This window comes from Amyelois transitella, chromosome 23, assembly GCF_032362555.1.
Source record: "Amyelois transitella isolate CPQ chromosome 23, ilAmyTran1.1, whole genome shotgun sequence".
NCBI classification, from domain to species: domain Eukaryota; kingdom Metazoa; phylum Arthropoda; class Insecta; order Lepidoptera; family Pyralidae; genus Amyelois; species Amyelois transitella.
Window position 1 is genome coordinate 6,100,127 of NC_083526.1, and position 72,089 is coordinate 6,172,215.

General features: G+C 36.4%; 2 protein-coding genes across 2 annotated transcripts; one reads left to right on the forward strand and one right to left on the reverse strand.

The window, feature by feature from the left end:
• Nucleotides 1-5,383: 5,383 nt before the first annotated feature.
• On the reverse strand, nt 5,384-7,373 carry LOC106130699 (ER membrane protein complex subunit 6). The gene is made up of 2 exons (XM_060951084.1): nt 7,122-7,373; nt 5,384-6,385 (listed from the first exon to the last, which is right to left on the reverse strand). The coding sequence occupies exons 1-2, from the start codon at nt 7,252-7,254 to the stop codon at nt 6,177-6,179; spliced, it is 342 nt and encodes a 113-aa protein (XP_060807067.1). The 5' UTR covers nt 7,255-7,373; the 3' UTR covers nt 5,384-6,176.
• A 686-nt stretch (nt 7,374-8,059) lies between these two features.
• LOC106130742 (uncharacterized) lies at nt 8,060-27,627 on the forward strand. The gene is made up of 14 exons (XM_013329656.2): nt 8,060-8,593; nt 8,726-9,777; nt 10,300-10,442; nt 11,460-16,498; nt 17,170-17,300; nt 17,979-18,060; nt 18,944-19,092; nt 20,248-20,343; nt 20,610-20,808; nt 22,173-22,321; nt 23,040-23,196; nt 24,661-24,760; nt 25,707-25,817; nt 26,692-27,627. Exons 2-14 carry the CDS (start codon nt 8,907-8,909, stop codon nt 27,034-27,036), a joined length of 7,572 nt encoding a protein of 2,523 aa, XP_013185110.2. The 5' UTR covers nt 8,060-8,593; nt 8,726-8,906; the 3' UTR covers nt 27,037-27,627.
• The last annotated feature ends 44,462 nt before the right edge of the window (nt 27,628-72,089 follow it).

The window sequence follows — 72,089 nt, forward strand, 5'->3', positions numbered from 1 at the left end:
ACCGAGTGTCATGCTGTTGGTTTTATTCATAATTTTCTCATATCGGTGGAGGGCAAAGAAATCCGCTGAGATTATGACCTTTTTGAATTGCTGCAGTGCACAACTGCTTAGTTATAAGTTTTTTTTTTATTTAAGCTTGTGCACTTTGAATTGTTCAAACAATCTTTTATTCATAATAAATAAATCTATACTAATATTATAAAGCTGAAGAGTTAGTTTGTTTGTTTGTTCTAATCTCAGGAACGACTGGTTCAAATTGAAAAATTCTTTTTTTGTTAAATAGACCATTTATCGAGGAAGCCTTTAGGCTCTATAACTCATGCTGCAACTATTTGGAGCGAAGAAATAATGGAAAATGTAAAAAAACGGGGAAAATTATTCATGCTTGAGGGCTTCAATGATGCCCAAAAGTAACTATTCCACGCGGACGAAGTTGCGGGCACAGCTAGTAAAAAGATATATTTACTGAGAATATTTCTGTAATTTACATATTTTACAGAGCGTTTCACCATAAATCAAATAAAGCCGTTGTCTGTCAAATGCGATTGTATCAATTTTGACGTTCGCACCCATTTCAGAGCATGTGTTATCCATATGTATGAAACTCTTCTGTTACTGAACGTACAGCCCACACCGCTGGGTCTAGAAATTTGAAATTTGGCATGTAAGTCGCTTATATGGTCTAAGAGTCTTAGTAAGTGTGGGTTTTACAAAATTCCCACGAGAAACGCAATGGGATTTTTCGTTTTTGCACAAATCAGTGCCGTGTGGTTTTCGGCACTTCTGAATAGAACCACTCCGTATGTTTCCCATGGGTGTCGTAAAAGGCGACTAAGGTTATAAATTTTGGCATTTCTTTTATAGGCGATGAGCTAGCAACCTGTCTCCTAACTTAACCTTAAGTGTTTTCAAGACTGTTGGTTCTGTCTACTACACAAGGGACAAAGACGTGATTATATGTACTTATGTATGTACAAAATAAGATTTTTTATCTCGCGCTACGTAGAAATGCTTAAAGAAATAAGTTAGTAATATTTTGACTGGATAATTTTTCAATATGTTTTTTTGGAAAATTTACTCTCTTAATACGGTATATCTAAACTGTAATTATATTCGAATTAATCACTTCCCTCTTTTATGTGTAAAACAAAATAAGTACTTAAAAGTACCTAAGTATAGCTTAATTTTTTAAGGAGAACGTTCCACAATTTCTTTAGAAAATAAACCTAGTTATGTTACGTAAACAATTATTTACGACTACGTAAAGTATTTTAAAAGATTTCGGCTAAGCATTTAAAGTACCATAAACGTAAATTTCAGGTAGATAAAAATCAAGGCACAGTGGCGCCGCTAAACGTGAAAGTTCAACAGCCCTTCATTTGTTCCTTGCACTAAGTAATTGGAAATATGATTTTACGATTCTTTTGCAGTATTTTTTGACGACAACTGGAATATTCTGCTCTTTCTTACGACAGATTTACAGTTGGCGGGCACTGCATTTTATGTTATGGCCAATCATTCATTAGACCCGTCCGATTTTGCAATATAAAAATTAATAATTTCTAAGCACATTAATCAATAAATTTTTGTATGTTTAATAGTAATGAGAGAAGATTTAATATCTTTAAGGAGATTTATGTTTTTCATGCTTTTTAAAAGGGAAAACTAAATCAAAGTTGTTTCCCTTCGATTACTTTTTCGCGCTAAGCAAGGCTTAGGCTCGAAAAATATACATATACAACATCACGTCTATATCCCTTGCGGGGTAGACAAAGCCAAAAGTCTTGAAAAGACTGAAAGGTCACTTTTAGCTTTTTGGCTTAATGGTAGAATTGAGATTCCTATAGTGACAGGTTGCTAGCCCATCGCCTGAAAGAAGAATCTCAAGTTTATGAGCCTATCTCTTAGTCGCCGTTAAGACATCCATGGGAATGAGAGGAAGCGGTCCTATTTGTTTTTTATTGGTGCCGGGAACCACACGGCACCGAATGATAGTCGTGAGTTAAAACTGTGCGAACGGCCTTATTTGGACGTAGATTTATTGTCCGTAATCAGTTTCTGGTTTAAAGCCGACGTTAAGACTATAAAGTGCACTTTGCGCTCACTAAGTGGTTGTGAATGGTACATGTCGCGAGTCGGAAGGTTTCTTCATCATCTGTGTTCCTGGTTCATCCTAAGCATTGCCTAACCTAACTTCTTTTGTAAAACATAGGTAGGTAGGTAAAGCTTGTAAGTAAAGGAAGGGCTAATAAACTTGGGTATATAAACCATTTGTGTCATCAAACTAAAAAACACTAGCCAACTAAAGATAATTTTTAAACATTAGTGACAAACAAACTTAAAGCTTATACAAATAAAATAATAAAAAAAATAATAATTTGGGATCCTTATTTCAGGCGATGCGATGGGCGGGCAGCATGTCACTATTTGCATCTCAATTTTATCATTGGGTCACACAGCCGCGAGACTGTCTACCCCGTAAGGGATAATGACATACCTAATCATGTTTCTATGTGGGCTACGGAATAAAGACGCGTTATTTGAACCATTATTTAAATAGTTTGCATCTGACTGCAAGCTGGTGGCTTATTATAGACAAATTTGTTAATTAGATATACAATCTTCTGCAATCGTGAATTGATGTTCTGTCATATATTTATGGATAATCCCGATCTCAATTAATATCATTAACTACTTAATGCGAAAAAAAATTTGTTTATTTGTTATGCCTTCACTCCATTATATACATATTTGGCCAAAGTTCACACTTTTCATTCATGTTAAGTAATTTCATAAAAATGTAATTTGGCACAAAAATTTATACAGAATGAATTATTATTGTTTACAGAAATTTTCGCAAAACGTTTATGGATAAAACAAAAAGAGAGAAAAAATTGTACTCGCCCTTAAAAATTGCTCGATTCTGGACGATCGTAATAATATACATACACAAGAAAAAGTTCTTACTGGTCATATGGATCGTAGTAAATATATAAGTATTTTTTTCACTTAATTATTGGTACTTACATGTTTTTATGCAAAACCCACTTAGTTTTATCGTCCAATCATGTCGTAAATCTCTTAAAGCATTAAAAATTCACCCTGTAACATATTTATCCCGCCCAAACCAGGACAAACGCCAGGATGATACTAATAACTCAGAAAGTATGCTTAATCGTGTCGTAATTTCTAGATAAATGTCTTGTCAAAGCCACATCTATAGTTAAGTTGTGTCTCATAAAGTGCAATAAACCAATTACCACAGCTATTAGTTTGTCTATCAGTCTGTCCGTCCGTCATGATAGCGTTATTACGTCGCATTCTATCGAAGGGTCGTTATTACATTTTAGCATCCAATAGTTCAGTCGCCTTATAGCGTAGTCGTAAGGCGATATTTTGGAAAATTTAAGAAATTACTGTTCATTCCCGTTAATTTAGAGTAGGATTACACTACAATAGATAGGATTTGAACCTGTAGACACGGATACATGAGCACCAGTGTCTAATAACACCATCTCATCTATACTAATATTATAAAGCTGAAGAGTTTGTTTGTTTGAACGCGCTAATCTCAGGAACTACCGGTTCGAATTGAATTATTCTTTTTGTGTTGAATAGACCATTTATCGAGGAAGACTATAGCCTATATAACATCACGCTGCCACTTTTAGGAGCGAAAAAATAATGGAAAATGTGAAAAAAGGGGAAAATTATTCATCCTTAAGGGCTTCAATGATGCCCAAAATAACTATTCCACGCGGACGAAGTCGCCGGCACAACTAGTTTCTTATAATATCAGAACACTATAAAATCAATTAAGTAACTATTATTGGTACCTATCTGTTCCTTCTCACGAGCACTCTCGAACAAACATTGTTCAACACAGAGCACTGAAGAAGTGGGAATCTGAGGGCTCTTTGCTCTGTTGAAATCTCAGACTTTACACATACATGATTTTAACGTGCATTGCCTCTTTGATTTTGGATGTTCTTTTATATTTTGGTTGACAGGAAAAATCCCGATTGGGATAAGTCCGTCATTGTACATATTCTTCCAAATTCAATGACTGTTTTCAAATTTTGTTACATTTATTTTTATCTATAGGTAGGTACTTACTAATATTATAAAGCTGAAAGAGTTTGTTTGTTTGAACACGCTAATCTCAGGAACTACTGGTTCGAATTGAAAAATTCTTTTTGTGTTGTTGAATAGACCATTTATCGAGAAAGGCTTTAGGCTATATAACATCACACTGCAACTATAAGGAGCAAAGAAATAATGGAAAATGTGAAAAAAAACGGGGAGAATTATTCATCCTCGAGGGCTTCAATGATGCTCAAAATAACTATTCCACGCGGACGAAGTCGCGGGCTCAGCTAGTGTGCAATTAAGAGTTTACAAACAAACAAACATGGATGTTATAAGTCTGCGATTTGACTTTGTGGAAGGCTTCCAAGCTGGAAGCACACAACCCTCTTTATTCCAGGGAGTTACCAAGTCAATATAGTCACAAGACTGGATGAAGGTTATGTTTAACTGAACGGCGCAAGATGGAATTGAGATTCAATCATTTAGTCGTGTGGTTCCCGGCACCAATACAAAAAAGAATAGGACCACTCCATCTCTTTCCCATGGATGTCGTAAAAGGCGATTCAGGGACAGGCTTACAAACTTGGGATTCTTTTCGTAGGCGATGGGCTAGCAACCTATCACTATTTGAATCTCAATTCTATCATTAAGCCAAATAGCTGAACGTGGCCATTCACTCTTTTCAAGACTGTTGGCTCTGTCTACCCCGCAAGGGATATACACAGTCACGTCTTACTATATATATCAACGAGACAGAAAAATACATGTCACCCTTTCGTACTTGGGTACGTTTCTCTTAAATTTGTTACCCATAACGCCATCTAGAGGAATTTTTATAGACTACAAAATATCTTGTTGGAATGGGAAGGCCTAGCCGAACGTTCCTTGATCAAATCGGAGACATTCTAGATCAGAGGGGTTTATTTGATAAAACGCGTCGATGAAGTAAACGCAGGTTTGTATGTGATTAGATGAGCGCCACCTAGTGGTAAAGCGGTGGCACTAATGCAACTCCATACAAAGACGCGTTTACTTGCTCGACGTGTTTGCCCGTGTCAAACTCGCAATAACCCCTTTACCCGAAACCGACGAGCTTGCATAAAGAGAGTTATGAATGTGGATGAAGCGAAAGAAGTGATCAGGGATCGCGGCAAGTGGAATGATTTGGTCTCTGCCTACCCCTCCGGGAAAGAAGTGTGATTTTTGTATGTATGTACAAAATATTTTATGCAGAAACTGCTGGCTCGCGTAAGATAGAATTCATTCAGGAACATTCGTTTAGAATAAAAATATATTGCAAGGTTTAATAACTGTTTAATATAAATCATTGCACCTTACTTAAAATTATAAATAGTCTTACATATAACACAAAAGCCAACAAGTCTTTTATACACCTTAAATTGGAACTATAATTATTTATTACAATATATTTTAAAAGAAAATGGGTTATAATTTGTATACTCAACACATTCATATAAAATTAAATGAATTTATACATACAAGTATTTAAAATGTGCTGTATAGTTCTTGGCACCAATAGCAAAAAGAAAAGAATAACTCCATTTCTTCCCCCATGTATGTCGTAAAAGGTGACTTACAAACTTGGGATTCTTCTCAGGACAAACGACCTGTCACTATTTGGATCTCAGTTCTATCATTAAGCCAAATGGCTGAACGTAGTCAATGAGTCTAGTCAAGCTTATTTTAATAAGACAAACAGAAGCCAAAAATATGATTTTTATAATTTGTGTCTATCTTCCTGTCAGACTGTATGTTTGTACTCGCAATACGCGAAAACTTTTACTTTGATTTGAATGTGTTTTTTTCAACTTAATCCATCTTAAACACTGGACTTCTTTCAGGACAATAGCTGGTAATCTTAATAAAGATACATTATTTTTTAAATCTGATAATTGTCAAATTCAAAGAAAGTGAGACCACTGTGACATTGATGAAATCTTAAATACTTATTTCTTACAATAAACAGAACTTACACAAGCTTTCCAACTTGACTTTGGTGGATCAGACATACAATAGTTTTGTTACATACAATAACCCAATTCCTCATCACATTACTTACAACTAAATTAATATACATGAACCATTCCATAAATAAATGTCCAAAACAGTACGTATGTGAATAGGGCTCCGAAGAATCCATTTGTTAGCACACTCTGTCTCGAAATATAGTAGTTGTGCCATTTCGGACCTGCTTTCAACATAAACATTACCCATAGACTAACAACAGCAAAGACATAGAAGGCAAAGCCGTATAGTCCTGTTAGCCCGAGAATACCTGAAAAAAATTTATCGCATTAGTTTGACATTTATATGTTTTGCATACATACATACATATGGTCACATCTATATCCTTTGTGGGGTAGACAGAGCCAACAGTCTTGAAAGGACTGAATGGCCACGTTCAGCTATTTGGCTTAATGATAGAATTGAGGCCACATTTAGTTGTATAACTAAATGATGGAATTTAGATTCAAATAGTGACTAGCCTGTCGCCTACAAGAATAATCCTATGTTTATTGGTCTTTCTTGAAAATTTACTTACTTCAATTTCATTCTTCATACTTATGAAGAAATTACAAAAGGCAATTATTAGAAATTACTTATTAATATTATAGGCATCAAATACTTTTCACACAATATACTGAAAATATTTAGATAAAAATAAATAGTAATAGTTACATTGACATGAGCAAAACTTTGGGACAAGAACTGTAGTTAACATATTTGTGATAGGTATTTGAGGTTAACTTTATTTAACTACTACTAATATTACTAAATGCAATAATGAGTTTTTATCCTTAACTACATCACAAGCACACCCTGACCCCCCCTTTACCGACAGTTATACGATTTTCTTTCAAGGATGACGAAGAAGTGAGAGATAGTGCTCCCAAAACAGAATGGGGTGACCAACTTGATAAGTCCATTCAGGAATACTCTTATAAGTAACAATTAGTAAGCTGTGTTTATTTGGACTTGTAATTAATTAATTGTTTATTAAAGTAATTTACCAGCCGTGGAGCCCGATAAAGCAGCCATAGATGTTCGACAATATTCCACAACTGCAGCATTGTTCCTTAGCGCTGCGTCGCTGTAAGCGATTGGCTCTGGTTTATTATCCTTAATTTTCGTCACAGCTGACATTTTTGAAAGAAAAAGACCTATAAAACTAGCGAAACAAAATTGACCAATTTATAGTAGTGAAACCCAAAAGATTCTTTCCAATGAGATAATTTATAACGTGAAAATAAAACATGACATATGAGACACTGACATGGACATTTTTTAAATTTAGACAATTTTTTCTATAAGGTTGTGCGGAATTTATCGACTAAATTCACAATTTGTAAATCAACTTTAGTCGAATTAAATAGTCAAATAAAAAAAACCTTTGCCAGTGATAACACTAGTTATTCTTAAAACCAACTTAATTGAATCTAGTTCAATAATTCCGTATCCAGTTTTAAATAGTTATATTGGATAATATCCACATCTGTGTTAGAATGAACATATTTTTGCAGGTGGCTGTATGAATTAGTCATTTTCCCATATGGAGTAGACAGGTCCAAATGTCTTAAAAAACAGTTGGCTAAGATAGGTCACGTTCAGCTAGTTGAAAACATTACATAGGTATATCTAGGAATCCTAAGTTTATTGACGTTCCCTATGATTGACTCGAAACAGCGATAGTTTTTCGGGCGGTAAAAACGGTGTCGTTCTTGCCAAGCTACCTACCTATATAGTTTGAAGCAGAGGAATCCACAGGAAATAACAGAACGCTGCAGGCACAGGATGGCTTCATTCCCGGAATTTAGAGGGAAAGCTTCATCTTTTATCAAAATGACAGTTGAGTTGAATGACATAAAGTTATTGCATTTTGAATGTATGATCGTAGTGATTTTTATTTGTGTGTGTGTTTGTGTGTGGATGTGTGCTGAATAGGTAGTCAGATTGCTTGTGTAGTGCAAGTTTGTGTACGGATATATTTACTCACACATCGACTGAACGATTATCCATTTTGGTTTTCGCGGTACTGAGCGTCACTGAACTTATTTTAATTTTTTGATTTGTAATTATTCTGTAATATTAACTAGATAATGTTTTAACTGTGAGCTAAACAATATGTGTCTCTAAACAGACATAGATAATAGCTGATCGGCCGCTGGTTCAATTATATCGGCAGCGTCAAGCTGATATGATGGCGCGTGTGTAGTGCATAGTGGACCCTTTCTCGAAATAAATTGTGACTTTGTACTAACGATATCTGAACACTACTGCATTTAATTAATGTTTTTACACCTGTGTTATTATTCCATTGTGAAATTAGTGCTAAATTATTCGTAGTTGCCTTATTTGTTATGTAAAAAAGGAAATTAAGTTTTCGATTTTGTGTGTTTGATAGAGTACCTTGGAGACATCCAACGTTCTGGATTTCGCAGCGCTAATTGCAAATCCTAAGGTCATGAATTGGCACAATGCGAGAGTAAGTTATTTAAATTAGTATTCATTCATTAAATCCACATTTTTATCGTTAAAACAAGCATATTTCGATCAAATATTTAAATAACCTATTTCGTAAGTAGAAGCAAACTTCATTTTGATTCTTTTGTTTCAGACATTGAATGTAAGGTTATTGTGACGATTCCAATCGGTGTGCGAGACTTCGACGGGAGATTTGGCCTTTTATTTCAGAGATTGGCGATGATAAAATATTCATGAAATACGAATTTTGATACGATGTATTTTGAATTACGTCAGTGAATTGATTGCCGCCACAGATATCGTATCTTGTTGAAATGGAGGATTCTGAGGATAATATGAGTGCTGAAGACATAAAACCTGATATTAATATGTTAGAGAAGCCCAGACCCAAGAAGCGGTCACTCGTTGAACGGGAATTGGAAACTAACTTGACAGCCCGAATTACTTCTCCTATCTCAAATGCTGAAGCTTCTAGCACCAGTAGATATGGCCGAGCTCGCAAGCTCAAGATTGACCCTGATATCATTGATGTTGATAAAATTGTCATTAAACGTGAGAAGACACCGACCATCGAAAAGACACCTGTTAAAATTCACAGCCCTGTGTATAGAATGCATGCATCCAATTCACCCATGAGACTGGAGTCACCTAAAGGAACACCTTATAAAGCCACATCTGTTGAAAACAATTTGGAAAATCAAATAGAGAATATATATCATGAAAATATATCATTAAGCCGATTTGGATCTGAAGAAAAGAAGATCACTCCAAATAAACTTCCAAAGGTGTATGTACGTAAAGATTTAATACAGAACAGGGAAGAAGATGAAGAGTCTGTATTGCTCATAAAGAACTTGTTCTCGCCAACAAAAAGCGGGCAAAAATCAAATTCGCACATAAACAATATTCTCGAACGATCATCTGAAAAGTATGGAATTAGTATGTCGCAATCCAAGTCACAAAATGGTTATACTTCTGTGGTCAAGACGTTGGACTTTGATAGCAAAAAGAAAAGAAAAGACAGTAAAGATGGGAAGGCAATATCGAAAAGTGAGTTGTTTGAAATGGAAGCTAAATGCGAATACCAGGTGGGAGATCTAGCGTGGTCACGAATGGGAACATATCCATTTTGGCCGTGTATTGTCACTAGAGAACCATCAAGTGGAATGTTTGTTAGAAGGAAGTGTGAGTATATCTTTCTTTTTGTCAACTCATTTAGGCTGCTATTGCGAAAAATATAACATAACATATAATTAAATCCCTTGCAGGTTAAACAGCTGACCGTCTTCAAAAGACTGAAAGGCCACGTTCAGCTGTTTGGCTTAATGATAGTATTGAGATTCAAATAGTGACAGGTTGCTAGCCCATCACCTAAAAGAGGAATCCCAAGTACAAGCCTCTATCCAATATAACATTTTTCATTTTAATTGATGTCATTAAATATTTGTTTGAAACTGATAAAGAAGTAAAAGTCTATTTTTTTTAAAGAAAGCTGTTTCGTTTTGGTATATATTTTTTATATAATAACTTTATAATATTGTTAGTAACCTAAACATAAGTCTTTTCAAGACTATTTGGCTCTGTCTACCAAGCAAGGGATATACACTTGATATATATGTTTGTATGTCACATAAAGTATTCTTTTTTTTTTCTTTTTTCTATTTAGCAGCAGCACCATTTATATCAAAAATCTTTTTTTTTTAACAGTGTTCGGGCGCATAGAACGCGACGTGATACACGTAACGTTTTTCGGTGACAATGGCCGCCGAGGTTGGATAGTGGACACCATGCTCAGAAAGTTCCTTGGCCAGCTTGAGTTTGAAGCGGCAAGGGAGCAGTTCACACCGGCTGTGAGATTCTACATATAATTACGTCTATATCCCTTGCGGGGTAGACAGAGCCAATAGTCTTGAAAAGACTGATAGGCCACGTTCAGCTGTTTGGCTTACTGATAGAATTGAGATTCATATAAAGTGACAGGTTGCTAGTCTGTCGCTTGAAAGAAGAATCCCAATTTTATAAACCTATCCCTTAGTCACCTTTTACGACATCAATGGGAAAGAGTATAAGATATAATAAGAAATTAATTAATTCCGGGAACCACATGGCACCAATGTGAAATTTTAATTTACACATACACTAGCTTTTACCTGCTGCAATTCTCGCGAGAATTAAGCACCACTTACAAAAGAATACAGGTTTATCACAAATCCTATGACAACTTTAGTATTTACTGGGATGAAAGTTAACCTATGTCCTCTAGTTCCGTTCCCGTGGGACTATCGGAAAAGCCTCTTAGTGCACCCTGAGACCATATAATGCCAAATCAGCTGTATTGGCTGTGCATTGATGTAATTCAATTACCTATTTTATTTTTGTTAATTTATATTATAGTACTACTACTTAGGCCTAAGCCTAGTAATCGCCCACGGCCTCGCTCGTATGTAACTAAAAATAACTTATAAATATAGAACCGCCTCCAAGAAGTATTAGGAGAAGGTTTTAGAAATTGAACCAACTTCGAAAACGGAAAATACTTCTTGGAGGAGTGCAAGAAACACTTTACTGAAAACTGCATCAAAATCGGTTTATTAAGATAAACGTTAAGACATGCGATAATAGCGGTCAAACTTACATAAAAGTCAAACTGAGAAATACCATTTTTTAGAAGGCAGTTAAAAAGAGGCCTATGGCCCTCTAGAAGGTCTTATCTATCTCAAAAACTATAAAGGTATATATAATTTAATTAAAGAATAATTAATCAGGTAGGCGGTAATTTTTTTAATTTTTTAATATATTTTTTTCTGAACAGAGTGGAGATTTAAGTGTATTATTGATGAATTTAATAAATATTTTTCTGTTGAAAGGACAAGAAGAAAGATCCAAGATTGTATGCGGCATTCTTTATATCGGAGAAGAAACAGCCACAGTGGAATGTCTCGGTGGAAGAGGCTGAACTGTTGCTACGAGAACCAAAAAGATTAAGAATAGACTTACTAAATGACATGCTGATGAAAGGCAGGGTATTGAAAACTACAAAACAAAACAAAAGCGGTAAAATCACGAGAACAGCCAGTGACGTATCGCTAAGCGAGAGTTTGTATGACACTTTGTTCTCAGAAGACGATGGCAAGGAAGATTCAGATCGATTGAGAAATAAATCCAGGAACAAATCTCTAGATGTGTCCGAAGTGGTTACAGCCTGTTTAGATAATATGGCTGCCAAGACTGGCAACATTAAGATTCAAAGACAATCTCACATGGACAGATGGTTACAGAAAGCCAAATCGAAGACTCCGGAAAAGTCACAAGCTAGGCTTCATGTTGTTCCACAAAAAGTAGAAAAGAAAGAAACAAAAGTCAGTGCAAAAAAGAATAAGAAGTCACAGAGATCGAGTTTACCTTTGACACAAAAACCTTACAGTTTTAGAAATTCGCCAAATCAAAGCCAAAATATGTTAGCACATCATGTTGAACATGATTACAATGCAAAATTGAAATTTGCGCCAAGTTTAAATTCTACTTTAAATGATACTGAAAATGATAGTGATGATAATGTGAATATTGGCAAAATACAGGGTTTTGGGGTTATTGCCAAAATGGAGACTCTAAGCGATAGTGCTAATGAGAGTATGCACAATGATGAAGAAATTATTGGTGATCATTTAGAAAAAGATGTGATCAAAGAAGAGATGGACATAGATAGAAATGATAATATCATTAACGAAAATGAAATTTCGAATGACACCCAATCCTCAAAAAGTGAACACATAGTTAATGACTCCAACGAACCAATGTCTTCTATAGAGTCTATCTCAATTTATTCAACAGAAAAAAATGATAGAATCATCGTTAGTGAGGACCAAATGGATTTAGGAAATAATAAACTGGATACACCACCCATAGCTAGGAATAAAGTAAATGATGATCCTGAAAACATATCGCCAACAACAATGCATAACTCTTCAACAGACGAATCAGATGAAAGGTTGTTCAATAAATTGGTTAATGGTGACCATGAAATGACTGAATTGTCTACGAAAGATTCAGATATAAGTAGTAAAGAACTTGAAATATCACAAGATACTGAGGAAAGTCAAGAAGAAAATGCGAATAACTTAAATACATCTTTAGAAACTGAATCAGCCAAAAAGAAGTTATATAATCCTGATTTTTTAAAATATTTAGAATTAAGACAGGATGACCTAATGGATCAATACCCAGAATTGAGCTACGATGAAATAGTTGAGTATTTACATAAAACTTGGTTGTATGATGAACACTTTAGCGATGGAACTAAAACTAATAATGATTTCAAACAATCTGAGTCAGCTAAAGGATCCAAACAGTCCAAGTCTAGATCCAAAAGAAGGCAAACTCGTAAGACTAAACAAAGAATAACTTTAAATAAATCTGCAGAAATAAATGATTTCATTGATGAAAATGAGACAGTGGACAGAATTGAAGAAACCCTTGAAACAACAAAAATTATAAGCAATAGTTGTGTTGAGGTTCCTAATAAGATAAATGCCACCGAAAAATCTGGTGATAATAGTATTAATATGAAAATTAATAGACAAGAATCAGATAACATAAACATTGTAAAGGATTTTGAAGAAATAAGTACCATTTCTGATAAGCAATCAGTGAATGAAATAATTTCAAATGGCCTGGATCCAGAACAAGAAACAGTTAACATAAAAATTGCAAAGAAATCTGATTATATTTGTAATGCGTATAAGCAATTAATTAATAAAATAATTCCAAATGAACAGAACACAAAACAGGATGTTTCTGTAAATGATTTTAGTAAATTGAAAACGCTTGAAGGTGAATCGTATGCAAATTTTTCTAAAGACGAGAAGGATCCTTTGCGTGAGGATATGGATGTTTCATGTAGTGATATTAGATTGTATGAAAATGACGAAGTTGATAGGGAGACATCGTGTTTAGACAGAAAATTACAGGTTAATGAAAACAAGACTGCGATTGAACCCGAAACAGAGAATAGAAATGACCAATTTTGTTCAAACAGTAACACTCGAGAGGTAAACGTCAGTGAAAAAAGTGAAGTTGTTATATCTAACAAAGAACAAGAGGCGATTGAACCAGAATGTGAAAAAGAAAATCGTCTATCTTCGGTAACACCGGATATGTTGTATGATGACTCAAGCTGTGAATCTATAGATATTTCTTATGCAATATCACCATTAAGTGTTAAAATGGAAGAACCAGATAATGAAGATTTTACCAATATTCTAGAGAGTAATGAAGATAAAAGCAGTCAAGATAGTAAATGTCCTTTAAGTGAAAAAAATAATGAACAAAACATCGAAAACAAAAATATTCCAGATAGTGATGAAGCTATATGTTATAATTCTCATGCTAATGAATTTAGTAAAATGCAAACGATGAATGGTATGTTAGACGACGCCCACGACAAAAACAAATTTGACCAAGATACTACGTGTGCGGTTATATCCAAAGAAATTAATGAAAAAGAACCAATTTCAGAAGTTCAACTAAAGACTGACAATAATGTTCCTGATGTAGTTAAAAATACTAATATCGATATCCCAATCGAAGTAAAAATGAATGGAACACATATTTCTAAAATTATTGAAGATCTAGAAGGAGATAATTCATCACTTCATTCTGAAGATAGTGAACCTCTTTCTGTCACTAGAAATAAATTGAAACTAAAAGAGAAACAAAGAGTTAATAGATATGCAGATCGCGATTTTATTATTTATCTGGAGATGAGGCAAGACGATATTGCGCATGAACATCCAGAGTTGAACCAGGCCGAAATTGTAGAATATTTGTATAAAACTTGGTTATACGAAGAAAATGCCAAGTCTGATATTCGTAAAACAGATGAAGTTCAACAATCGATTTTAATTAAAGGTCCTGGAGAAAATAAACAAGCGAGTAAGAAAAGAAAACCTCGTGAATCTAAGGAGAAGAAAAACGAGACTCAAGATTTCAAAGAGAACAATGACGTTGATACAGCATCAATAAAGTCTGAAGGAAGCACATCATTGAAGAGATGGCTCCGTCCAAAAAGATATACTTCTAAGCTTTATGCTGATTTTGATAGTAGTAGAGATACTAGTCCAGTGGTAACCGATGAAACAGTCTCCGTATATTCTTTAGAGAGTGAAGAATATAGAACGAATAATTCAACACCTAATGATGAGATCCTAAAACCTGAAACAACTAATACAAATCATAATAAACTTACATCAAAAACTAAAACCCTGTTAATGAAATCCAATGATATTCAGGTAGATAAAGCTGAACCTGAATTTAACAATGGAGATAGTGGTAAAGGCAATGATTCAAATGAACTATCTGAAATCATAAACGGTAACAATAAAACAGAGATAATCGAACAAATTAAGGAAGAATTTGATCCTGAGATTTCATCGATTAAGTCTGAAGATAGCGGAGTGTCTTCTATAAAACGTAAACAAAAATCTAAATTTGATAAAAGCGTAGATGATCCCGAATTTGCCAAATATTTAGAGTTAAGACAAGATGCATTAATAGATGAAAATCCTCAGCTAGCGCAGGATGAGATAGTTAGTTACTTGTACAAAACTTGGCTCTATGAAGAAAGTGTTAAATCTGATATAAAGAAAACTGATGAAATTGAACAGTCAAATTTAGTCAAAGGAATAAATCCAGATTACACAATGCCTTTATCTAAAAGAGTGAAAAGGAAGATTAAAATAGAAACTGTTAATGATCCAGTGCAGTCAAAACCAAAACGTAAGACTATTAGGCTTAGTTATAATGAAGAATATCCCGATTTTGAAGATGAGATAGCAATGTTTGAAATTATGAAGAATTCTCCTACAGTAGAATTAAACAAAATGGATGTTTTGGAATTGAAAGCTAAAGAAATAAAAGCGCCAGATAACAAGACAGAAGAAGACGAAGAAACTGTAATTGAAATACCGGACGAAGTGGATGAAGTAGAGTTATACTTTGCAGAATTGACTAAACCCAAACCTAACGTGTTCAAAGGACTTCTAAGGGAGAAAGTTTGTGAAATTTGCGAAAAGGTCGGCTGTTTAGTCAAATGCAAAGGCTGTAATGGCATGTTTCATATGGATTGTGTTAAAAATGAGATTGAAGTAGTCGACAAGGTTTCTGCGCCAAGCAGGGGTAGAAAGAAGAAGAAGAAGAAGCCCGGCCGCAAACCGAAGAATTTGGACGACTCTGGGAGTATGAGTGATGAGAAATCGCAAGATGTTTCAGCGGAAAATATGTCGGTAGACGAAAATATAGACTTGGAATCACATACGTTTGACGCTGAGAATTTCGAAGCTCAACTGTCGGCCAAAATGAAAGAGCTATTAGACAGCACTGAAAAGGAAATACATTACGATTCGTACTCTAGCGACGATGGTATCGACTGGGACAATTCGGTTGCTGGCAAATGTGAAATCGTGGACGTTGTACTCAAACCGAAGAGCCAAAACGTTACAGATTTCAAATGCAACAACTGTCAAAAATATGACAGTCCAGTGTGTTTTGTGTGCAAGAAGGCCGTTTCCAAGACTGGCGTGGAACACAGGCAGAGATGTCAAGTGGCTCACTGCCATAAATACTATCATTTGGAATGTTTGGATCATTGGCCGCAGACGCAGTTTACTTCGAGTGAGTCTCGCAATAAAAAAACGAATGAAGTCTTCGAGTCTCACATGTGTCCGAGACATGTTTGTCATACATGCGTGTCTGATGACCCTAGGGGTTGTAAGACCAGGTTTAGCGGGGACAAATTGGCTAGGTGCGTGAGGTGCCCGGCTACATATCATTCGTTCACTAAATGCTTGCCAGCGGGTACGCAGATTTTGACAGGATCACATATTATATGTCCGAGGCATTATCAGCATAGGTGAGTAATTTGAAATTTATACTTTATTTATTTTGATATCTGACCACTTAATTTAAATATGTTTAATATGTGTTGTCTAGAATATGCATACATACATATAGTCGCGTCTATATTCCTTGTGGTCAAGACAGAGCCGACAGTCTTGAAGACTGAAAGGCCACGTTCAGCTGTATCGCTTTATAATGGAACTAGCGGCCCGCCCCGGCTTCGCACGGGTGGACATATTTTTGTGTTTTATGTTTTGAAATAAATTTATTTCAAAACAAATTTATGCCTATGTCACTTTTGAAGGTCTATTCTATATCTGTGCCAAATTTTATTAAAATCGGACCAGTAGTTTTTGAGTTTATTCCACACAAACATACAAAAATACAAATCTTTCCTCTTTATTATTAGTGTGGATTGAGATTCAAATAGTGACAGGTTGCTAGCCCATCGTCTAAAACACGAATCTCAAGCTTCTAAGCCTATCTGTTAGTCGCATTAATCGACATCCATGAGAAATAGATGGAGTAGTCTCCAGCGACAATCATGACATCAACTAAAGGAAAGAGACGGTGTAGTCCTAATCTTTACTCTATTGGTGCCGAGTACCACACGGCATCTTTCTTATCTGTTTCACAAAAGACCGACACAATTCCAAATTGTATAATTAATTTCTATTTTCACAGGCCCGGCAAGGTCCCTTGTCATGTGAATACCGGTTGGTGCTTCATATGTGCGTTGGGCGGCACCCTCATATGCTGCGAATACTGTCCAACATCTTTCCACGCCGAGTGCCTTAACATCAGCCCGCCTGAAGGTAAGCCCTTGCGGGGTAGACAGAGCCAACCTTTGACGGCCTCTGTGGCTCAGCGGTAGTACGCTTGTCTGTGACACCGGAGGTCCCGGGTTCGAATCCCGGCCAGGGCATGATGAGAAAAGAACTTTTTCTGATTGTCCTGGGTCTTGGATGTTTATCTATATAAGTATTTATTATAAAATATAGTACCGTTGAGTTAGTATCTCGTAGCACAAGTTTCGAACTTACTGCGAGGCTAACTCAATCAGTGTAATTGGTACATACATACATACATACATATGATCACGTCTTTATCCCTTACGGGGTAGACAGAGCCAACAGTCTTGAAAAGACTGATAGGCCACGTTCAGCTGTTTGGCTTAATGATAGAATTGAGATTCAAATAGTGACGGGTTGCTAGCCCATCGCCTAAAAGAATCCCAAGTTTATAAGCCTATCCCTTAGTCGCCTTTTACGACATCCATGGGAACGAGATGGAGTGGTCCTATTCTTTTTTGAATTGGTGCCGGGTACCACACGGCATATTGTAATTGGTCCAAAAAAAAAACACAATTATTTTATTTTATTCCGGCATATTCTTTTGAACATTTTAACATTTTATTACCCCCCTCTGGGAAAGAGGCGTGATTTTATGTAGGTATTATTATGTTGATTTACATGTATGTAATGTTGTTACAGGTAATTACATGTGCGAGGACTGTGAGACAGGTCGCCTGCCACTTTACGGAGAAATGGTGTGGGTGAAGCTGGGGCATTACAGGTAATTATTGTTATTATGTGGATGAAGCGAAGGAAGTATGCAGAGATCGTGGCAAGTGGAAAGAGGTAGTCTCTGCCTACCCCTCCGGGAAAGAGGTGTGATTTTATGTATGTATGTATTTATTATTATAACATACATGCGTACATACAATCACGTCTATATTCCTTGCGGGGTAGGCAGAATCTACATCTACTATCCACTTGACATGATCTCTGCATACTTCTTCTCGTCTAGGCCTTCCCACTCCCACCTATCCTCACACTCTCCTTTTATATTTCCTTAGTCAATATATAATTACGTCTGTATCCCTTGCGGTAAGTAAGTAATACTTATTGAAATAACTAGTTCTACATTCATTCATGTTTTTTAATGTAGACAATGTGCATTCGTCCATGATTAAGTTTTAAAAGATCTATATTTGTATATTGACGTCCGATGAAAATGCTGTAGTGTAGTTTGTTCCAACGCTTCTTCTACACATGCGCTTTGGAAGCGGTATTAGTTATAATTAGATTTAAGTGATGCGACGTCAATAAGTGATACCTTGTATGCGATTTTGAAAATAAATCTATTCTATGTGCCTTGTGGTTCCCGGCACCAATACAAAAAAGAATAGGACCACTCCATCTCTTTCCCATGGATGTCGTAAAAGGCGACTAAGGGATAGGCTTATAAACTTGGGATTCTTCTTTTAGGCGATGGGCTAGCAACCTGTTACTATTTGAATCTCAATCCTATCTTAAAGCCAAATAGCTGAACGTGGCCTATCAGTCTTTACAAGACTGTAGGCTCTGTCTACCCCGCAAGGGATATAGACGTGATAGTATGTATGTATGTATGTAATCTATTCTATTCTTATATATATATTTTTTTTTCATCACAGATGGTGGCCCGGAATAATATTGCACCCATCTGAGATCCCGGAAAACATAATGGCGGTGAAGCATTCCCAGGGCGAGTTCGTTGTGAGGTTCTTCGGCCAATACGACCATTACTGGGTTAACAGGGGGAGAGTGTTCCCGTTTCAGGAAGGTAAATTATACTAGCATTTGACTTTAGTCACACACTTATGTGGGGTGGACAGAGCCAGCGAAGCATAGTGGTGGGGATGCCATTGGGGCGCAAGGTTGAGAGAGTGGGGTAGACAGAACCAAGAATTTCATTGAAATCGGTCTAGCGGATTAGACAAAGCTGCTGCTGCGGCTGCGACTGGTTATCAGTCGAAACTGATTTCTGTTTTATCCTTTAGTCGCCTACATACGTAAGAAAAGATTGATGAACGTCCATGACACAAGACAGGAACTCCGTCAATTTTAAAAAATAATACAGGTATTAACGCGCGTACGTCATCACGGATCATTGTAAAATGATTCGAAACGTCCGATATGAAATAAAGGTGCGTTACATGCGCGTACAATACCTGTATTATTTTATTATATAAAAATGAATCGCTAAATGTGTTGGTAAGCGCATAACTCAAGAACGCCTCGACCAATTTGGCCAATTCTTTTTTTTTAATATTCGTCGAAGCTCAGGGATGGTTTTACGGAGAAAAAATACCAAATAATTGCCTAAAAAACCTTAAAAACAGTCATTTTCTTTATCCCATACAAATGTATTCTAACTAATACGTGCAGTCAATTTGAGCTTTATTGCTAATGTATGTATAAAGTTCACTGTTGTCTAAGCAATGTAGGTCTAATAGATAGGAACAAAAAACTGTCATATTACAAATCTTTTTGACAGAACGAAGTCTGTCGGGTCCGCTAGTTTATTATAATAATAGCATAATACAACGTGAAAGTTTAAAATTAGTTAATCCGTTAGTTGCGAACTATTACACTGTTATAATACTAACAAACTATATACATACATATAGTCACGTCTATATCCCTTGCGGGGTAGATAGAGCCAACAGGCTTGAAAAGACTGATAGGCCACGTTCAGCTATTTGGCTTAATGATAGAATTGAGATTCAAATAGTGATAGATTACTCGCCCATCGCCTTAAAAAATAATCCCAAGTTTGTAAGCCTTTCCCTTAGTCGCCTTTTACGACATCCATGAGAAAAAGATGGAGTGGTCCTATTCTTTTTTGTATTGGTACCGGGAACCACACTAACAACAAACTAACACAATTTAATGATAATTTCCGTTATACAATTAATATTTGTTGGTTTATTTCCAGGTGACTCCGGCAAAATTTCCAGTCAGAAATCTAAAATAGATGCGGCTTTCACAACTGCAATGGAGCATGCGCAAAGAGCGTGTCAGATTTTGAAAAGTATGTACAAAATTATTTGTTATTTAATTATTTGGTACTGACTGACAAACTGTAATGATAAAATAATGATAGAATTAAGATTGGAATAGTAACAGGCCCATCGATCGCCTACAAAAGAATCCCAAGTTTGTAAGCCTATCCCTTAGTCGCCAATTACGTCATACATGGTAAAGAGATGGAGTGGAGTGGTCCTATTCTTTTTGTATTGGTACCAGGAACCACACGGCAAAACATAAATATACTAAAGATTATTATTTCAATTCCAGACGCCCACGAGAACGAGGAGGAATCACTCGACATCGCCTCCTCCCTGCTGCCGCCCCACTACGTGAAGCTGAAGGTGAACAAGCCGTGCGGTTCTCTGGTCAGCCGGCGGGGGGATGTGGAGGAGGGGTCATTGACCCAGTGCGAGTGCGACCCCGCCGAGCGGGACCCGTGCGGGCCTTACTCTCAGTGCCTTAATAGGTGAGATTGAAATGCATACGTAACATCCTACTACTATTATAAAGGCGAAAGTTTGTATGGATGTATGGATGTTTGTTACTCTTTCACGCAAAAACTACTGAACCGATTACCATGAAATTTGGTATGTAGGTAGCTGAAGACCCAGAATAACACATAGGCTACTTTTTATCCCAGAGTTCCCGCGGGATTGATAGGGTTTCCATGCGGACGAAGTCGCGGGCGGCCTCTAGTACATACATACATTAAGTCCGCCTATTGTACTTTACAAATTGTAATTGTTACAATAAAGAATAAATAAATAAATATGCATATATGTATGTATGGTCACGTCTATGTCCGTAGCGGGGTAGACAGAGCTGACAGTCTTGAAAATACTGAATGGCCTAGTTTAGCTATTTGGTATTAATGATAGAATTGATACATATACATAAATTACATACATACCTAAATAAAAAAAAAACAATTTTTTTTGTAGGAAGTATAGTCGCAAAGTTGGTTATTCACGGAAGAGAGAAGAAGAAAAGAGAGAAATAATCGAAATAAAAACAGTATATTATGGAAATTAAATGAAAAATTTTTGACAATAAAATATGAATTGTTCAGTTTTATTGTCAAATATAGCCTCAATTTTGTATGTACATACATATCATCACGTCTATACCCCTTGCGGGGTAGACAGAGCCCACAGTCTTGAAAAGTTTGAATGGCCACGTTCAGCTATTTGGCTTAATGATAGTATTGATTTGATACATATACGTAAATTACATACATAGAATACATACATAAATAAAAAAAAACATTTTTTTTGTAGGAAGTATAGTCGCAAAGTTAGTTAAAAAGAGGAGAGAAATAATCGAAATAAAAGCAGTATATATATAAGAATAGGACCACTCCATCTCTTTCCCTCTGATGTCGTAAAAGGCGACTAAGGGATAGGTTTATAAACTTGGGATTCTTTTTTTAGGCGTAGGGCTAGCAACCTGTCACTATTTGGATCTCAATTCCATCATTAAGCCGAGCAGCTGAACTTGGCCATTCAGTCTTTTCGGAACTATTGGCTCTGTATACATCATACCATCATCCAATCATCTGTATACGTCATCCCTCCCTACTTTCCCTAAACAGTACAGTACATACCTACATACGTATGTACTGTACTGTTTAATATTTGTAATGTACTCTTTTAGTGAACAATAAAGCATTTACATGCTTAATCTCTGACATTTTTTTCTAACTCAACAAAGCATGACAACCATTGCTATGGCGTTCATAAAGAAGGTTGCCTAAATTTTTAATTTACTTTTAAAGACCATGGTATGCTCTATTTCTGTGTCAAAATTTAATTTGTGAACTATTTATTTCAGAATGCTACTAACAGAATGCGGCCCTATATGCCGCGCGGGCGATCGTTGCAATAATCGAGCGTTTGAGAAGCGATTGTATCCGAAACTGGTGCCTTATAGAACCCCGCACAGAGGGTGGGGGTTAAAAACTTTGGAAGACATCAAAGCAGGTAAATTACTCTCTATCCTTTGCCGTGTTGTTTTCGGAAAAAAAGAAAAAAAGAAGGAATTTCAGTAAAAAAGAAAGAATAGGACCACTCCTATCTCGTTCCCATGGATGTCGTAGAAGGCGACTAAGGGATAGGCGTGTAAACTTGGGATACTTCTTTTAGGCGATGGGCGATAGCAACTTGTCAATATTTGAATCTCAATTCTATCAGTAAGCCAAACAGCTGAACGTGGCCTATCAGTTTTCAAGATTTGACTCTGTCTGCCCCGCATGGGATATAGACGTGATTATATGTATGTTTGTATCTTCTTCCTCTTGGCGTTAGAACCGGTATCCTCACAGCTCTGGAGAGGCGCCTGGGGTACGCATTTCGACCTTATCTTGCATTGAATAAGTCAGGGTTTTACACGAAGCGACTCCAGTCTGGACCTCCGCCTCTAAAGGAGAACCTAACTCATATTGCATCATGATTGCACGTGCAGCGGGTGATCTCACGATGTTTTCACAATCTTTGTGTTTCTCAAACTAATGTAAGTAAGTCAGAAAAGAGTGATTGTTACAAGTTCATGGCAGGAATTGAACCTGTACCCCCATGCTCTATATTTGAACACCACTACTTTAACATACATACAATCACGTATATCCCATGCGGGGTAGACAGAGCCAACAGTCTTGAAAAGATATTCTATACTATATTAATTTAAATGTTTTTATTTCAGGACAATTCGTGATAGAGTACGTAGGTGAATTGATAGATGAAGAGGAGTTTAAGCGGCGTATGGCGAGAAAACATGAGATTAGAGATGAGAACTTCTATTTTCTCACGCTGGACAAGGAGAGGATGATTGACGCGGGGCCTAAAGGGAATCTCGCCAGGTATGTAGTAGTTACGGGTTCAATCCCGTGGGATGTAACACTTCAGGAAGATTCGTTGGGTCAATGCGTCAATTTTATGGATAGTGTGTCCCCGGGCCGTCCGGAACAATAAAATAAAACTTTAAATACTGCACTGCGTTTATTGTGACCAATAAATATAATAAAACAATTTTATAAAGTGGAAAGACGTACTCTCACGTGGAAGAGGTAAAAAGGAAGGAAGAGTCCTTTTTTAATGTTGCCAGCTTGTGTTCCGGCGCATAAACAAATAGAGTAATCTTATTATTTATGGATACATCACAATGGACGCCCGCGTTAAATGGGAAATTCTTTTTTTTTTATTCTATAGTACATAGACGTAGACAAAAAGGCGGACGGAGTGTGACTTGAAGTAAAGTGAAGCATCGTAATGGCGGCGTTGTACGCATGTGTGAGTTGATGGAAACTTGCCATTTCATGAAATAATCTGTTGATTTAATTCTATCATTAAGCCAAATAGCTGAACGTGGCCATTCAGTCCTTTCAAGACTGTTGGCTCTGTCTACCCCGCAAGGGATATAGACGTGAACATATGTATGTAATCTGTTGAGATGATACTCACCTTTTTTTTTGTTTTCGTTGTATGTATGTCCGTGATGCATACCCGGGCACCCTCGGTAGATCAGCGTTAGCTGTGTAGCATATTGTTCACAGCCAGCATTATGCTGAGGGGGTTTCGGGAGCACCATATTTCATGTCTATTTTTGTATATATTCTTGTTTGTTTTTTTTTTGTTATGGTGTTTTACGCATAAATTCTTTGTGGTTCCCGGCACCAGTACAAAAAAGAATAGGACAACTCCGTCTCTTTCTCATGGATGTCGTAAAAGGCAACTAAGGGATAGGCTTACAAACTTGGGATTCTTTTAAGGCGATGGGCTAGCGACCTGTCATTATTTGAATCTCAATTCTATTATTAAGCCAAATAGCGGAGCGTGGCCCATTAGTCTTTTCAAGACTGTTGGTTCTGTCTACCCCACAAGGGATATAGATGTGACCATATGTTTGTATTCTTTTTACTTTTACTCATACTGTGAGCTATATTTTCTTAGTCAACCTGTTTTTATTATCTTTTCCATGTGATCAAACTTTAGCATCAATTATTTTGGGTTATTTTGACATTTCATTTGACAAAACTTATATCACTTGCTTATCTTTTAGCTTTTATTTCCAACTGTATTAATAGAAAAAAGTAAAGGACTACTCCATTTCTTTCCAATGGATGTCGTAAAAGGCGACTAAGGCATAGACTTTGGTTTATTATTTAAGGCGATGGGCTGGCAACCTGTCTTTATTTGAATCTCTATTCTATCATTTAGCCAAACATATATAAAAACCAAACATATACATACGTATATCAGTCTTTTCAAGACTGTTGGGCCCCGCAAGGGTCGCGTATATAAATAAAAATATATTTTTTTCTCAGGTTTATGAATCATTGTTGCGAGCCAAATTGTGAAACTCAAAAGTGGACGGTGCTAGGGGACGTAAGAGTCGGCTTGTTCGCTATACACGACATACCAGCGGTAAGTGGTTACATACATACACATAAATAATTCAATATATATATAATAATAAATCCATTAATGATTATTTTAATTTTAAATTGTATAATTACTAATTTTTTAATTATTGATTTTGAAAGTAACGCAATATTATAAAAAATATTTACATGCCATACTTCTGGCGGAACATGTAAGATCACATATATTTCTAACACCCATTTGTACCATGTTTCAAGTAAATAAAGAATATTTCATTTCATTTCATTTCATTTTAAATATATCGGGATCTACTGTGTCACAGACCACAAGCGCACTACAGCTGCGCTACAGAGGCCTTCAAATCTGTAAAACAACTATTCATAAATAGGTTGAACAGCCACGGTGACGCCACACATCCCTGTTTAACCTTTCTTTCTTTCTTTTCTATATTATGGCTTATTATTATTGACGGCCTCTGTGGCGCAGCGGTAGTACGCTTTTCTGTGACACCGGACGTCCCGGGTTCGAATCCCGGTCGGGGCATGATGAGAAAAAAAATTTTCTGATTGGCCTGGGTCTTGGATGTTTATCTATATAAGTATTTATTATAAAATATAGTATTGTTGAGTTAGTATCTCGTAACACAAGTCTCGAACTTACTTCAAGGCTAACTCAATCAGTGTTATTTGTCCCGTATATATTTATTAAAAATGTAAGATAGGACTACTCCACATCTTACCCATGGATGTCGTAGAAGACGACTAATGAAATGGTTAATAAACTTGGCATTCTTATTGTAGGCGATTGGCTAGCAACCTGTCACTATTTGAATTTCAATTCCATCATTAAGCTACACAGCTGATCATGCCCTTTAGTTTAGTTTTTTGAAGACTGTTGGCTCCGTCTACCTACTACAAGAGATATACACGTGACTATATGTATGTATGTATGTATGTAATTTATTAAATTTATTTTCATTGAATTTCAGAACAGCGAAGTGACATTTAATTATCTATTGGAATGCGCCAGTATTGACAAGAAGAAGTGTATGTGTGGGGCCAAGCGGTGCGCTGGTTATATCGGCGCCAAACCTAAACAGGTAACAAGTTCTAATCCAACTACAACTATCACTGTATTTATGCACACGCCATACCGCTCCAAAATTCATCTCTCCTCTCGTGGAAGAGAAGAAGACTTGAAGAGATTTCTTTTGAAATAAGTAGCACCTTTGTACTGGAATTACTGTAATAAATGCTCCTGTATATAATTTTGTGTACATAAATAAATAAATAAAATAAATTAAATACAACTCTTTTTTTATAATTTGTTGTATTTTTTTATGTGTGCAATAAAGAGTTACTTGGGGTTAAACTTGGAATTCTTCTTTTAGGCGATGGGCTAGCAACCTGTCACTATTTGAATCTCAATTCTATCATTAAGCTGAATAGCTGAACGTGGCCTTTCAGTCTTTTCAAAACTGTTGGCTCTGTCTACCCCGCAAGGGATATAGACGTGACCGTATGTATGTATGTATGTAATAAAGAGTTCAAAAAACAAACAACATGCATATAATCACGTCTTCATCCCTTGCGGAGTAGACAGAACCAACAGTGTTGAAAAGACCGAAAGGCCATGTTTAACCGTATGGATTAATTATGAAATTGAAATTCGAATAGTGTTAGGTTGCTAGCCCATCGCCTAAAAAATCTTAGTTTTAGCCAAGTTAAGACTTACATAATACACTAGCACGCTTTGTCATTCACTTTAATAAATTATGTAGTGACTACAACTTTTCACTTTTCATCCTTCCATTCTTCTTCTTTTTGTGGCGACTATAATAACGTCACACGCCAACAACCAATCACAGCGCGTATCCTAAATCGCGATGTCAATGATGTCACGGAGTGAAACATATTTATGTATATACAACCTCCGACACAAAATATTCTACTTTTAAATTTTCTTTTTAACAGGACGAATCTCAACCGAAAAAGGGCAGAGTTGCGGCTAAAAGGACGTGCAGAAAGCGGAAAAACATGGAAGAATCTCCATCGACGAAGAATAAGATTAAAAAGCCGGTGGGCCGCCCGGCCAAACCTAAAGAGTTGACAGAAATAGAGAAAGACTTACTTATAATAAAAAGCGCGACAAATGGACTATCAAGTGACTCTGAATGCAGTAGAGTAAGTAGTTTAGAGGGAGACAGACATAGCAAAGCGTTGAAGAGGAAAAGAGTGAGCTTCTCAACGGAAGATGTTATTTTGAATGGTAATGTTGGTGTGAAAAAGTTGAAAGCGGATGAGGATTGTAATGACTGAATAGGTTTAGTTAGGTTTTGTGTTGTATGAAATTGTATGGGAGTGTTCACATTGCGAGAAAATTGTTTTGATGATGGTTTTTTTTTTGCTTTGTGAATATAACAAATACAAATACACTCGAAAGCCATAACCCACCTTTTACAATCGGTTAAAGCTTGAATGTTTGTTCTTGTAATGAAATTGTGAATATACTTAATTGGTTACCAAAATACGGTTGTAAGTTACTTCCAACGATTCCTTGTACAGTCAGTAACATAATGAGGTTGGTTTTTTTTCACTAAAATAAAAAAAAATTGCTACGTAATAATAAATATTACAGAAAAATATTTCCTCACAAATTATTTTTTTTTTATCTTGATTAGATTTCTGTCATTGTTTTGTTATTTTTGGTTCCTTTCAAATGTCCGTACAATAATTATGTTGTTGTTGACTGTACGTAAATAAGATTATGGAAGATTGGATAGTTTTTTTTAAGTCACTTTTGTAAAAAACAATAGTTATTTAAATTGTTTTAAATCTTGTGACTGGGCTTCTTATGTTACGTCAGAAATGTATAGTATTAGATTTAGTTGGTTTTTACTACAATGCATATTAAAGTTATATAGTTTCATACGTAAAATATTGTTTTTTTTTATTGCTCATTTTTGTATGGAGATGTTTTTATCCAATGACTTGCTTTATATTTTTAGGGTATCTTTAAAAGGTAAGGGACACTATTACTTCTCCAAACCCTTTAGGTCCACTCCATCCCTTTCCCATGGATGTCGTTAAAGGCGACTGAGGGAATAAGCGCCCATTTATCTAGTGCAAGCTTCCATGCTGGTCTGGTAGCGATGGAAAAACGTAGTGTGCTGCTTCACTTTCCGTGCAGATTGTTAAAGCCAGTCAAGGGAAAAATAAATATATAAATATATACGGGACAAATTACACAGATCGAGTTAGCCTCGAAGTAAGTTCGAGACTTGTGTTACGAGATACTAACTCAACGATACTATATTTTTATAATAAATACTTATACAGAAAAACATCAAAGACCCAGGCCAATCAGAAAAAGTTCTTTTCTCATCATGCCCTGACCGAAAACGTTTAATAAACGAAAAGGATGTTAAATATCAAATAAAAAAACTTACATATGGTCACGTCCCTTCCCTTGTGGGGTAGACAGAGCCAACAGTCTTGAAAAGACTGATAGGCCACACTCAGCTATTTGGCTTAATGATAGAATTGAGATTCAAATAGTGACAGATTGCTAGCCCATCGACTAAAAAAGAATCCCAAGTATGTAAGCTCATCCCTTAGTCGCCTTTTACGACATTCATGGGAAAGAGATGGAGTGGTCCTATTCTTTTTTGTACTGGTGCCGGGAACCACACGGCATGAAAAAACTTCATTTGCACATTTCAAATTATGTTAAACATTTATTTATAAGAAGTCAACATATAACTTAACAGACATGTAGAGTATAGAACACACACAAGCCTGTAGAGCCACTTCAAATGTCTGTCGCTTATAGGCAGGGATATTGTGTAGTCTCTGTTCATCAAATACTCTGTGCACCATAATAACTGAAACAAAAAATAGGGTGTCATGCGGTTACCGGCACAAATAGAAAAAAGAATAGGACCTATCTCATCTCTTTCCTATGGATGTCGTAAAAGGCGACTAAGGAATGGGCGTATAAACTTGGGATTCTTTTAGGCGACAGGCTAGCAGTCTGTCACTATTTGAGTCTCAATTCCATCATTAAGCCAAACAGCTGAACTAGGCCACGTCAATCAAAAATATTAAATTTCTTCTGATTTACGATGTAAGCTATTATTTCTTAATGGGAAACAAAATTTTAGACTAAGTGCTAAATATGATAAGTGACCGATGATTATGATTGGACACAGTGTTAATTATGTAACTGAAACCTTTTTTTACATACATACATATGATCACGTCTATATTCCTAGCGGGGTAGACAGAGCCAATAGTCTTGAAAAGACTGATAGGACACGTTCAGCTGTTCGGCTTAATGATAGAATTGAAATCCAAATAGTGACAGGTTGCTACCCCATCGCTTAAAAGAAGAATACCAAGTTTCTAAGCCTATCCTTTAGTCGCTTTTTACGACATCCATGGGAACGATATCGAGTGGTCCTATTCTTTATTTTTTTTACTGGTGCCGGGCACCACACGGCACACGGTTTTTAGGTACTTGTATGATTTATAAAAAACAATTTCGGGCGCTTGTTGAATAGGACGCGCCATTTTTTACTGCGATGTCGTAGGAGAACGATTAGGAAGCACTAACAACTAATATATGTATTTAAACTATAGAAGTATGCAAAACGGTAGAAGTAAGTACCTATTGATGATAATCTTTAGAAATCAGTTTTGTGTAATGAGTAAGCATTTTTTTATCATCGAAAGTCATGTTGTAAGATTTTTATGGTGTCTTTTTATAATAGCATATTATAAGAATCGCGACAAACACTCACAATTCCAAACCACGCGACGAAAACGACTCCACCCCTAAGACTGAAACGAAATGCAATTTTACTGTCATCCCTATGGTCTAGAATTTTGTTTAACATACTAATATATTGTTATATTGAATAAAGTAATTTTTACTCAACTATCAATAGAGAAATAATGATTTTAAAGAATATAACAAGTAAAATGTAAGCTCGTCTGTTGTCAAATTACGAGAGTTTGAAGTATAGGTAAAATAAAGTTTTAACAATAAGGTTTGTAAAAGTTTTATAGAAGAAAACCTCAAAAAAAACTATAAAGGTTATTTTGGCTGTGGCAGAAATAGTATAGGACCACTGTTTTTTTCCTGTTGATGTCGTAGAAGGCGATTCAAGTAAAAAAATAGAGAGACTACACAGTCGGCACACAAACAGATAGTGTTGGGAGATTAAAAATGTTAATGTTTATGACACCCAGATTTCCGGGTATGTTTATTTATTTAGTATGCAGAGATCGTGGCAAGTGGAAAGAGGTAGTCTCTGCCTACTCCTCCGGGAAAGAGGCGTTATTTTATGTATGTATGTTATTTATTTTAAACTTTATTGTACAAAAAAGTGTTCAAAATACGTAGGTATTTTTAATTTTTTTTGTGATAATGTAAAAAATACGTAGGTATATACAAAAAGAAAATGCATAAACACATACAAGATACATAATATACATTATAAATACATATACACCCATAAAATGTCAAATTAAATAAGTTATAAGTTGGCAACCCTACTAATAATAAACGCTGTACGTCATTTGTCATCATCGCAGAAAATCTAATAAGAATAAGAAAGAAATCTTACAAATGTTATTCACGCGGTCCATTTCTTATTAAGATAGTAGCTGAGTGAGGTCGTCTCTATAAAGTATAAAGGTTAAAGAGATCACGACGTAATGCCTAACAGATGCGGTTTATGTTACCTCCACTCGAAATTACTTTTTTTAAGGCTGCCTTATTAAGGAAGGGCTGAATTTTAAAATGTTGCCGTGTGGTTCTCTGCACCAATACAAAAAGGACCACTCCATCTCTTTAACATGGATGTCGTAAAAGGCGACTAAGGGTTAGGTTTAAAAACTTGGGATTATTTTTGCCTTGTTTTTTTAAAATCACTTAATAACATATACTAATGGAGATATGCACTATTTCGCGTTTATCTATACATGGATATTAATCATGCCTCTTTCTCAGAAGGGTAGGCAGAGACCACATCTTTCCGCTTGTCGTGATCTTGCATAACTTTTTGGTTCATCAATTTCCATCACATAATTTGTTTTTATTCAAAATCACAATGTTTTTTTTTATAGGTAAGTAAGAATTTATGCGTTATAATGCGTTATTTAGTTCCTTTATTGTTTGCCGGTTGACTGGAAGAGATCCCTTCACGGGATAAGTCCGCTATTGCAAGTGATTTGCTTCATTTATAACTATGTACAATTTTCTTGTTACTGTGTAAATTTCTATGCAATAAAGATATTACAAACAAAGATATTATGGAATTTCATCAATGTTATTAATACATACATACATACATAAAATAACGCCTCTTTCCCGGAGGGATAGGCATAGACTACCTCTTTCCACTTGCCACGATCTCTGCATATTTCCTTCGCTTCATCCACATTCATAACTCTCTTCATGCAAGCTCGGCGGTTTCGGGTACTTTTGACCTGACCCTTTACCAGGACGTCCTTAATTTGATCAAGATACGTTCGTCTAGGTCTTCCCACTCCGACCTTTCCCATGTTATTAATCTGGTTTCTAAATTGATAGGTAATTCCTATAACTGGGATATTAAGGTCATAATATTTACCTGGGGTATCGTGACCCATATCTGAAGTATCACCCCGAAATTTTTTCCCAAATATCTCGCATGTCTTAAACCTTTGAGACTAATATCTGCCCAGTAAGGATAGCAAAAAAGTCATATAATAATTTTAATATTGTGTGGTTCCCGGCACCATTAATAAATGAATAGGACCACTCCGTCTTTAACTTCAATGGATGTCGTAAAAGGCGACTAACGGAAAGGCTTATAAACTTGCGAATCTTCTTTTAGGCGATGGGCTAGCAACCTATTGCTATTTGAATTTCACTATTATTAAGCTTCTATCATTAAGCCAAACAGCTGAACATGGCATAGACAGAGCCAACAGTCTTGTAAACTGATAGGCCACAGCCTACAAGAAGAATCCCAAGTTAATAAGCCTATCCCAATCCTTAGCTTATATGTCAAAAATATGTACATATTTCTGACATCAGTTGTATTAATGAGTGGCTTAATGATGGAATTGAGAAAAAGTACATAAAAAACACGGAATAAATGCGCTGTAAGTTAATTTCAAGCAGTTAGTTGTACGTGATGTGATCGTGATATATTTAAAGATATTTATAAATATTCATGCAATAAAACCACAAAATAGCTTGGACACGAATGCCATCTTTTTCCAAGATGCGCGCGCATGGTACGCCGCACCACAGATAAACAAGAGCATAACAAGGAGTTTGTATAACATTTCAAACTTCTTTGAACATATATATCAGATCGTCCATCTTATCAGGCAGAGCGGATGACTTAAAGGCTTGTTCAAAAATTATTATTTTGTATCTTTTTTTGCTAACGCTACAGTATACGGTCGGCATCGCAGCACGCCCCATTTATTTCTCATCAAGTCGTCAGTCCGAGGGTGCAATCAAGATCATCGCGACATGATACAACGTAAAACCACTGAAATCAGTACGGATGACTATTTTCGAATTTATGTAGGTACATTAGATTGAATGCTAAACGATGCTATACTATACTATAATCTATACATATAATAAAATAGAAAAAATATTTTGTCCGTACATTTAGTATTTTTAATAGAAAGCCAAAAATTTTGTTTTAATTTTTTGTCTGTCTGTCTGTATGTATGGTCACGCTTATCTCCGAAAGTACTGAACCGATTTACTTAAAACTTTCACCAATTGCTTTGTTTTAACTAAAAAAAACATTTAAAGTTGTTTCATCAAAATCGGTTCCCTAAAAAAATTTATCGTCATTTGAATAAACTCAAGGCATATAATCACTATGTCACTTCTAAGACCACGGAGCTAACTGATTTCTTCATCTAACTTAAATAAGTAAAATTTAATTAATAATTCCATCAAAATAATGTTGCCAACAATTTATACATACCTCTTGTTAGAATTTAATTTACTTTGAGGATTAAATATTGTCCAATTTGTCATGTCGCTCGCGAAATTATAATGTCCCGTCCATTGTTTATTTTTAATCTTTGTTGAGTTGTCATGACGCTGTTGAAAAAAAAAACATTTTTTAAATATATTTTTTTTGTAGCGTAACGTAGGGCCGAAACAATGGTAACGGAATTGTATTTATATTTACATACATACATACATACATATAATCATGTCTGCATTCACCGCTAGTTAGCGGACATATTGCTAGCCCATCGCCTAAATGAAGAGTCCCAAGTTTATAAGCCTATCCCTTAGTCGCTTTTAACGACAATCATGGGAAAGAAATGATCGACCTTAAGTAGCCAAGTTATTATCATTCTCATTTAGAAATAAATTAAGAATCTGTTGATAGTATGCAGGGACTGTACAATTTGTAAATTAAATTTAATTTTTTAATCATCTTTCTTTTTTTCTTTAATAAGTAGTTTTAGCTTTAGTTTTTAATTTGTGTTCATTTTAATTAAGTTTTCTATTTATAATATATTAAATAAATTTGAATTTCCATTTAGAAATAAAATATACCTAAATATCATGAAATTATCGTCACAAAAGCTACGCCTACACATATCACGTTATCATTTCTCATTATTTCTATAGACATAACAACAAAATATGATTATTTGGACGTGGGAGTCGGTAAATTTGATACGAACGTAATACTGCCATTAGGACATTGAATTTAATACATATTTTTGTTACTTAATCGCAAAATAAACCTTTCTAATGTCAGGGAGAGATTTAAATCTGGACTTTTTATTGATACATACATACGTGATCATAATCACGTCTATATCCTTTGCGGTGTAGACAGAGTCAACAGTCTTGAAAGACTGATAGGCCGCGTTCAGCTGTTTGGTTTAATAATAGAATTAAGATTCAAACAGTGATAGGTTACTTATCTATCGCATTCAAGGAGAATCCCAAGTTTATTAGCCCTTCCCTTATTCGTCTTTTACGACAAACGCAAGAAAGAGATGGAATGGTCCAGTGGAGTATTATTTACAAACATACATACATATGGTCACGTCTTTATCCCTTGTGGGGTAGACAGAGCCAACAGTTTAGAAAAGACTGATAGGCCACGCTCGGCTATTTGGCTTAATGATAGAATATTATTTTTATTATTTTAATAGAATAAAGAATATCTTGTATCGTTCTAACCGAACCAATATCATGAGTACGTGTAACAGATGTACAGCAACGCATAATTCCACGGCGAGTCAATACTGATGTTATAGATGTGAAGAATACTAGAAGGGACGTTGATTTATGTCACACTAGCTATTGCCCGCGGCTCCGTCCGCGTGCTGGTCGTAACTTTTTTTCCCCTTAACCGATTTTATGATTCAAAGTTTCAACAACGCTTCTGATTTTAAACTGAAAACTTTTCTGTGAAAAATGAGTACAAATCAAAGTTTTTTTTTCAAAATTGTGTAGTTTCGAAGTTATAAAGTATCAGACAAATAGACAGAGAGAAATTTCAAAAAATAATAGTTCTTATGATAGGTATCTCATACTCTTCTTGAATTGGCCCTTATCAATATTTTGAAAATAAAAAAATGTTTAATGTACAGACCCATAAATAAACACTCAATTCTTACTGTCTTAATATAAGTATTGATCATGCATGTGGTTGACTGTGAAAAGCACTTTAGTATAGGACCACTCCATCTCTTTCTCATAGATGTCGTAAAAGGCTACTAAGGGAATACTAGCAAATTGTAAAAGTTAACCAAGGGAAAGCTTATTAACTTAAATTTTTAAGCTTTGATTAAATTTTTAAGCCGCGGACTAGCAACCTGTCACAATTTGAGTCTCAATTCCATCATTTAACCATATTCAGTTAAACTTCTCTATCTTTTTAAGGCTTTTGGCTTTGTTTTTCGTAAAGAGTAAAGACGTTATTGTATATAATTAAATTTTAGCATAGGTAACTTTTTGGACAAAATCATCTTAATCATATTATACTGGTATACGTTTGTAAAAAAAAAGTAAAGAAAAGAATTGAGTGTTTGTAAAGTATTCTCTGCCTACCCCTCCGGGAAAGAGGCGTGATTTTATGTATGTATGTAAGTACGTTTGTAAAATTTATAGGTCCAATAAGGCTCCTTCTAGCACTTCGTTATCTTCGTCCGAGCAATCTGCATAGAAAGCAGTTCGCTACGGTTATGGCTATTCCCGTTACTGTATTGAGTTTTGATCCAATAATATTTTAACTAGCTGTGCCCGCAACTACGTCCGCGTGGAATAGTTATTTTGGGCATCATTGAAGTCTTAAGGATGAATAATTTTCCCCTTTTTTTTTCAGATTTTCCATTATTTCGTCGCTCCTTTTAGTTGCAGCGTGATGTTTTATAGCCTAAAGCCTTTTTCGATAAATGGCCTGTTCAACGCTATTAAATTCAAATAATTTTACAATTCGAAACAGTAGTTCCTTTTTAGTTTTTTAGTTTTTTTTTTAGTTTAGAGATCAGCGCGTTCAAACAAACAAACTCTTTAGCTTTATAATATTAGTATAGAGTCCATGCCGTATGGTTCCCGGCACTTTATAGTAGTAGAGTGTACCATTTCTAAGCCATCGATTTAAGAGATGATCGAATTAAGTTTTATTATTTAACTCACTGTTATTTACATTTGGCTTAATGATAGAATTGAGATTCAAATAGTGACAGGTTGCTAGCCCAACGCCTAAAAAAGAACCCCAAGTTTGTAATCTCGAAACATTACCGGGAATACCACAAGCGACACTCTGATCAAGTTCCCCGGTACGGCCCGCTCCCAGATGTCGAATTTTAAGAGCTCTTCAACTTCTCAGCCGCCGTGCATATGAGGGGGGGTGGCTTATTCTTGAAGTCTTGTCTTACCATATGCATGTAATTAAGCTTTGGACGTAAGTTACTTCTTGGCAAGTAATTTCAAAGTTTGTAATTTATGATAATTATGTATGTAATTTTTGATAGTAACGTGTTTTGACAAAAACTTTTTATGAATAAATAATTTCATCGTCTAAGTTTTTATTATACCTACATATATATGATCACGTCTTTATCCCTTGTGGGGTAGACAAAGCTAACAGTCTTGAAAAGACTGATAGGCCACGTTCAGCTGTTTGGCATAATGATAGAATTGAGATTCAAATAGTGACAGGTTGTCTGTCGCCTAAAAGAAGAATCCCAAGTTTGTAAGCCTATCCCTTAATCGCCTTTACGACGTCCACGTGGAAAGAGACGGAGTGGTCCTATTCTTTTTTTCTATTGCTGCCGTGAACCACACGGCATATATAGAATTTATGTATGTTTATTCAAGTAGTATTTTGTCGTTGAGTAGTGTACTAGCGCAGCGTAGAATAGTCATGAACGTCAAGATGACGGAGCCACCTCGCAAAACACAAATATTGTCGAACCAGCTCTTAGTAATTCCTTTCCTAGCCTTAAAGAATTCAAAAATATCGATTGTGATATGTGGTTCCTCCATCTTGACGTCAAAATGGAGGAACCACACGTCACAATCGATATTTTTGAATTGTTTGAGGTACAAACTTTTTTGATATAGGTACCAAAAGGTACAAACTAGGTACTAAGAGCTGGTTCGACAATATTTGTGTTTTGCGAGGTGGCTCCGTCATCTTGACGTTCATGAATAGTCGCGTATGATTGGTCTCTTGACCCGCTTGTTACGGCACCACGTCTGAGTGTCACCCTGTTTCTTTGATTCAGTTTGCTTTCCACCTTTTGTTTGTCGTCATCAGTCAACGTAGCATGGAATGCGGAACGCCATTTTCATAGCGCGAAAAACTATCGCTGTTTCACTTATTATTATTATTTTCACGTGAAACGCAATGGAACGAACGGAAGTGTGCAGAGATCGTGGCAAGTGAAAAGAGGTAGTGTCTGCCTACCCCTGCGGGAAAGAGGCGTGATTTTATGTATGTATGTATGAAACGGAACAGCGATTGTTTACATACTTACATATAGTCACGTCTACATCCCCTTCGTATCATAGTGCGGTAAGGCAGCCTTTTGTACATTACCTCAAAATAAGCTTAGGATAAATCTATTGTTATAACTTAATGGGCAATAATATATCTATCTATCTATCCTATAGATGTATTATCTATGCTCTATTTAATCTGTATTCAGTTTCCAAATTCCGAACTAACTTTTGTTAGCAATACAGTTTCAATCAAATGCTTTGAAGTTCGTTTAATTAATACAGTCAACTATTTCGTGGCGTTACAAATTTAATTTCTAAGCCCAAAGTAATAAGAGGGATGGATACTAGAAATTCGAGCCAAAAATATACATTAATGTTCGAAACGATAGGATATGGTATGGTCATATATGCGTGTGCCGTGTGGTTCTCGGCACTATGGAAAAGGAAATTCAGCTGTAAATATTGCGGAGTTCAGATGTGTGCAGGTTTCCTCTCGATGTTTTCCCTCACCGTAAGAGCATCGGTTAGTATTCAAACTAATGTACATAACTTCAAAAATAGTCATTGGTACATGGCCGAGGTGGGATTTGAACCTGTGACTTTATGCGCATCACGCTTTTAACCGGGCACCTCACCGATTTGACCACCGACGATCTTTACAACGAGGTTCAAGTAAGTACTATATCTTACTAATTGACACGATCTTGGATACTTCTTTCATTCCTCTCCAAAGGGATGAAGAAGACCTGGACTATTGCTAGGTTGAAGAAGACTCTTTTTCCATACATACAGTACAGTCGCGTCTATATACATTGAGGGGTTGTCAGAGCCAACAGTCTCAAAGAGACTGGAAGACCTCTCAGCTGTATGGCTAAATGATGGAATTGAGATTCAAATAATGACAGTTTCTAGTCCATCGCCTACAAGGGAATCCCAAGTTCAGAAGCCTATCCCTTAGTCGCGTTTCACGACATCCATGGGAAGGATATGATCCTATTGTGAATTGCCGGGAACCACACGGAACTTTCATCCTATAAAAACATAAATATATATCACATCCTTTGAATTTCTTCCTACATCCATGGCATCTCTTTCCGTACGAACAGACTTTTAATATGTTATGCCGTGGGGATAATTTGGTACGCAAGTAGGTGATTTATACCAACATACATACATATGGTCACGTCTATATCCCTTGCGGGGTAGACAGAGCCAGCAGTCTTGAAAAGACTGAAAGGCCACGTTCAGCTATTTGGCTTAATGATAGAATTGAGATTCAAATAGTGACAGGTCGCTAACCCGTTGCCTACAACAAGAATTCCAAGTTCATTAGTCTGTTTGAGTAAACCAAAATTAAACTGAAACATTCAAAATTAATATTTTTTTATGGGTCAGCAGATTTTTTTATTGGATACTTTATATCGCTTAATAATTGTCATTTCTTTTGGTTTCACAACATTGGTTGACGTCAAATAAATTACTTTTAAATTCACTGCCGCTTCCAAGGCGTCAGTGCAGAAGGAGCGGTAACAAACTGCACTGCAGCATGCAACAATTACTGGGACCAAACGAAGATAATTAAGAAGTAAAACGATGACACCCAGAGTCAAAAAATCAATACGAGTGCAAATTCACAATTTATGAAAATAAATTAAGTACCTTTAGTATGAAACTTAAAGAACCCTTTGTTCTTAAGCAACCATTGACAACGAAGTTCCAGGTTAATTACAATTACTTGTAAATTACTTGGCGAGTTTCGGAGGTATCGATTAAAAGCCATGTTTATATTGGAGACGGGTTTCCATTTAATGGGAATCTAAAAGTACGTATTACAGATTTAATGAAATTTACATAATAAATGTTCTAAGGCAGTGTGAAAATCTGTAACTGAAAATCTAACTAATATTCGAAATGCGAACGTGCGTTTATTCATTAATTCGTATAGTCATGTATATATCCCTTGCGGGGTAGACAGAGCCAACAGCCTTGAAGAGCTACGTTCAGCTGTTTGGCGTAATGACAGAATTGAGATTCAAATAGTGACAGGGTAAAAAGTAATTTTATTTGGTTATTTGTTTGTTGTCTTTTTACGCGTTATCTGGAATAAGTGCCGTGTGGGTCCCGGCACCAATAAAAAGAAGAACAGTACCACTCCATCTTGTTACCATGGATGTTGTAAAAGGCGACTAAGGGATAGGCTTATAAACTTGGGATTCTTCTTTTAGGCGACGGGCTAGCAACCTGTCACTATTACCTATATGTATGAACTGGAACAAAATCGTCACACATGTCCCACGATGGGACAAACTTTTTATGACTCAAATTGGGACAGACGGAAAATATTTGTTGTCGTAGAAGGCGTATAGAGTATCAGAGGAGTAAAACAACTAGAATGATGCAACTGTTGGTAGACGAATATATTTCCAACTAGCTGTGCCCGCGATTTCGTCTGTCTGAAATATTTATTTTGGGCATCATTGAAGCCCTCAAGGATGAATAATTTTCCCCGTATTTTTTCACATTTTCCATTAGTTCTTCGCTCCTAATAGTTGCAGCGTGATGTTATATAGCCTAAAGCCTTCCACGATAAATGGTCTATTCAACACAAAAATAATTTTTCTATTCGAACCAGTAGGTAGTTTCTGAGATTAGCGCGTTCAAACAAACAAACAAACATACTCTTCAGCTTTATAATATTAGTATAGATACATAACGATAATAATATATTGACACTCATGCCCACAATGATATCTTGTAGCTGTTGACCACAATTATAAAGTAGAATAACACTGAAAAAAAATAAATAATTTCATTAATTACGACTTATCGTGTCGTGTGGTTCCCGGCATCAATACAAAAAATAATAGAACCAATCTGTCTCTTTCGTATGGATGTCGTAAAAGGCGACTAAGGGATAGGCTTATAAACTTCCGATTCTTTTTAGGCGATGGGCTAGCGACCTGTCACTATTTTGAATCTCAATTAATTCAGTTCATGCAGCTGAACGTGGCCTTTTAGTCTTCTCAAAACTGGTGTTCTCAAGGCTCTGTCTACCCCGCAAGGGACGTAGACGTGACAATATGTAAATGTGTGTATGTATGTTGTAGTGCTCTTAACTGTTTAGTTTTCCACACGGTATTTTTCCTCCGTTCTCAATTGACATAATGAGTGTAAAAATTATATCAAACTAGCTGTCCCGGCAAACGTTGTTTTGCCATATAAATAATTTTTGAGTAGTTTTTAATAAAAACATGTTAAGGTTGGACAACCCGTATCACTCATGGGTATGAAAAATAGATGTTGGCCGATACTCACGCACGACCTACTCAATATACTTACAAAATTTCATGAGAATCGGCCAAGCCGTTTCGGATGAGTACGGGTACCGAACATTGTGACACGAGCATTTTATATATAAGACTAGCTGTTGCACGCGACTTCGTCCGCGTAAATTTCGATTTTTTCCGCGTAAACTTATTTGTGGGCAAACTCATGCCTTGAGTTCATTCAAATGACGATAACTTTTTTTTTAGTGAACCGATTTTGATGAAACAAACTTTAAATATTTTCTGAGTTAAAACAAAGCAATTAATGAATTTAAGTAAATTGGTTCAGTACTTTCTGAGATAAGCGTGATCATACATACAGACAGACAAAAAAATCCAAAAAAATAATTTGTGTTTTCTATTAGTTATAGTTATTTCCAATTCAGTCAAAAATACTAAATGTACAGACAAAATATTTTTACTGTTTTATTATATGTATAGATTACTCACAAAAAGTCCAAAGTATGGTCAATATCATCCTGATAGCTCGCTTTCCAGTCATTTTTCCAGTTCTTGCTACATTACAAGCTATCCCAAATATGAACACAGCTAGATATATAATGTTGAAAACTAATGCGAACCAAACGTAGTAGTTCAGGATTTTGTAGCTGGACTGCGAAAGATTTGTATTCGGCGTACATATAATCACGTCTTTATCCTTTACGGGGTAGATAGAGCCAGCAGTCTAACAGACTGAATTGATTATTGATTGATTGTGATGGGACTGCGACAGATTTATATACGGCGTACATATAATCACGTCTTTATCCTTTACGGGGTAGATAGAGCCAGCAGTCTGACTGAAAGGCCTCGTTTAGCTATTGATTGTGATGGGATTGCGAAAGATTTATATACGGCGTACATATAATCACGTCTTTATCCTTTACGGGGTAGATAGAGCCAGCAGTCTAACAAACTGAAAGGCCTCGTATAGCTATTGATTGTGATTTGCATTAATTTGCATTAACTTTTAAATAAGTTTACATACATACATATAGTAACGCCTATATCCCTTGCGGGGTTGACAGAGTCTAGTCCTTTAAATAATGAAGGGCCACGTCCAACTGCGTGGGTTTATGATGGAATTGAGAATCAGATAGTGACAGGTTGTTAGCCCAACGCCACAAGAGGAATCCCAAGTTTATAAGCCTATCCCTTAGTCGCCTTATACGACATTCATGGGAAAGAGATGGAGTGGTCCTAGTGCCGTGTGATTCCCGGCATCAATACAAAAAAGAATACGACCACTCCATCTCTTTCCCATGGATGTCGTAAAAGGCAACTAAGGGATAGGCTTACAAACTTGAGATTCTTTTTTAGGCGATGGGCTAGCAACCTGTCACTATTTGAAACTCAATTCTTTCATTAAGCCAAATAGCTGAAAGTGGCCATTTAGTATTTTCTAGACTATTGGCTCTGTCTACCCCACAAGGGATATAGACGTTCCAATAGGTATGTATTATCAAATACCATAATTAAACCAATGAGCAATATTGCCGAAGCTATGACCATTGTAAATGCCACCAAAGTATAGACAAGTTTAGACCAGTACAAAGCTGTCTCGTTTTCGAAAATCCTTCCCATTAATTTATGAGCAGATGACATCTGGACACATGACCATACCTGAAAGAAGTGTTTTTGTTTATTCACATACATACATATAATCTTGCGGGGTAGACAGAGCCGACAGTCTCGAAAAGACCGATAGGCTACATTCAGCTATTTGGCTTTAAGATAGAATTGAGATTCAAATAGTGACAGGTTGCTAGCCTATCGCCTAAAAGAAGAATCCCAAGTTTATAAGCCTACCCCTCAGTCGCCTTTTACGACATGCATGGGAGCAAGATGGAGCGGTTCTATTCTTTTTCTATTGGTGCCGGGAACCACACGGCACATATATTTATTTATTTAAACTTTATGCACGTAAAATGTACAACAGGTGGACTTAATGCCACAAGGCGTTCTCTGCCAGTCGAACCTTTGGACCAAACTGAGATGGATGTACGGGTGTTACATACATATGTATAATCACGTCTTTATCCCGTGCGGGGTAGACTGAGCCGACAGTCTTCAAAAAACTGAAAAGCCACGTTCAGCTGTTTTGGGTTAATGATAGAATTGAGATTGAAATAGTGACAGGTTGCTAGCTCATCGCCTAAAAGAATCGACAGTATATATTGATTTGAAAAAAGATGGAGTGGTCGTAATTTATTTTCTATTGGTACCGGGAACCACACGGCACGGCACGAAGGCACGAAATAATTGTTTGTTATTCATTCAACTGTTTCTTATTAAATTATTAAGCGTTTAAGCACTGACTTGTCAAAGTTAAATAATTAAAACCAGACGAATGAACAACAAGACCAACAAAAATAATAGGAAAGTTAGACGGAACATATTTCATTACGAAGCATTGCTGTAAAAAGCTTCCAACGAGCTTTCATTGCCCGATCAGAATGTTGCTGATTCAACAGCTATGTTGAACTTTATCAGTGTTGATGGAGCTTTTGCTCGACTGTTGAAAAAATGCGTGTTATGTTTTCAAATAATGATGTCTTTTTGTGGAATATATGGTAATTTATGTATGAAATATAAATACCTATGATATATAATCTTCTAGGTAATCCAATAACACGTCTATATCCCCTGCGGGGTAGACAGAGACGACAGTCTTGAAAAGAGTGAAAGGCCACGCTCAGCTGTACAGTTTAATAATGGAATTGAGATTCAAATACTGACAGGTTGGTAGCACATCGCCTAGACGAATCCCAAGTTTATAAGCCTATCTTTTAGTCGTCTTTCACGACACCAATGAGAAAGCTAAGGAGCGGTACTATCCTGAAGTAATCCAATATTCCTAAGTTTATAAGACTATCCCTTAGTCGTCTTTCATGACATCCATCCAAAGCTAAGGAGCAGTTCTATCCTGAAGTAATCCAATATAAACTTACAAATGATAAGAAACATATCATCATACAAGCCACCCTCAGGGGTATACACCAACAGCAGTTCCAGGTGAATCCCAGCCTGTCCAGTGGAGTCCTGAGGACTGGCTGGGTTGTTCCAGGCTGTTCTTCCCATTCCCAATCCTGGTTCACTCGAGTTTTACATCTGAAAACAGATTTTAAAATATATATATATATATATATATATATATCGGACATACATACCTACGTTAGTCACGTCAATATGCATTGAGGGGTAGACAGAGACTAGCAACCCGTCACTATTTGAATCTCAATTCCTTTCGGTCTTTGCCTCTGTTGTCTTTTGCTCTGTCTACCCCGCAAGGGATAAAGACGAAGAGAATAAAGTGATGATATGTTTGTACGTATATTAAAATCAATTCTGTGGCTCTTAACTCGTACGAGATAAAGTTATGTATGTTAGATAAATAATCACCGTTTACACATTGTATTTTATAAAAAAATTAACACAAACTGATCAATCACATAATATAATTAGCAAACCGTTTTCAGAGATATTTTTAATTGAAAATCTAAATTAAAGAGAAAAGAAGAAAAAAAAAAACGACAATAAATATCGCAAACAAAGCGGCGTCAATTTGTGATTTATGTCAAATGTTTTTGATTTTTTATTTTTAGTGACGTATAGATACGTAGGTATACGTTTTTTGGTCAAGAGTACCCGAAACCGCCGAGCTTGCATGAAGAGAGTTATGAATTTGTGATTTATGTCAAATGTTTTTGATTTTTTTTTTATTTTTAGTGACGTATAGATAGGTACGTAGGTATACGTTTTTTGGTCAAGAGTACCCGAAACCGCCGAGGTTGCATGAATAGAGTTATGAATGTGGATGAAGCGAAGGAAGTATGCAGAGGTCGTGGCAAGTGGAAAGATGTAGTCTCTACCTACCTCTCCGGGAAAGAGGCGTGATTTTATGTATATATGTGACGTATACCATTGTTGTCATTATTTATTTATTTATTTAAACTTTGTGCACGTAAAATGTACAACAGGCATTATACGATTACTTATTAATCTCTCCTTTATTTATCTTAATTATACAAAAAAATATAAAAGAAGCTACTCAAATAAAATTTTTGGTTGACTGGAAGAAATCCCATTTGGGATAAGTCCGCCATTGTACGAGTACATATTCATCTAAATCCAATAACTGTTTTGTGATTTGTTATATTTATTTTTATGTGTATTATAAAGAGTTAACAAACTAACAAACAAACAAAATTTCTTGGTATTACAATTGACCATGACATAAATTTGAAAATTCATGTTGAAAATATGAGCAAAAGAAAGTTGAGTTTTATGTTCGCAATCGGATATTAACTCCATACATACATATAATCACGTCTATATCCCTTGCGGGGTAGACAAAGCCAACAGTTTTGAAAAGACTCAAATAATCTCAATTCTATCATCAAGCCAAAAAGCCGAGTGTGGCCTATCAGTCTTTTCAAGTTGGCTCTGACTACCCAGCAAGAGATATAGACGTGACATACATACATATGGTCACGTCTATATCCCTTGCGGGGTAGACAGAGCCAACAGTCTTGAAAAGACTGAATGGCCACGTTCAGCTATTTGGCTCAACGATAGAACTGAGATTCAAATAGTGACAGGTTGCCAGCCCATCGCCTAAAAGAGGAATCCCAAGTTTACAAGCCTATCCCTTAGTCGCCTTTTATGACATCCATGGGAAAGAGATGGAGTGGTCCTATTCTTTTTTGTAATGGTGCCGGGAACCACACGGCATGTATGTATGACATCAAAATTTGTTAAAACAATTTCCAGTTCGCCTGTTCAGTCGCCCACCACTTCAGTTCTCATGAGTTTCTAATTATGTTACACGAGCCGGCTGCATTTCAACCTTGATGTTCTCATTAATATACAGAGAGGTGGTTGCCGTAAATTAAATATAGAGGGCGCTGCCGGCGTTATTATGTGTCTTAATAACATGACACAAACTAATATTCCGTGCGGTTCCCGGCACCAATACTATAATTCATAATAAAATCTTTCATCATAACGAAATGACATCAAACCGTGCCGTGTGGTTCCCGGCACCAATAAAAAAAAAAAGAATAGGACAACTCCATGTCTTGTCCAATGGATAAAGATATGACATACATACATACATACATAAAATCACGCCTCTTTCCCGGAGGGGTAGGCAGAGACTACCTCTTTCCACTTGCCACGATCTCTGCATACTTCTTTCGCTTCGTCCACATTCATAACTCTCTTCATACAAGCTCGGCGGTTTCGGGTACTTTTGACCTGACCCTTTACCAGGACGTCCTTAATTTGATCAAGATATGTTCGTCTAGGTCTTCCCACTCCGACCTTTCCCTCCACACTCTCCTTGTATATCTGCTTAGTCAACCTGCTTTCATTCATCCTCTCCACATGACCGAACCATCTTAACATACCCTTTTCTATTCCTGTAACTACATCTTCTTTCACATCACAACATTCCCTTATCACGCTGTTCCTTATCCTGTCACTCAATTTCACACCCATCATACTCCTTAACGCTCTCATTTCCACTGCATTTATTCTGCTTTCATGCTTCTTTTGCCATACCCAACTTTCACTCCCATACATTAATGTCGGGACCAACACGCCCCTGTGCACAGCCAGTCGAGCCTTTTTGGATAGTTTCTGACTGCTCATAAAGGCATGCAAAGCTCCATTCACCATGTTCCCCGCGTTCACTCTCCTTTCAATATCACTATCATACTTGCCATCTGATGTAAACTTTGATCCTAGATATACAAACTCTTTCACTTGCTCCACTTTTTCTCCTCCAATCAAAATATTACATGCTGTCATTTCTTTCTCCATTTCAAAAACCAGTGTTTTAGTTTTACTTACGTTCACTTTCATTCCTTTCTCTTTTAAAGCTTCATGCATACAGTTTACCATCTCCTGTAACTCCTCCGCTGATGACGCCAGTATAACCTGATCGTCGGCATAGAGCAGACATTTGACGAGTAACTCATTCATCCTTAATCCACTTTTAGACTCTTTCAAATCTGTCAAACAGCTATCCATAAATAGGTTGAACAGCCACGGTGACGCAACACATCCTTGCCTAACGCCTTTCTCAATCTTAAACCACTCAGTGTGCGCTCCGTTTATCCTGACATAAGCACTCGAATCCTCATATAAGGATTTCAGTGCTCGTATTAAGAGACTGCTCACCCCATGCATAGAAAGTGCTGACCACAATTCATTCCTCTCAACTCTGTCATAGGCCTTTTCCAGATCTACGAATGTGCAATAGACTTTTTGACTCTTGGCCAAAAACTTTTCGGCTATGCACCGCAAGGAAAAGACCTGATCAGTACATCCCATTCCCTTTCGAAATCCCGCTTGAGCATCCCATATTTTGTCATCAGTTTCATTCCTGACTCTATTAATCAATACCTTAGCATACAATTTGCCATAATTTGCAATTTGCAATAAAGATATGACATTATCTCTATATTTAATTTACGGCAACCACCTCCCTGTGTCTCATTTCTGCTTCAGGTTTTTTTTATTCTAGCCCCGTATCAACCTAAGTTAAATCTAGATAAAGATACCGCCACAAACCCTAATGAAGCTTCGGACACCAAGACGTCACTCACCGTTCCAACTCAAGCGCATTCTTGACCTGCATTTGCGAGTCTTAGGGTTGCCACATCTATACTAATATTATAAAGCTGAAGAGTTTGTTTGTTTGAACGCGCTAATCTCAGGAACTACTGGTTCGAATTGAAAAATTATTCTTGTATTGAATAGACCATTTATCGAGGAAGGCTTTAAGGCTATATAACATCCCGCTGCAACTATAAGGAGCGAAGAAATAATGGAACATGTAAATTAAAATCGGGGAAAATTATTCATCCGTTAGGGCTTCAATGATGCCGAAATAACTATTCCACGCGGACGAAGTCGTGGGCACAGCTAGTCTAGATATAAACTTGAGTACTAGATAAGTCAAGCCGAAAAAAAAATTGTATGTTTCACACAAATGTACATAAAATCTCGCCTTTGCCCGGAAGAGTGATTAAGCTATTACATTTCCAAGTAATATTATTACGGCATCATAATATCATTAAGCTTAACAGTTGAACGTATTCTATCGGTCCTTCAAGGCTGCTGGCTCTGTCTTCCCCGCAAGGGATAATGGAATTAGGAAATTCCCTTACAGAGCAAAATACGTTAATTAAATCACGACTCAAAGAAGAAGGCAGGAAATGTACATATCACGTCTATATCCCTTGTGGGATAGACAGAGCCAACAGTCTTGAAAAGACTGATAGGTTCAGCTATTTGGCTTAATGATAGAATTGAGATTCAAATAGTGACAGTTGCTAGCCCATCGCCTATAAAAAGAATTCCAAGTTTGTAAGCATATACCTTAGTCGCTTTTTACGACATCAATGGGAAAGAGATGGAGTGGTCCAATTCTTTTTTGTATTGGTGCCGGGAACGACACGCCTAATTACGGGAATATTATTAATGTGAAATTAAGTTTATTTGTTTGTTTGCCACCTCTTCACGCGTTATCTACCGAATTTATCTTCTTGAAATATAACGTATATATTATATAATTTACAGTCTGGAGAAGGACATAGGGTACCTTTTATCCTGTTAAAACTATAGTTCCCGTGGGAATTGCGAAACACCTGTATTCTTTTAAGGTGGCGCTAAATTCGTTGCTTTTTTTTAGGTCGCGTTTTATTCGTTGTTTTTTTAATGTGATGCTAATTTTGACGCTTTTTGTAGAAAGCTCTTCGGCGCTAAATTCACGAGAGCAAGCTTTTGAACTTGGGATTCTTCTTTTAGGCGATTGGCCAACAACCTATCACTATTTGAATCTCAATCCTATCATTAAGCCTAACAGCTGAACGTGAACTAACACTGCTAGCTCTGTCTACCCCGCAAGGGATATAGACGTGATTATATGAATTAATGAATTTACTTTATTTTACAATCATTATCATTTCGTCATGCAAGCTCGTCGATTTAGGGTACTCTTGATCTGACCGTTCCTCACGACGACCCATTCCAAAGTTCCCAAAAACACTCTCCTTATTTGTTTGTTTAATCGACCTATATTGATAAACATACAAAATTTAATGACGATATCGATTTCCCTAATTGATACCCGCAAGTGGACGGCCTCTGTGGCGCAGCGGTAGTACGCTTGTCTGTGACACCGGTGGTCCCGGGTTCGAATCCCGGTCAGGGCATGATGAGAAAAGATTTTTTTCTGTTTGGCCTGGGTCTTGGATATTTATTTATATAAGTATTTATTGTAAAATATAGTATCGTTGAATTAGTATCTCGTTACACAAGTCCCGAACTTACTTCGAGGCTAACTCAATCAGTGTAATTTGTCTGGTATATATTTATTTACTAGCTGTGCCCGCGGCTTCGTCCGCGTGAAATAGTTATTTTAGGCATCATTGAAGCCCTCAAGGATTAATAATTTTTCCCGTTATTTTTTCACATTTTCCATTATTTCTTCGCTCCTAATAGTTGCAGCGTGATGTTATATAGCCGAAAGCCTTTCTTGACAAATGTTCTATTCAACACAAAAATAATTTTTCAATTTGAACCACTAGTTTCTGAGATTAGTGCGTTCAAACAAACAAACTCTTCAGCTTTGTAATATAAGTATAGATTATTTATTTACAAATTGGCAGCCCTGAGCCTTCTCAGCGTACCGTAAGGGCCGAGGGTCCCCCCTATAAATAGAATAGACTTGTATTTTTCCCTTTACCCAGCGTCAGACGATTGATCGTTTTCAGGATTTGCTAAAGTCGTTCTGAGACTTACTGAATAAAGATACGTGTATTTACGATTTTTTTTTTTTTGGGACAAATTACACTGATTGAGTTAGCCTCGAAGTAAGTTCGAAACTTGTGTTACGAGATACTAACTCAACGATACTATATTTTATAATAAATACTTATATAGATAAACATCCAAGACCCAGGCCAATCAGAAAAAGTTATTTGAATGGGAATGATCTCGTGGGAATTTTCAGAAATATAGTTTTTACTGTACACTTAGGTATATTTTTCTACTATTTCTGCTTTAATAACATTAAAATTTTGGAGATTTAATTTTTTTATTTTGCAAATAAATATTATTATTTTTGTTTTCTCTATAAAAAAAAAGAATAGGACCACTCAATCTCTTTTTCATGGATGTCATAAAAGGCGATTAAGGGATAGGTTTATAAACTTAGGATTCTTCGTTAGGCGATGGGCTAGCAACCTGTCACTATTTGAATCTCAATTCTAACATTAAGTCAAATCGTTCATCGAGACCAATCAGTCTATTCAAGGCTGTTGGCTCTGTCTTCCCCGCAAGGGATATAGATGTTAACACATGTATGTATATTTAATGTAGATAAAACTATTTCTCTCAATGGACTTTTCAACTTCAATAGTAATAAAAAGTTTTTTTTTTAGAAAACAACATCTTAGTATTGACGATCCAACTACTGGATATAGAATTCGGAAGTAATTGTATATTTATTTCTTTTTCAATACATTCCAGTTTCGTATAAAAAATCTAAATTAATCAATTAAATTTACAGCCAATGTAATTGTAAATTTAAAAAATACAAGAATTTTCTTTTTCTAAGCAGTTTTTATAGAACTAAACTAACTTACCATCAATTTCTTAAAAAAAAATTTTTTTTATTCATTCTTACTCATTTCTCATAATTTTTTATCTTACTCTTATTTTTAGTTACACAAGCGACTCGCCCCGTCTCCTCAAGGATAGCATTTATGGATACAAACCTCCCTCTGAAAACCATGTTTCCAACAATTCAAACTGGAAAAAAATCCATTCACAACTTTCCGAGATTAGCGCATACATACAGACATACTGTATGTATTCTTTATCAATCAAATAAGTAATTACTTTTAATATTATTTGCGACTCCAGTGTCGCTACGAAAGCTTTATCATTGCTACGAGGTGCTACGAGGAGCTACGAGCTTGCTACGACGTGCTACGATTTGCGTTGTTGAATTTTGACATCCAAGTAGCTTTTAATTCGTTTGGAGAAGCTTTTTCTAAGAGAATAAAACAAATAAACAAATTATCCACACAAGTTTTCACGTCTTTATCCCTTCCGGAGTAGACAGAGCTAGCAGTATTGAAACTAAAAGGCCAAAATTCTATTGGGCTTAATGATAGAATCGATACTCAAATAGTGACATGTTGCTAGCCCATCGCCTAAAAAAGTATCCCAAGTTCACTAGCATTTTCCTTGATTGACTTTTACTATATAAGCCGTTTTCTTGGTGCCTTGTATTTCAAGAAGCCACTCAAACCTACATTTGTGTGGGAGTAAAGAAAAAATAAAAACTACAGTCCTTGGAAGTATACACGTGTCTTTCATGTTTAATATAATATTGCATTTTTATAGTAAACTTACCTTCCGCGAAGAGTAATTACTTTCTTATATATTCATATTATCACGTCTATATCCCTTGCGGGCAAGACAGCCAGCAGTACTGAAAGACTCATTTTATATTTTTTTTGCCTCGTTCAGCTGTCAGGCTTAATGATAGAATTGAGATTCAAATGGTTGCTAGCGCATCGCCTAAAGTAGAATTCCTAGTTTATAAGCCTGTCCCTTCGTCGCCTTTTACTACATCCGTGGGAAAGTATCTCTTTCCGTAGTAGGTCCGAGTAGTCATATTTTTTTATATATTGGTACCAGGAACTACACGGCACCAGAAAAATATCAATCAAGTAAAAAAAGTATCAATGGAAAAAAATTATCAGTCTAGTAAGTTATATCATACGAACATATTTCAACAGTTTTTTTTTTAATAATTAGCCATGATTGATTGCAAGTGGCCAGCTCATTTGTGTTATAAAACCATGTTCAGACAAAGTGCGGACAAAACCTGCGCCGCGCTCACTGCAGAATGAGCATTTAGTTGATTCAGTCAGTCTCCCGTATGCGAGCAGGCGGGCCGCGCGTCTGTCGCCACCTTTACAATTCGGGCTCCATTTTCAAATATTTAAAAAAAAGTGTTTGTGAATTTATGAAATAAAAAAGTGATTTATATGGTGTGACTAGCTGGATTGTTTTTTTTTTTAAATTAATTCTGTGGGATTTGAAAGTGGTAAGTTTTGTTTTGTTTATCTTTTGTAGATAAAGTACGATTTGGATTTAAAAAGCGGACATAGACTTAATAGAACAGATTTAAAAAATAAGAAACTGTGTAATGGTTTAAAAATGAAATTTTATTTTTATATGCACAATTATTTAACTTAAATTATTTTTTATAAATTGCGTACTTATTTTAATTTACCAAAAAAATTTAATATGTTGATAAAATTATCACATTGTTGAAAATCTATATTAGTTTTGTAAAATTAATAATACTTACTTCTAGATTTTGTTACCGTATGTTTAATTATCGAAAAATTAAAGTTAAATGCTATTTATTTTACATTCTTTTAATGTGAAACTACAGCTATTTGTAATAACTTTTACGGCTAATGATGATTACTCGGGAATTCCCGCGAGAACGAAAAAAAAAACAACGGGATTTCTTTCTACTGGGTCAGAGATGTAAGCATATTCTAGTTAGAAATACATAAATCAGAACTTTAACTAACAATTCCATTTTGGGGTAACTGTTGCGGGACATTCCTGGGAATTTAGGGGAAGTTCCCGGGAACAGCTTAGAACTAATTAGTTGAAAATGCTTGGTCCCCTAATGGCGCTTTTGTGCACCAGAGAGAGATTTGAAAAGCATACAAAACTCTAAACAAGCATTTGAAAAGCATACAAAATATGAGAGAGAGAGAGAGACTCTGTCATATTTTAGGTGTTACCAGTTGCAATCGTTTATTATTTCCGCTGTATATTATCTTTCTCATGGATGTCGTAAAAGGAAACTAAGGAATAGACTTATATAATTGGGATTCCTCTTTTAGGCGATGGGCTAGCAACCTGTCACTATTTGAATCTCAATTTTATCATTAGGCAAGCAGACGAGCGTGGCCTTTCAGTCTTTTTGATGACCGCTGGCCTTGCCTACCCCGCAGGGGATATAGACGTGATTATTTGTTATGATTTTAATCCTATAACGAGGCATTCCCTTTCCAGTTGGAATAGATGTCAAATTATTTTAATTCTCTCATTCAGCCAAATAGCTGAACGTGGCCATTCAGTCTTTTCAAGACTGTTGGCGCTGTCCATCCCGCAAGGGATATAGACGTGACCACATGTATGTATGTATGTAAATTATTTTCACCCTGCTGTTCAGTTGTTATTATATACTTAGTGCTTCGGTCTGTTTGTTCAAACTCTAGGTCTTCATAACTAGGAAAGTTAGATTGGAGAATCCTGACGTTATTGCAATAAGGTGTGACTAGTCGGATTGTTTTTTTTTTTTAATTAATTCTGTGGGATTTGAAAGTGGTAAGTTTTGTTTTGTTTATCATTTTTAGATAAAGTACGATTTGGAATTAAAAAAGCGGACATAGACTTAATAGAACAGACTTAAAAAATATGAAAAAAGTGTCACGTTTTAAAAATTAAATTTCAATTTTTTTATGCAAAAGTATTTAACGTATATTATTTTTTATAAATTGCATACTTATTTTATTTTACTAAAAAAAATAATATATTGATAAAATTATCACGTCCATATTAGTTTTCTAAAATTAATAATACTTACTTACTTCTAGATTTTGTTACCGTTTATTTTATTATCGAAAAATTAAAGTTAAAGGCTATTTATTTTACATTTTTTTTAATGTGAAACTACAGCTATTTGAAATAACTTTTACGGCTAATGATGATTACTCGGGAATTCCCGCGAGAACGAAAAAAAAGCAACGGGATTTCTTTCTACTGGGTCAGAGACGTAAACATATTCTAGTTAGAAATACATAAATCAGAACTTTAACTAAAAATTCCATTTTGGTGTAACTGTTTCGGGACATTCCTGGGAATTTAGGGGAAGTTCCCGGGAACAGCTTAGAACTAATTAGTTGAAAATACTTGGTCCCTTAATGGCACTTTTGTGCACCAGAAAGAGATTTGAAAAGCATACAAAACTCTACACGAGCATTTGAAAAGCATACAAAATATAAGAGAGAGAGAGACTCTCTCATATTTTAGCGTTCCCAATTGCAATCGTTTATCATTTCCGCTGTATATTATATTTCCCATGGATGTCGTAAAAGGCGACTAAGGAATAGACTTATATAATTGGGATTCCTCTTTTAGGCGATGGGCTAGCAACCTGTCACTATTTGAGTCCCAATTTTATCATTAAGCTTATCATTAGCCAAGCAGCTCAGCGTGGCGTTTCAGTCTTTTTGATGACCGCTGGCCCTGCCTACCCCGCAGGGGATATAGACGTGATTATTTGTTATGATTTTAATCCTATAACGCGGCATTCCCTTTCCATTTGGAATAGATGTCATGGAATTATTTTAATTCTATCATTAAGCCAAATAGCTGAACGTGGCCGTTCAGTCTTTTCAAGACTGTTGGCTCTGTCCACCCCGCAAGGGATATAGACGTGACCATATGTATGTATGTAAATTATTTTCACCCTGTTGTTCAGTTGTTATTATATACTTAGTGCTTCGGTCTGTGTGTTCAAACTCCTGGTCTTCATAACTAGTAAAGTTAGATTGGAGAATCCTGACGTCATTGCTATCACGAGACCGAGGAATAATTGGAGACTGGTTTTAAGTATCTAAGGTTGTACTTGCTATTTGAATCTCAATTCTATCGTTAAGCCAAATAGCTGAACATGGCCATTCAGTCTTTTCAAGACTGTTGGCTCTGTCTACCCCGCAAGGGATATAGACGTGACCATGTGTATGTATGTATGTATTGTACTTGCTCGGATGGTTTTATTAATAACATAGGTATAATACACAGACTATTGCCTATGTCTAGCTTACAATGAATGAAGACGTGATAACTACATTTTATGTTTTGACATTTCGTTAATAATTTATTTTGTTAAGATATTTTTGGTATTTCATTCATTAAAAAATTAAATAAGAAAGAAATGGGTTACCAACCTGTCACTATTTGAATTTCAATTCCGTCACTTAACTAAACAGTTAATCGTGGCTTTTCAGTCAATTTCAAGACTGTTGGCTCTGTCTACCCCGCAAGGGATATAGACGTTATAATATGTATGATATAACAAGGTAAGGCGTTATTTAGATATAACTACAAAAAAATTACAAATAATTTTAATTTTTTCCTCCTCAATTATGATAATCTTTATTTGTCCAGTCGCATGTTGACATATCTATCTAATTTGAACAACTCGTAAATGTCACGTGATAACAAACAATACAATTGTTGGATATATCACACAGATAAAACACGTTTCCTTATGTCATTACTATGATGCCAAGGTACCTAGTTTAATGTTTCAATTCGTTTACTATATAGGCGTTTACCTACTGACCATTTGAATGTGACTGACTGAATGACTACCCAAACTTTTGGGTTTAGGAATTTTGCAAGAAGAAATAGATTTTGTGGAATACGGTTAAAAAAAATTGATATTTTTAACACATACATACATATGGTCACGTCTATATCCCTTGCGGGGTAGACAGAGCCAACAGTCTTGAAAAGACTGAATGGCCACATTCAACTATTTGGCTTAAATGATAGAATTGAGATTCAAGTAGTGACAGATTGCTAGCCTATCGCCTAAAAAAGAAGCCCATGTATGTAAGCCTATCCCTTAGTCGCCTTTTACGACATTCATGGGAAAGAGATGGAGTGGTCCTATTCTTTTTTGTATTGGTGCCGGGAACCACACGGCACATATTTATGATATTTTTAAATACTCATTTTTTTAAATACCACATATTATAAGTGGTGTGGGAAGGCACACATACCATCATTGAGGTCAGATGATGATGATGATTTCCTGGTTAAAAGGTCAAGAGTACCCGAAACCGACGAGTTTGCATGAAGACACTGTGATAATGTGGATGAAACGAAAGATATGCATACGCAGGCATCATCAGGCGGCAAATGAAAAGATGTAGTCTCTGCCTACCCCTCCGGGAAAGGGGCTTGATTTTATTTATGTTAGATAAAGTATATCGTGTGGTAATTGAAATGAATCACTAACAGCGGCGGCACATCACAGCTACTGACGATCTCCATTACTCATGATGGATAGCGATTACAGTCCCCTGCGAGACCACTACTACAAAATATTTAGTGTACAGAAGAGACACCTGATTGATAGATTTATTTATTATTTGTTATTTTTTTTATTTATTGAATGAAGTTTACATTGTAAAAATACAGATGTATAGCACAATTGGCGGACTTAATGCTAGATGCAATTTCTACCAATCGACCATTGGGTCTGACGGAGAACTTTATGTGGGGTCAAACTATATATATTTATCCTACCGACACAAAATATAAAAAGTAAATGATTCTAATAAACATACATAAAAAGAGAAATCTTTCATGAAGAGAGTTATGAATGTGGATGAAGCGAAGGAAATATGCAGAGATCGTGGCAAGTGGAAAGAGGTAGTCTCTGCCTACCCCTCCGGGAAAGAGGCGTGATTTTATGTATGTATGTATGTATACATAAAAACTACAATAAATAAACAATATACATAAATAAATAGGTGCAGCGATTACCGAAGGATTGACAAACAAGCCGTGTACCGTGTGGTATCCAGGACTTTGGAATAGGACCATTCTATCACTTTACCATGAATCATAAATACGCATCATAAAAACTCGTCATAAATACTCAAAAAAACTAACATGTTCTGTGTGGTTCCCGGCACCAATAAAAAAAAAGAATAGGACAACTCGTTCTCTTTCCCATGGATGTCGTAAAAGGCGACTAAGGGACAGGCTTATAAACTTAGGATTCTTCTTTTATGCGATGGGCTAGCAACCTGTCACTATTTTAATCTTAATTATATCGTAAAGCTAAACAGCTGTACGTGATCTATCAGTCTCTTCAAGACTGTTGGCTCTGTCTACCCTGCAAGGGATAAAGATATATGAATGACTGTTTTTAAACGCGACTAAGCTCACATTCATAAGGTCATATTGTATGATCTATGATCCGGTCTCCGTAGCACGGTACGCCCGACTTTGTTTTTCGCTGTTTCGTTTCACGTCATAATAAAGAACGAAACAGCGAGAGAAACTTGAAACAAGTTACGTTCCGTTCTACGTAACTGATCAGAAATTACGTAGATAGAACCTAAAATACTTGAGACATTTAAATTGCATTTATTAGGTAACATTGATGGTAGACAAAATGTGATTATAAAACATAATGTGCCGTGTGGTTCCCGGCACCAATGAAAAAAAGAATAGGACCACTCCATCTCTTTCCCATGGATGTCGTAAAAGGCGACTAAGGGATAGGCTTACAAAATTGGGATTCTTTTTTTTAGGCGATGGGCTAGCAACCTGTCACTATTTGAATCTGAATTCTATCATAAAGCCAAATAGCTGAACGTGGCCATTCAGTCTTTTCAAGACTGTTGGCTCTGTCTACCCCGCAAGGGATATAGACGTGACAATATGTATGTATGTAAAACATAATAATAAAACTCGTTGGACAAGGTACACATAAACGTGGTTTTCTGCAATATTTATATTTTATGAATCGATCAGAACTATGCGCTGACTGTGTCAGGGAGGATTCGGTACTTACGTATGTAAATCCAGCAACTTGCTGTGAGCCATACCTACAGGTTCACTAGCTTTGTTCCCGGGCGTCGTTCTTGTGGGAATCTCTAATCAATTTAACTTTGCCTTTATAAATAAATACATACATAAAATCACGCCTCTTTCCCGGAGGGGTAGGCAGAGACTACCTCTTTCCACTTGCCACGATCTCTGCATACTTCCTTCGCTTCATCCACATTCATAACTCTCGTCATGCAAGCTCGGCGGTTTCGACCTTTATAAATGCTGTGTATAAAAATGTTAATCTGTCTTAGTTTTGGTTTTGGTTGTCATTAAATTGACATTGACATATCGTTATCATTAAATAATGTCAAAACAAGTTTATTAGTTTAAAAACTTATTACAATAAGTCAAAATTTATATATTATCTTATACAATTAATCAAATATACCTAATTAAATTCATAGTTTTTGTATTGTTCGTGTTGACTTCAGAAACTGTGATCACGCAAAGATCTTTCTGGCTATAGTCTAGTAGTTACATCTTCACCATGCTGGAGAGGAACCCAGGGTAAGCCGTTGACCACGGACCCTGGATTGGGTGAATCAGGTTTATACACGAAGCGACTCCCATCTGACCTCCGCAACCTTGACAGTGGAATCTATTCCGTAATGGATCATGATTACATATTAGTAAAACTAACCCGTATGTGATCAGGCAAAGATATCTATAAAAATATTAAAAAAATCTATGAGTCAATGATTTCCCGAAGTAAAACTTATAATAAAAACTTAAATAATACTAGTTGTCTCGACAAACGTTGTTTTGCAATATAAATATTTTTTTTAAAAATGTTAAAGTTGCAAAACCCTTATCGCTAAAGGGTATGAGAAATAGATGTTGAATTTCAGATTTTCCGATTCTCAGACCTACTCAATCAAACACCTGACTTACCCCATCCAGGATGGTCAAACGCACATATTATTACTCGTTATCTATGGTCAAAAGACGCACCCCGGTTACTCTCAAAAGAGATGAGAATGTAATCAGGATTAAAATCAGGAGAAAGTAAGAAGAGAGTAAAATCCCAGTCAAACTCATAGACAGAGACTAAATATTTCAACTTTCCACGATTAATCAATCTTTGAATGCTAATGAATTAAAAATAGTCTGATGAACTTTCTAATATAGGTCGGTGTCTACATATTTATTGCCTAGACTGCTTTATTTATTAAAAGCGCTTTTTATACCGTGGGTAAACTATTTGTTGCTACGAAGCGAAGCTGGGAGATGGACATTTTTTATCTGTTCCATTTACAATTTGTCTCCTTTAGAGACTGGAAAAGGAAATATACGTCCGTAAATAGAAGTCTCGAGCTAGAGGTTGCATTTAAAATTGAACTCCATTTTTTATTTTTTTATTTTGAAATCGTTATTGGCCAGTTTTATTTCTTATTTCATTTTGTTTTTAAAGAAAAGCGGTTTACTATTAGAACTAACTACCGATGCAAGCGGGAATTGACTCAAGCGATTTTATTTAAAAAAATATCAACTTTAAGTAAACTAAACAATACATAAAAATGAAACTAATTAAACTTACGTAATATAATAAAATCTCTCATGACAATTTTGTTTTTAAAAAATTAAAATATTTAAAAAAATTTGCATAAAAAAATGCTGATGTAAAATAATTTCCAACGAAATTCCAGATTTTGGTGGGAGGGTTACCCACGAGAGCGCTTGTGCCATGTAAAAACCAATATTTCCCCACCCACATGTTACGCGTTATGTAAATAAACCTTTTCGTTTGTTCCTCATAACAACGACACAAACACGAATTTGTTCTAATTTTAAAACTCAATTTGATTTTTTTATCAAATTACCATAGGCCTAGAAAAAAAGGCGGACGTAATGTGGCTTGAAAAAAAGTGCAGCATCGCAATGGCGGCTTTGTACGCATGTGTAATTACAGAAAATAAGATAATCTATATTTCTCGTGTGGTTCCCGGCATCAATATAAAAAAGAATAGGACCACTCCATCTCTTTCCCATGGATGTCGTAAAATGCGACTAAGGGATAGGCTTACAAACTTGGGATTCTTTTTTAGGCGATGGGTTAGCAACCTGTCACTATTTGAATCTCAATTCTATCATAAAGCCAAATAGCTTAACGTGGCCATTCAGTCTTTTCAAGACAGTTGGCTCTGTCTACCCCAAAAGGAATATAGACGTGACCATATGTATGTATGTATATAAGATAAATAATCTATGTCGCATATAAGACGTATTGGCGGCCGACTGTCACACTATTGTTGAGAGTGTGTGCGTGTGGCGTGTATATACCTATATAGTGGGTCATATATACATGCATACGTAATACATACTATTGATGCTTCATTTTACCGAATAGTGAAACTCCTTCTGTTTTATTTCTACGTCTATGAATGTAGGTTACAATTTATTTGTCGAATAATGAACGTATTCTAATTAATTTCTGTTCTACCGCTTTCAAGGTGTAATAAAAACTCACTTTGAATATTTTTCTTCGAGATAATTACGCTACGCCCTGTTATATTTTTAGGTTATTTTGACTTTATTTGACAAAAATTTTTAAAGATCTTGAGCCCAAGGCCCTTTAGATAATCGAAATTCCAAGTGGATGAAGTTATCGGCTGGTAAAAGCTGAAATATTTCACGGAATAGGTAATATAATTGGATTTAGGGAATAAAAATAAGGAGAGTACAGAATTAAAGAATTTAGCAATTGAGAGAGAAAGGTTTATAAATTTTAAGAATACTCTTTCAGGCGATGAGCTAGCAACCTGTCACTATTTCTGAACGTCAATCAGTTTTAGAGTCTTGTCTTAGAGTAATGTGAGTATTGTGACTATGCCCCTTACAGGATGAAAACTCTCTTTATATTCAAATATCTATTCTATACAAGTATTATATTTCTTAATTAACTAATTGCCCTCAGGATTAGTAATGTATGAAGTTAATAAGCATATTTCTTTCCCGCTCAATTTTAGAACAAAATTGAGAGACAGGATTATTAACTTGGGATTCTTCTTTATGGTGATGGGCTAGCAACCTGTCACTATCTGAATCTCAGTTTTTACGCTAAGCGATCCAGCGGAAAATGGAAATCGGGTAATTTTTTTAAGGCCCTTTGGCTCTGTTTACCCCGTATAGAAATAGAGGCATGTTAAGCATTGGAACATATATGGATGTTTCACAAAAGGTAATGGCTACTCAGCTATACATTCTATATTTTGTGATAAGGGTTCGAACCACCTGCAGACCACGGTCCGTTTGGCTCCAATGGATATTGGAGAATAAGAATGAGGAAATCCAATGATGGCAAAATCATATCTTATGATGAATGGAGATACGAATTTGATTTTATCATAATACAAGATGATTCTCGCAGCTTTGTCCAAACTGTAAAAGGTGACTAAAGGACAGGCTTATGAACTTGGGATTCTTTTTTTAGGCGAAAGTTAGCAAACTGTCACTATTTCAATCTCAATTCTTTTATTAAGCCAAACAACTGAACGTGGCCTAACAGTTTTTTCAACGTTGGGTCAGTCCACCCCGCAAGGGATAAAAGAAGAAGAAAAAGCATTTTTCTGCATAATGCATCAAAATATCTCAAGAATTATGCGAAGGAAGTATGCAGAGATCGTGGCAAGTGGAAAGGGGTAGTCTCTGCCTACCCCTCCGGGAAAGAGGCGTGATTTTATGTATGTCTGTATCTCAGGAATTCTTACAGAGTATAATTTCTCATATGACCGGCGATCTTTTTCAACATTCGTCACATTCAGAGGTTATTTTGACAGGAAAATTAATGAATCATCTTATTAGGGGATGGTTTTTTGCAGTCGTTTTTGCTGTTGGAGGAAAACACAAGGTTTTGGTTTGTATACAAGACAAAATGTTAGTATAACACATACATACCGTATGGCTCCCGGCACCAATACAAAAAAGAATAGGACCACTCCATCTATTTCCCATGGATGTCGTAAAAAGCGACTAAGGGATAGGCTTACAAACTTGGGATTCTTTTTTAGGCGATGGGCTAGCAACCTGTCACTAGTTAAATCTCAATTCTATCGTTAAGCCAAATAGCTGAACGTGGCCATTCAGTCTTTTCAGGACTGTTGGCTCTGTCTACCCCTTAAGGGATATAGACGTGACCATATGTATGTACACATACATATAGTCACGTCTTTATCTCAATTCCATCATTAAGCTTAACAGCTGAACGCGGCTGTTCAGTCTTTTTAAGACTATCCGCTAGGAATACAGACGTGACTATATGTATGTATGTTATGTATAAAGCATTAAATAGTTATAACGCTGCTAAGTTTTTATTTCTCCTGATCCTCCATAACTAACCCCATAGAAAGATCGTAAATATCGCCCCTTCTCATTACATATTTATTCTAAACTAGCTGTGCCTGCGACTTCGTCCGCGTGGAATAGTTATTTTGGGCATCATTGAAGCCCTCAAGGATGCTCCTTCCACGATTTTTTCACATTTTCCATTATTTCTTCGCTCCTAATAGTTTAATAGTTGCATCTAGACGTTATATAGCCTAAAGCCTTCCTCGATAAATGGTCTATTCAATACAAAAATAATCTTTCAAATCGAACCAGTAGTTCTTGAGATTAGCACATAAAAAAAAAACAAACAAACTCTTCAGTTTTATAATATTAGTATAGATAAATCTAGGTGCCTATTTAAACTAAAAAAATATTCTAATAGAATTATAAAAAGAAATATGTACCTACAACTTACAAAAGAAAAAGATATGAAAATAAAGTTGAAACGCCTGTGCAATACTGTCTTGCCGTCGTCGGGTCTTCCCATACTCCCTTAGGGAGTCGGAGTAGATTGGTCAGGGCTTTTGGCCCTCTTCAATGGCATCATCGCTGCCTACGACTGTAGGCAGGTCGATGGGGCGGCTGTGACGGCCTGGGTCTTCACGTCTTCATACACTGGGAGTTCCCATCGGCGGCGGCGTCATCACTGGTTGACGTCAGCCGCAAGGCAGCGAGGGGAGAGTTTCACCCGACGGCCCGGAGGGAGCGGAGTGGAGCGGCGCGATGCCGCGCAGGTGGCTGTGGTTCTCCCACTTCAAGTCCCTGAGCATCGTCGAGTTCCTCACGTAGCGCGGGGCTCCGACGACTGCTCTGAGACTTTGGTTCTCTTGGGCTCTGAGTCTTCTCCTGTTGGTCTCAGAGCAGAATGCGTACCACGCCGGGGCCGCGTACGTGAGGCGGGATCTGACGTACGTTTGGTAGATCCCGAGCTTCGTCCTCAGGGGGAGGCTGGAGGAGAGAACTACGTGAAGTCTCCCCCTGGCTGCCTTGGTCATGAAGCTTGCGTTCGCCTCCCGCCCCTTTTCTACCCTGCCTCCGCTAGCCGCGTCGAGCGCGGCAACCGTTACGCAAAAAAATTCCTTATAGCATGATTTCAGTATTTACGCGCGATGGCTTGTTAGGGTATTTTATTTCATGTATAAGTTTGGTGTTTCTATACCGATTTCGATGATTCTTTTTTTATTTAATAGGTACTTATATAAACTTTTAAGAATTACGAATGACTGTGAGTGTTATTGGTATTATAAACATCAGAGTAAAGAAATATAATCAGAAATCTCCGAACTGCTAAACTATTAGGCATTACACGTGTCATTGTGAGTCAACCATAAAAGATAGACTTATGCTGTCTTGGGATATTTTTTTAATAATTTTATGTAGTATGTTTCCGTTATACATGGTTTTGCTGTATCTTTAACCATTAAGGCTGCACACGCGACGGAAGCTTAAAAAATCAAGTAACTTCTCCCGTTTTCCCAACATTTCCTTTCACTGCTCTTCTCCTAGTGATTGTAGCGTAATGAAAAGTATACTATAACCTGCTCAGGAGTATGAAGAATAACTGTACCAAGTTTCGTTAAAATCCGTCAAGTAGTTTTTGTTTCTATAAAGAACATACAGACAGACAGACAGACAGACAGACAGACAGACAGACAGACAAAAATTTTACTGATTGCATTTTTGGCATCAGTATCGATCACTAATCACCCTCTGATAGTTATTTTGAAAATATATTCCATGTACAGAATTGACCTCTCTACAGATTTATTATAAGTATAGATATAAATTATAAGTAGAACAGAAATGCATCTCCTCTCTTCGTTTTTTTTTTCATAAATATATACATACAAATGGTCACGTCTAAATCCCTTGCGGGGTAGACGGGGCCAGCAGTCCCGAAAAGACAGACAGGCCACGTTCAACTATTTGGCTCGATGTTAGAATTGTGATTCAACAATAGAAGAATCCCAAGTTTATAAGACTAATCAAATAGTTGTCTTTTACGATATCCATAGGAAAGAGATGCAGTGGTTCTATTCTTTTTTCTATTGGTGCCAGGAACCACAAGCCACTACTATCTCTACGTTATTTTATCCGCTATTACTGAAAGAAAAGTATCGCCCAACGAATTCGGAATTCGCGCATTTCTATTAAGAAAAGTGGCAATTACTCCGCAGTGTACGTTGGTTGGAAAACCGTAGTTATTTCCTTTCATACATACATTCATACATAAATAAAATCACGCCTCTTTCCCGGAGGGGTAGGCAGAGACTACAACTTTCCATTTGCCACGATCTCTGCACACTTCCTTCGCTTCATCCACATTCATAACTCTCTCCATACAAGCTCGGCGGTTTCCGGTACTCTTGACCTGACCCTTTACCAGGACGTCCTTAATTTGATCAAGATACGTTCGTCTAGGCCTTCCCTCTCCGACCTTTGTCTCCACACTCTTCATTCTCATTTAATATTCACATTACACGTGTACAATTTAACTATGAATAAAAATGTGAGTGAAGTATGGTGTTTTATTAAAGAAAATTATCTATGATAGGTTTAAAATCTAGCCGTGTGATTTCGGGCACTTAAGAATAGAACCACTCCATATATTTTCCATAGATGTCGTAAAAGGCGAGTTAAGGATAGGATTTAACACTTGGAATTCCGCTTTTAGGTGATGACCTAGCAACCTGTCACTATTTGAATCTCAATTCTATCATTAAGCCAAACAGCTGAACGTGGCCTATCAGCCTTTTCAAGACTATTGGCTCTGTCTACCCAACAAGGGATTTAGACGTGACAATATGTATGTATGTGAAATATTATCTAAACTATATGGCCAATACAGAAACTTTTAAAATGTAATATATTCAGGGTCTGTAATCCGATCCATAAATAAACAAACAAACAAACAGACGAGCGGTCCTTAAAACTAGAAACAACTCATTAGTGATACTGAGGCATCTGCGTCACGAATCCGGTAATCCTGCGAAGTTTGGGAGGCAGTCAAACGAAGACCCAGTATAAGAGGGAATGTACACACTTTATTTAGCATTATAATAATATTTTTTTTATTATAACTGCGCAGAAAATTGTACATACATATATATAATCACATCTAAATTTCTTGCGGGTAGACAGAGCCAACGGTCTTGTCCTTGTATTGAATTTCTATACTTATTTTTTCCTTGATGTACATAAATATATAAATAAAGGCATACCGCGGGAACTCCGGGATAAAAAGTAGCCTATATATTATACTGGATCTTCAGCTACTTACATACCAAATTTCATCGTAATCGGTTCAGTAGTTTTTGCGTGAAAGAGTAACAAACATCCATATTGACATCCTGATATACTCACAAACTTTCGCATTTATAATATTAGTATTGCCGTGTGGTTCCCGGCACAAATATAGAAAAGAATAGGACCACTCCATCTCTTTCCCATGGATATCGTAAAAGGCGACTAAGGGATAGGCTTACAAACTTGGGATTCTTTTTTAGGCGATGGGCTACCAACCTGTCACTATTTGAATGTCAATTCTATCATTAACCCAAATAGCTGCACGTGGCGATTCAGTATTTTCAAGTCTGTAGACTCTGTCTGCCTCGCAAGGGATATAGACGTGACCATATGTATGTAATATAAGTAGGATCTAAAAATCAAATTCGTTTAGTGTATAATACCCCTAACGCGACCTAAGCTATGCCCATGGTAACTTTGAGTACGTTCCGTTACGATCCGATATTAATAGCTTATCATTATCATGGACCCTTTAATTTTAATTAATGGAGGTGATGGAGGATCAATACGATCTTAATTAAAACTCTACCGCAAAATTTTACGGCTTAATGGCTTAGGATTTGACTTTATATCAATGTGAACCAAATGCGCCGTGTGGTTTCCGACACCAATAAAAAAGAGGATAGCACCACTCCTCTTTCCCATGGATATCGTAGAAGGCGACTTAAGGATAGGCTTATAAATTAGGGATTCTTCTTTTAGGTGATGAGCTAGTAACTTGTCACTATTTGAATCTCAATTCTATCATTAACCCAAACACTTGGCCATTTGCTCATTTAGAGACTGTTGGCTCCGTCTTCCCCGTTAAGGATAGACGTGATATGTATGTACGATTGATGTCAAATGTTGTAATCTGCCTAGCCACACGTCCTTTGATTGCGGGGGGTGTAATTAGCCCGTCATTAAGCTATTATGACGGTTGAGTGGTCATAAGATAAGATAGAGTGGAATAGATGATGATTTAGCTTGCCTGAGGTAGAGTGCATTCTACAAAGTATACATACATACATACATAAAATCACGCCTCGTTCCCGGAGGGGTAGGCAGAAACCAAATCTTTCCACTTGCCACGATCTCTGCATACTTCCTTCGCTTCATCCACATTCATAACTCTTTTCATGCAAGCTCGGCGGTTTCGGGTACTCTTGACCTGACCCTTTGCCAGGACGTCCTTAATTTGATCAAGATACGTTCATCTAGGCCTTCCCACTCCGACCTTTCCCTTTTACACTCTCCTTGTATATCTGCTTAGTCAACCTACAAAGTATAACGGACTATTATCTTACTATCTATTTTTTATGCCGTGTGGTTCCCGGCACCAATATAAAAAAGAATAGGACCACTCCATCTCTTTCCCATGGATGTCGTAAAAGGCGACTAAGGGATAGGCTTATAAACTTGGGATTCTTTTTAAGTCGATGGGCTAGCAACCTGTCACTAGTTGAATCTCAATTCTATGGTTAAGCCAAATAGCTGAACGTGGCCTTTCTGTCTTTTGATGACTGTCGTCCCTGTCTACCCCGCGAGGGATATAGACGCGACAATATGTTACGTAACTTACGCTCAATATCCAATATCCAAGATTCACTTTAACTCTTAAAATTCGACAAGGATATATAACCAAATAAACATCGATCTTGTGAAGCGTAAAAATCGACATCGGGATAAAATGTAAATTAAAAATCTCAAAAAGGGACCGATTGGGGAATTTTTGCAAAGTTATTCAAAACCCGCCGGGAAGTATTTTGCCGCCGTTTGCATTTTCACCAAATTTTGTCTGAACAATTAAATTTGCGAGGTTTGATTAATCAAAGGTTTTTTTTTGTACCTTGTGGTAGGTACCCGGCACCAATAGAAAAAGAATAGGACCACTCCATCTCTTTCCCATGGATGTTGTAAAAGGCGACTAAGGGATAGGCTTATAAACTTGGGATTCTTCTTTTAGGCGGTGGGCTAGCAACCTGTCGCTATTTGAATCTCAATTCTATCATTAAGCCAAATAGCTGACCGTGGCCATTCAGTCTTTTCAAGACTGGTGGCTCTGTCTACCCCGCAAGGGATATAGACGTGACCATATGTACGTATGTGTATGTTGTACCTCATTACCTGTGTTTATTTTTTTTCTGTTTTTCTTTTCCTTATGGTGCAATAAAGAGTAATAACTTTGTACTATTTTCTTGTTACTGTGTAAATTTCTATGCAATAAAGATATTACAAACAAACAAACAAAGAGTCTGTCTGTCTATCTGATGTAGCGTAATTAGACGGAAATCCCACACGATGTCTTAATTAAGTTTGAATTTTGTTCTGTAATTTTACAAATATCGCCGGCCGCCTCCAAGATTTAATTAAAATAATAAAAGAATATTGATCGTTAGCGTTTAAATTTTTAAGTAAGGTCTGTTTTATAGGCGTTCGCGTTTTACGGCCTTGTCGCCTTAATAAATAATGGTTTCATCGATTTTATAAATGTACAAGTAAACGAAAATTAATGTTTACTAACTGTTTATTTCTTCATAATAATTATGTGTATGGGAGTGCCGTGTGGTTCCCGGCACCGATAGAAAAAAGAACAGGACCACCCCATCTCTTTATCATGGATGTCGTAAAATGCGACTAAGGGATAGGCTTATAAAATTGCGATCCTCTTTTTAGGCGATGGGCTAGCAATCTGTCACTATTTGGATCTCAATTCCATTATTAAGCCGAGCAGCTGAACGTGGCCATTCAGTCTTTTCTGGACTATTGGCTCTGTCTACCTCGTAAGGGACGTAAATAGACATGACTATATGTACAAGGAATTGAGTTGTCGCTGCCTCTTATAACTTGACGTGCTAGGATGAGCCGCAGATAACAGAACAGTTTTATAGCAAACAACGGCTATTTTACAAAGGCCGTAAAACGGATGGATTTTGCCTGTCAACAGGTATATCTCCCTCTTTGTCTAGCAGAGGAATTTATCTATACCGCCGTCCCTTTCCATTTCATAGTCCTGTTTGGATGAATTTTACTGCTCTAATTGTTAGAATTATTTTTGCGCTCGAATTGGCTGAGTAAGGGAAAGTAATTTTAATTATGAATTATAAAGCTATTTCGACATTTATGTTTTAATATGGATACATATCAGCACGTCTTGCCGTGTGGTTCCCGGCACTATTACAAAAAAGAATAGGACCACTCCATCTCTTTCCCATGGATGTCGTAAAAGGCGACTAAGGGATAGGCTTATAAACTTAGGATTCCTCTTTTAGGCGATGGGCTAGCAACCTGTCACTATTTGAATCTCGGTTCTATCATTAAGCCAAATAGCTGAACGTGGCCATTCAGTCTTTTCAAGACTGTTGGCTCTGTCTACCCCGCAAGGGATATAGACGTGATCATATGTATGTATATGTATGTACGTCTTACCCTTGCGGTGTAGACAGAACCAACAGGATGGAATTGAATTTCAAATAGTGACAGGTTGCTAGCCCATAGCGTAAAAGAACATACATACATACATATCATCACGTCTAAATCCCTTGCTTGGTAGACAGAGCCAAGTCTTGAAAAGACTGAAAGGCCACGTTCAGCTGTTTGGCTTTATGATAGAATTGAGATTCAAATAGGACAGGTTGCTAGTCCATCGCCTAAAAGAAGAATCTAAAGTTTGTAAGCCAATCCCTAAATCACCTTTTACGACATCCATGGGAAAGAGATGTTATTAGTCTTAATCTTTTTTCGATTGGTGCCGGGAACCACACGGCACGGCCTAAATGAAGAATCTCTATTTTCTAATCGCCTTTTACGACGTCCATGGTTAAGACATGGAGTGATGCTATTCTAAAGTATTCAGAACCACACGGCATTCAGTTTGAGTTTCTAAGAAAAATAGAAAATACGTTACTAGGTAAATATATATTTTTTTCGATTTAATTTAATGAGTGCTTTTGATCAAGAGGTATAAGTAATCGGGATCATCCAAGCAAGAATTACAACGTATTTTGAAAGAAATGTTTTTCAGAATTTTCAGCACGCTTTTATATATAAGAACTTTTTTTTTTCTCCATTAATGTGTTTGTTCCAAGAAACAAGTCGAACGTGAACGATTGTAAAAATTATATAAATTTCATTAAAATTTACGCAATGTGAATGAGGTTCAGTCTTTTCTTTAACGGCTAAAATGTGTGCATACACATACGTATAGATAGGGTTGCCATCCGTCCGGGTTTCCCCGGATTTGTCCTAGTTTAGAGGGCATCCGGGGAGCGTCCGGGGAAGGTTTCATTTGTAGACCGGGTTTTAAAATATTAATAAATAAAAAAGGTGATTTATGACATTTTAAAATGTCTTTTATTGCATTGTATATGTTTAAAAGACCTTGTTGACATGTCCGGCTTTCGGACTCTAAATCCGGGGTTTTCACGCGTCTTGTCCGGTTTTCCAAATTTAAGAGATGGCAACCCTACGTATAGATACATACATACATATAGTCTCGTCTATATCCCCTGCGGGGTAGACAGGGCCAACAGTCTTGAAAAGACTGATAGGCCACGTTCAGCTTTTTGGTTTAAAGATAGAATTTAGATTCAAATAGTGACAGGTCGCTAGCCCATCGCCTAAAAGAAGAAGCCCAAGTTTGTAAGCCTATGCCTTAGTCGCCTTTTACGACATCCATGGGAACGAGATGGAGTGGTCTTATTCTTTTTTTTTATTGGTGCCGGGAACCGTCACTGTTTGAATCTCAATTCTATCATTAAGCCAAACAGCTGAACGCGGCCTATCAGTCTTTTCAAGACTGTTGGCTCTGTCTACCCCGTAAGGGATGGAGGCGTGATCATATTTATGTATGTTATTTGGCTTAATATAACGTTGTAATTAGCGTTAACCTGCTAACAGTTCACGACCCTAATTATACTTAACTAAGTACGTGTGAAGTTGGGCATGATCTAGATTAAATTAATTTCCATTATGATGTGGTATGGAATATTGGCAATAAGCGATTAACGACACTATTAAAATTTGCTGCGCAATTTCGTTTATAAACCCAACTTAGAAATCTGATGCGGAATGTACAAAATTATTACATACATATAATCACGTCTATATCGCTTGCGGGGTAGTCACAGCCGACAGTCATAAAAAGAATGATAGAATGACAGAATCATGATAGAATTGAGATTCAAATAGTGACAGGTTGCTAGCCTGTCGCCTAAAGGAAGAATCCCAAGTTTATAAGCCTACCCCTTAGTCGCCTTTTACGGCATCCATGGGAAAGAAATGAAGTAGTCTTATTCTTTTTCCTATTTGTGCCGGGAACCACACGTTAAGCAAAATTATATGAACTTATATGCGACGAGTGGTTTCCCGCACTTTAGAATAGAACTACTCCATGTTTTCCCATGGATGTCGTAAAAGGCGACTAAGGTATATGCTAATAAATTTAGCGATTCCTCTTGTATAGGCGATGAGCTAGCAACCTGTCACTATTTCAATCTCAATTCAATAATGAAACCGCATAACAATAACAAGAAAATAGTAAGTACGTAGTTATAAAAGAAACAAACGTAGCGTGTCTTTGGTAAAAATAAGAAAAAAATATTGATTTGGCCGCACAAAATGTTTTATTGAAATTATAATTGTTGCACCTACATGGTAAAAACATACATACATAAAATCACGCCTTTTTCCCGGAGGGGTAGGCAGAGACTACATCTTTCCACTTGCCACGATCTCTGCATACTTCTTTCGCTTCATCCACACTCATAACTCTCTTCATGCAAGCTCGACGGTTTCGGTACTCTTGACCTGACCCTTTGTCAGGACGTCCTTAATTTGATCAAGATACGTTCGTCTAGGCTTTCCCATTCCGACATTTCCCTCCACACTCTCCTTGTTTATTTGTTTAGTCAACCTGCTTCCTCTCCATATGACCAAACCATATTAACATACCCTTTGCAAAAACTTTTACAAATAAAATGTAAAAGCACAACAAACAACATTGTATTTATTAAAAATGTATATTTTATTACATTCAACGTGCCGTGTAACCATACGCCCGATCTCAATTACCACATTCATGAAAGGTACCGTCAGCGAAAATGTAAAACGGAGTAACATTGTCATGACATACAGGTACAAAATAAATAAATAAATAAAAATATACGGGACAAATTACACAGATTGAGTTAGCAAGTGCTAGTTAGTGCTGTCTGGTTCCCGGCACCAAAACAAAAAAGAATGGGACCACTCCATCTCTTTCCCATGGATGTCGTAAAAGGCGACTAAGGGATGGGCTTACCTACATACTTGGGATTCTTTTTTAGGCGACGGGCTAGCAACCTGTCACTATTTGAATCTCAATTCTATCTTAAAGCCAAGTAGCTGAACGTGGCCTATCAGTCTTTACAAGACTGTTGGCTCTGTCTGCCCCGCAAGGGATTTAGATGTGATTTTATGTATGTATGTATGTTGAGTTAGCCTCGAAGTGAGTTCGAAACTTGTGTTACGAGATACCAACTCAACGATACGATACTATATTTTATAATAGATATATACTCATATAGATAAACATCCAAGACTCAGGCCAATCAGAGAAAGTTCGTTTCTCATCATGCCCTGGCTGGGATTCGAACCCGGGACCTCCAGTGTCACAGACAAGCGCACTACCGCTGCGCTACTGAGGCCGTATCTTCAACTGACTCCGTAGCATGGTGATTCCGACACCGTTATTACCGCGCGAAAAACTGTCGCTGTTTCGCTTTTTAATATAAAGTGAAAAGGGACAGCGATAGTTTTTTTAATAATATAATAAATATACATTACATACATAAGAAAGTATCTTATAGAGGAAGAAAAGAATCGCGCGATAAAATAGGCATCGCGCGTGCCTTACCGCGGGGGCTGGCATGTTTTTTTTCACGTAAGTACTTAACGGTTACTCTATCTCTGTATCAAAGTGTCAATCGAAAATAGTTACAAAAATTTGTCACCAGTTGTCACAATCGTGTCAAGTTTTTTTTTTCTGACGTAACATGCCTGCAAACGGCACTCTATCCATTCAGCGGCGAAAAATTCAGTTTTTTGTAAACGCTACATATACATTTGAAAATTTAGATAGATATGTATATATCTTAATTTTGTATAGATAGCCTATAGATAGATAGATAATATATAGATAGATAGATAAATTTAGAGATAGAATACAGTGCCAGTGTAGGAAATGTTGAGATATGTGACTCATCAGCTAGAAGTGTTTGGGTTTGAATCTTATAACGACAATGTACCAACTACTAATAATGTACAGACTACATAACAAACATATGTATGTTAACTAGTCTCTACCCTCAACTTCTTACAGATATAGACATGGCATTTACCAGTTTTAAAAGGTTTTTTAAATTTTTAAATGACTTAAAAAGCCGCGTTTATTTTTAAGTGATGGAATTTATTTATATTTCATTATATATACGTGTTCAATGATCAGTTATGTATTTAACAATAGGTATACACTCGAATACCGGATTATAACCGGATTCGGCCGGATCTGGCCGGTTCCCGCCGGTTTTATCGAGTGCTATCGCTCCGGCGGACATGAGGCCACTTCTGGAGGTCAGAAAATAAAAGGTTTTCCGATAAACGAATAGCTAAAAGTGAAAGGTCCTAAAATCTGACTTGCTTTT

What these genes read in the sequence shown, in the direction of transcription:
- LOC106130742 (XM_013329656.2), top strand. Translation starts at nt 8,907, where the DNA reads ATGGAGGATTCTGAGGATAATATGAGTGCTGAAGACATAAAACCTGAT. An exon ending in TAACATCAGCCCGCCTGAAG is followed by an intron (nt 17,301 to 17,978) that starts GTAAGCCCTTGC and finishes ATGTTGTTACAG; the next exon opens with GTAATTACATGTGCGAGGAC. An exon ending in CTATACACGACATACCAGCG is followed by an intron (nt 24,761 to 25,706) that starts GTAAGTGGTTAC and finishes ATTGAATTTCAG; the next exon opens with AACAGCGAAGTGACATTTAA.
- LOC106130699 (XM_060951084.1), bottom strand. Translation starts at nt 7,254, where the DNA reads ATGTCAGCTGTGACGAAAATTAAGGATAATAAACCAGAGCCAATCGCT. An exon ending in TTTATCGGGCTCCACGGCTG is followed by an intron (nt 6,386 to 7,121) that starts GTAAATTACTTT and finishes AATTTTTTTCAG; the next exon opens with GTATTCTCGGGCTAACAGGA.